Raw genomic sequence first — 72089 nt, 5'->3', positions numbered from 1 at the left:
AATATAATCAGGGGGTCGATTAATCTCTTCCAGTTGTTGAAATAAACCTTCATCATCATATTCTAATTCTCCTAAATGCTCTAATTCTTCCTCCGTCATTTGATCAAAATCTTTTAACATCTGAAGTTTTTTCGGAGTATATTCTACTGTGGGAACTGTGGAAATATCTTTCATTTTTATCTTGGGAAGTTTTTAAAAGTGTTTTAAAAATTTTCTCTTGTTTTCTTTCAAATGCTTCTTCACCCGTTAGTTTCTGTCTGCATTTCTTCTTTATGTCTTCCTGTTGTTTTACAACTTTTGAAACCAACTCTTGATGTTCCTTAAATCTTCTTGCTCTTTCTTTCGCATCCATTTATTTATTGGAAAATATCATTCAATGAATTGGAAAGATCAACAGGGAAATTTTCCTTTTCTTCATCATCCAAGTAGATGTGTTCAAATAAATCCTTTTCTTTAAATATTTCAACAAATTCTTTATTAACATTAATACGAGTTGTAATTTCTTCTTCACTCATACTTGCATCTCTGCTTTTCATACGTTTGCATTGAGTTTCTTCATCAACATCAAAACCGAATGATAAAATCTTCACTCCGCTCAGATGTTTAATAATTTGTCTCGTTCCTTCTGGATTAGTTTCTAATATCCCAAAACCACCAGATTTTAGTTTCCTCAACTCACTCTTACAATGTGAATATTTTGTTGCACCAAGAGAAACCTCCTCAAATATTTGACCTTCATTCCTCAATCACATATGTTCCTCCACTGAAATATAGTGATAATCTTCACCTTTTACTTCTCCAGGTCTTATTGCTCTCGTTGTTGTTGATACAATGCGTATCACGGGGTGTTTTTTTAAGTAAATTTACAATATTCTCATTTGTATTATACAAGAACCTTGATTTATGAAAGTTTTTTCCAGAAGCAGATTTACCCACAAGATTTATAATAATAGTTGTCATTTATATATGTAATTGTTTATAAAACAAAAAATATATCCCTTAATATCTCATCTTGTTTCACAACAATATATTTATATTTTTCAGTCGTGTGCTTCATGTAATCCCCAAATTCCTTTTTACTACATAATGTAGAACAATTATCTCTCCAAAAGTTATTTATATCTATTGAATTTAACTTGAATAAAACAAAAGTATTAGCATTGTTTCTGATGGAACGACGAGGAAGTTGAAAGTCTGATTGACTAAGATAAATACAATTACAAAAAGAATGTCTCCCTCTTGTGTAGTAGCTGTCCATTACTGTTTGGTTTCTCTCATTAACACAATCATCAAAGATAACGAGGTTCTTTTTTGATTTATCCAAATCTTGGGGAGACGGTATATCATCCGTATTATCACTAAGCATACAAGTTATCGGTTTTGATTTCTTTTTACATCTCTGTGTATCACAAAATAGTTGAATTATATCTTCAATGTTATAATCATTTAGGTTTTTTTGAAGTTTAAATAAACTGATTATATATTCTTTTTGAAGACCAGCATTAAAACCTTGTGAAAGTAGTTGATAATCTGGTTGAAAACTCGACTTTGTGAAAATTATTAAATTAACATAATCTAAAAAGTTGGGAGTCAGGAGCATCTTCAAAAGTAAGCAGGTTTTTCCACATCCGCTTGAACCAACTATGAGACATGTTAATGAATTTGGAAGATTTTTATGATTGTTAAATTTTATCTTATTTTCCCAAATGGGAAAAAATCATTCATTTATATATTTGGAAAACAGGTTATTTAATTTATTATTGGCTTTTTTAGAAACTCTATATTTTATCCTAAGTTCAGGTTTAATTTCAAGATAATCCATTATTTTATTTATGCAATATCTTGTGTTGATATTTCCCTGAAAATCACATCCATGAATAATATATAACAACAATCCTTTGAACATTTCTCTAATACGTTCAGTTTCTTCCCTTGTAAGGAAAGGTGTGTTATTACCCTCATACTTTACATTCATTTCTCTGATCAATCTTGTAAAGTAATTCATTTTTGGTGTAAATCTAAAAGAATTATTTTCCTTTTTAAAATTTTTCTTATCATTAATTAGAAGATAATCACAGAATATACATTGTTTATCGGCTTTTGACTCTGTGTTTAATCCCCGTCTTTCACACGCAGGACAATTCTCAAATTTGTCATATGGAGAATCAGGGAAGTCTAGCATATTTATAAAGTAAAACTTTACTTAAACTGAAATTCATCTTTACTTTCAGTTGCAAATTGACTCATATTTAATAATATTACCATCGATATCTATTTACTTTTTTTCATGACCAGATTCAACTACAACATTTTTTATATTAAAGGTAATTTTAAAATGATCCTTAACTACTATTGAACGAAATGTTATTTCACCTGATATATTAACATCCTTTATTTCATCAGGATTTACATCTTAAGGGTTGTTGAAAAAAATACAAATTAGAGATACTTTAATTGATGTTCTACCAGGTATACTAAAAGCCCTTCCACTGAAGGAAATTGAAGAACTCATCTTATCCACCATAATTGTTTTTATCCAATAGTTGTTATATTTATCTTTGTTCAATTTTACATCCTTGACATATTTCTCAGTATCTTTTACAAATGAAGAGATTGATTGAAACTTGTCTTTTGTGTCTTGAAACATTGTATTTATTGAGTGAAAAAGTTGGAGGATAAAATGGTTTTAAGCACAGATTCACCTATAAATTAAACGAAATTTTCATCAAGAAAATTTTTGTTTAAGCAAAGTTTTATTATATAAATATGGTGAATACAAAGTACTGCGTTGTTTGTAATCACGAATATAAACATTATAAAAAAACACCTTCGAACCAACAAACACACATTTAATCTATTTCATCAAATATCTCCTCTTGAGTTGGAAAGAAAACATTATGATATCTGCTCAAAGGATGTTTTGAAGAGTAGTTATAATAGTAGAAGATAGTAGAAGATGTTATAATAGACATCTTCAATCACAAAAACACAAGAAAAATGAGTTTAAAGTAAAGGGAGACTATTATATTGAAAACACTGATGGGGCATTTAAAGGGCATATAAAAATAAGGATTTTTCAATTTGGAGAACCCGGTCCTTCATCAATAGCTGAATCAATTGAAATAGTGAAACCTGATGTTGAAAAAGTTATTAGAAAGACATTAAAAGAAATGAAAACTTGAAAGTTTTATATGGGAGTGTAAATGAATATGAAAAGACAAGATGAAGAACAAACTCCTTATATGAGAACAGATCTTCATTTTATAACATCATTTCAAGTTTTTTGAATAGTGGGGTTTATGAAGAACTATCAAGACAAGAGGAGGATGTTGATAATACAGTGGTAGTAAGTGGATTTCATATTTTAAAAAATCATCTTTTTAGATATACACATTCTAAAATCAAACCCTCTTAAAGCTTCTTCTTATATTGAATTACCAAAAGAAATAAAACTAAAGAAGGCAGTTGTTAATATTAAGAACAATGATAATAAATGTTTTCTCTGGTCTGTTCTTGCTCACTTACATCCACAAAAATGTAATTCAGAAAGAGTAAAACAATATATGAAATATGAGAATACCTTGGACATTAAAGATTTTAAATTCCCAATGCCACTAACAGATATTCCTAAATTTGAGAAAAACAATAATCTTTCTATTAATGTATATGGATTAACAGATACAAACAAAGTTCAAAGATTAAAAATTTCAAACAACTATAAAAATGAAGAAACACACATTGATCTTTTATATTTTAGTGTTGGAAAGATTTCACATTATACTTCTTCTTCTTCTTCTTCTTCTTCTTCTTCTTTCGGCTGCTCCCGTTAGGGGTCGCCACAGCGGATCATCCGTATGATCCGCATAGTGATTTGGCACATGTTTTACGCCGGATGCCCGGCCTTCCTGACGCAATCCTGGTCGCCTCTTACGACAGAGGGATATGGTACACCTATTTTAACCGGGGTATACACCGGCCCAGTATACTGGTACTCATTTCGCCGACCTCGGAAGGATGACAGGCTGAGTCAACCCCCTGGTGTATTAATTCAGTGGCCCAACGGGGCTTGAACTCAGGACCTTTTGGATCCCAAGCCGCTGCCCTAACCACTGCGCCAACACCAGGCTTAATTCACATTATTCATACATCAATAATTTATCAAGATTAATCTCTTCTCAGATATTCAGAACAGCAAACAAAATATATCTTTGTAAGCGATGTCTTAATTCATTTCATACAAAAGAACGATTAGAACAACATTCAAAATATTGTAGTAATCATAAATCAGCTGTAATTACAATGCCAAAACCTGGTGAAAAGATTTCTTTTTAAGATTAAAATAAATCTATCATGCACCCATTTGTGATATATGCTGATTTTGAATGTATCCTAAAAAAGATATCTATGGAAGAAATACTTCTCAACGACACACACACAAATGCGAGTTTTTCACGTGTCCAATTTACTCTCCCCGAAGATTATTTATTTATTTATTTATTTTATCTCCAGTTCGCATGATACAACCTGAAAAGGAAAAAGAACAATAATTACCTCCTATTATCATATAATTATTCAACCTTGAGATCTGTCGCATCTTTTTACCACTACCTGTATATTTAAAAAAGAAACGTTTCTCATGTGTGTACAAAAATTCATCCGGATCCGTCCACATATCGTGTACACAAACAAACAGAAAGCCGGTAGGCGGACATGGGTAGTCGACTACCCAATAGAACCTGATACGATGGGCCCGTTCGATGGAGATTGACCTGAGGATTAAGCACAAGAAAATTCATGATTCTCGCTTCAACTGTTAATGCTGCAGATTGTTTTTTCGTTAAAATACCCCCACATTTAGAGGTTTTTCGGCCGTTGCTAAGCAACAGCGGGGTCCATAGCAACGGTTCTTTCTCACAAATAACTAGGACATACCATGAACCTACCATACCAGTTTCATGTATATCTGACTCATAGTCTCTGAGATATAACGAACTTCGTTTTTATCTTGCCAAAACGAAGTTTTTGCAAGATATGTGAGTCAGCTTGTATGTTTTTAATTTTTTTTGTTTGTTTGTTTGTTTGTCTGTAATCACGTATAAAAAAATTCTGCAGAGCACAGTTATTGGAAATTTTTGTAACTTCGCATATCAGAGGCCTATAGAGGTCCCTTTCAGCGCATAAAATTTTGAAGGTCAAGGTCAAAGGTCAAGGTCACTTTGTCGCAAATCAGGAGAGTCGACGAAACCCTTATTTTTTGAGTAATTTTGATCGGATCATCTTCAAACTTCATTGGAATATAGTTCATGGTCGGGCGCTCAGCTGATTAATTTTTGGTGGCGATTGGCCTTGACCTTCATGGTTAATGCCTAAGGTCAAACATATTTGACCCCAAGGTCAAATTTTCAAGTTTTAGGAACCATATCGTGTAGTACCTCAAATTTAACACCTCGATGAGTGCTTTCTAGATATGTCAAGCTTGAGACATTATGACATCATTTGGTGACGTTATGAGGCAAACATATTTTTCATGGTTACTCTGTAGAACGATTCTCATCGGAATCTCTCGTGGGCAGATATTCCTCAAGAAGTCGCTCCTGGCGGATAGCAGCTCTGTTCACCTCAGTGTGACCTTAAAGAAGTCACACGTGGTCACCTTTTGGCAAGATATGGGTCACCCTGCCGGTGACATTGGTTTATTTTATTGTTTTCGACCAGGGTTCATTCAGTCTATCTTCTCCGACAGTTTTCATAGGATTCGGCTGGAAATTTTTGACAATATGGCTGAATGTACTGCCCAGTCGCTCGTGGCCCGATTTTTGATTTTTGAAAAAATAATTTTTTTTATGATTTTCCAAAAATTTCAAAGTCCCGTTGCTAGGCAATGGATGGGTCCATAGCAACGGTTCTCATTTGCACATAACTAGGTCATGGTATGAACCTACCAACCAAGTTTCATCAAAATCGCCATTGTATTAACTGAAATCGCCATTCTAAATACTGATAATAAGGGTAGAACAAATCTCAAATAAAATTTTTTTTTTCGACGAGATCGACTACCCAACATATCGACGGAAATACTGATAATAAGGGTAGATCCCCCCCCCCCCAAATTTTTTTTTCGACTGGATCGACTACCCAACAGAAGGGTGAAAACATAACCTCCTTCTCCTTCAGAGGTAGAGAAAGGTAGAGAGTTAGAGGTAGCGGTAGAGGTAGAGGTAGAACCAACAGCAGGGTTAAGGATAAAAGAGAGGGACACTTGGACAAACCATGCGGTGGGCAAGATGGATACAGAAGGAAACTCTCAGGAGGGAAAAACTGGAAATTTGGAAGGAGGTGAGCTTTGGTTGGAGGGGCGTTAACGGGGATAGGAAAGATCATAGTTTACAGTTTGTCAAAGGTACATCAGGCCTTGCACATCACCTGCTTCGTGATTGTCAACAAACGTATACACTCAACGTGCTGTATTAGAATTGACAAGCAGGCATGATTCTTGTTCTTAGTAAATCTACTGTATGCAGTGCAAGGAGCAGGGTAGCGTTGTTGACTGAGGGCGTAGCGGTGCCGTACCGCTGATGCAGTGCCCTCTGTAGGTTTGGGCAGGAATTTGTAATTTGTCCAGGCTGCCGGTGATAACTCGCATACTCTTCGCGAAGGACACCGTGGGATCTTTAACATCCACCAACTAATGGCAGCCGACGGGCCACCCAGTTTAGCGTCCTTCCGAGGGACGGCACCACACATTGACGAATCACCCTACTGTGAACCAGTTTATAGCGGAGTCGGGATTCAAACCCAGGCTAAAAGAGCTTCGAGTCTCGTGTGCGTTTCTCGAGGAGTGCACGCCATCCTCGTAGGCATGCTAAACACCGATGTGTTGCATCGTATAACTCGCATAACATCGGACACGCTTTTTTGACATACGACGGTTAACTACACGTGCGCATATTCCCCCTCCCGAATAACTCAACGTTCGGGTGTAAAATTCCGCAGGATTCTCCTCGACGAGAAATACAGCCGCTTATCGTGTTCAGCCAGATTTGTAGCTCGGATCGATAGCACCAAGCGCATCTCCGATAAGGCACAATGGGGCATTGTCAGGAGCGCGCCTTTGGCTCTGACCCCACACGTGCCGCGCATTTCCTCCTCCACCCGCGGCGCTCCGTCTTTCTGCTCCCTTTTAGATTCTGCCTTTTGGCGTCACTTCATTACAAGGCACAAAATTGGAGCGCAGTTCTCGGCGAACGTGAGTTATAAAGCTGTCGGGGCTTGCTGAGTGAGGGTCGAGAACGTTTTCAGCTGCGTGTGTACCTGGAAATAGCGCGCGGTTCGTCTCTCCACGTTTGGCCGAAACGCTGCACAAACCCCGAGCAAGACGTCTGTGCAATTATTGTTTGCACCGAGTCGCAGGCGTGTCACGTGTGAATCGTCTTTTTGGAAAGCTTCGTCTGCAGTCTTGTTCTGGAACACACATCATACACATCCAGGGAAATCATATCGGTGCTTCGCAAGAAGGGGGTTACGTTACAAGATTAGTCCATTTGCCAGAGAAGTAGCCTTGTTGTCCTCAAAAGTGTATGGTTTTATGGTGGTTTCTTGTTCACAGGCATGCATAGACAAAATTAAGCTTGGTTGCCCAGATGGCAACCATGGGGAAATCTGTTATTTTTGCGCAAATACAAGATGGCCGTCATCGACCGGGCTGAAAATATAACTTTTTAGGTAATGAACTTAAAATTACACATGAGACATCTTTTCCATATAATTTTGGCACGAGGAATTGATATTTAACCTTATTTTTGTGATTGGAAGTAAATTTGAGGTCAATGTTCGAGTTCCTGGCAATTGTTTGCCGTGTGAGATACATTTTGAATGACAACAAGGTCACTATTCTGACAACTGGACGCTCACATACGGCATTAATGCGAGTTACTAATTCATTGTTATCTTGCCAAAACGAAGTTTTTGCAAGATATGTTAGTCAGCTTGTATGTTTTCATTTTTTTTTTTGTTTGTCTGTAATCACGTATAAAAAATTCTGCAGAGCACAGTTATCATTGGAAATTTTTGTAACTTCGCATATCAGAGGCCTATAGAGGTCCCTTTCAGCGCATAAAATTTTGAAGGTCAAGGTCAAAGGTCAAAGTCACTTTGTCGCAAATCAGGGGAGTCGACGAAACCCTTATTTTTTGAGTAATTTTGATCGGATCGTCTTCAAACTTCATGGGAATATAGTTCATGGTCTGGCGCTCAGCTGATTAATTTTTGGTGGCGATTGGCCTTGACCTTCATGGTTAGCGCCTAAGGTCAAACATATTTGACCCCAAGGTCAAATTTTCAAGTTTTAGGAACCATATCGTGTAGTACCTCAAATTGAACACCTCAATGAGTGCTTTCTAGATATGTCAAGCTTGAGACATTATGACGTCATTTGGTGACGTTATGAGGAAAACGCATATTTTTCATGGTTACTCTGTAGAACGATTCTCATCGGAATCTCTCGTAGGCGGATATTCCTCAAGGAGTCGCTCCTGGTGGATAGCAGCTCTGTTCACCTCAGTGTGACCTTAAAGAAGTCACACGTGGTCACCTTTTGGCAAGATACGGGTCACCCTGTGGGTGACATTCGTTTATTTTGTTTGTTACTAACCAATTCAACTTCTTTGTTGCTGGTCATCATCACGATGCCCGTTACATCACCCATCACCTTCTGGAGATGCACTATCTGCTGCCACCAGATGCCAAGTCAGAGCTCATATCAGGTGCTTTGGTGTGTCGTCACCAGGAAGGCATTTGGAATAGTGTGAGCTCTGATCAGTCCGGTGAACAAACTGCTATTAGAATTGGCAAGGGTGACCTCAAGGGTATGACTCTTTCTCCAGAGATGGTAGCAGAGTGGATCGATTCCTTTCCTGTCACTGCCTACATCTCAGATACAATGGAGCACATCTACCCTGCCTCCTCAAACAAAGACAATGAAGACCAAGTGAGAGAAAAGGACACAAGAATCAGACCACGTCACATGGAGGAGGGGAAGAAGAGGAGAGAACTTGATGCAGATGATAGGCGCCGGATTTTACTTGAATTGTCGAATGTGTCTCATCCTCTTGAGAATCACTCATCACATCTGTACAACATTGCCAACGGTCGAATTGCTCCCCGAGAAGCTGAAGTGAATGTTGAGGATTCTGTGGTTATAGGTCAGAAAATGGTTGCAGAGTTCCATGCATCCCTTCCAGGTGGATTCCATGCAACCATCTCATGCCCCATCAAGACAATGGAGCACTTACAGAAAGGAGTGAAAATTGGGGACAAGACAATCTTTGATCTAGAAACCATCTTCCTCAGGCTGCTGACTATTGGACAGCAAAGACAAATGGAGCTAGGACCTATCTTCCAGTTTGAGCTCTGTGTAGTACCCCCCTCACTGATTGATGAATATGGGTGCTTAAGGAAAGGCAACAAAGCACCACTGGCACACAAACTCTGGGTTCAGGCACAACAGCCTCTGCAACCAGATGTTACCATTGTTGACGCGAGCCAACTTCTCCATCATATTGTCTGGCCTTTCAGGGGAACTGTGTCAGTCTTAGTTGAGTCCATCAAGACAAGGCTGTCTACCATTGCTGGTCAGAAGATCTTGGTCTTTGACAAATATTATAATGTTTCTGCAAAGGACATTGAACGAGTGAGACATGCTGGCATTGGTTCCATCAACTATGACCTCACAATAAACACACCCCTGCCTAGTCGAGACGCCCTCCTGAAAAACAAGCAGAACAAGTTGCAGCTGTCCAAGGTTTTGAGTACCTATAAATTTGGTGAAGGAGTTACTGTGGAGAGCCGTAGCCATGGTGCGTTCAACCATGATGAAGCAAACATTACATTGATCTCACACCTGCTCATGGCTGCTGAATGTAATGCAAGAGTGATACATATCCTCTCTGATGACACTGATGTTTTTGTATTGATGGTTTACTGGGTTTACCAGCGCAACATCCAGGCCACAGTGCAGATGGAAAGGTGGGATGGAGCAATTTTGGATATCAACACCACCTGTGACCAGCTTGGCCCCAAGTGTCTGCAGCTTTTGGGAATGCACTACATCACTGGCTCAGATACCATGTCATACCCATACGGCAAGGGCAAAGTGTCAGCCCTGAAGACACTGAGAGCTGGCAACTTCCCTGGTTTGTACTCCGCACTTGGCGAGCTGAACGCAAGCCATGAACAGCTCATGGAAGCAGGGCGGACATTCTTCTGTGCCCTGTGTGGTCAGTCAGAAGGTACCACGATGAGTGAGATGAGGTACTAAATATACACAAGGAGGTCTGGCAAGCCCCTCAAGCTCATGGCATTACCTCCAACTGAGATCAATCTCTTCCTACATATTTTGCGTGCACATCTACAGACAGTACTTGCAAAATCAGCTGATCAGCAGGCCCCACCTGAACTTGACATTACAAAATATGGATGGGACATCAGAGATGCAATCCCAGTGCCAGCAACTTCTGCTACTCCACCAGCCCCTTTGGACTTCATGGATGTTGTGCGGTGTGGATGCAAAGCAGAGGGGAAGGCCTGCAGTACTGCAAGATGCAGTTGTCACCATGCAAAGATCTCCTGCATGCTATACTGCACTTGTGGTTGCAGTGACAAGTGCTTCAACCCACACAAGACTGTGGAGGACAGTGAAAGGGAAGTGGAAGAAGGGAGTGTCGAAGCAGAACTGGAAAGAGACGAGGATACGGAAGGGGATGAGTTCAATGAATGGGAATGAACAATACGTAAGTTGTCAACTAGGCTCGATGTCCTCTGTTCCTAAGACGTCCAATATGATGACATGACAATGTGTATGCTTTCTGATTATCAACATACTGTTGTGAACCATTCATGACTTCACTTTTGCATTGGTGTAGCATAATTTTCAGCAGAAAATAGTCAAGGACATTTCATGTGAACCTCTATTTATTCGTGAACATAAAAAATAACCCCAGAATTGAATTCCTCATGTCAAAATCATATGGAAAAGAGGTATTACACAGGATTATATGTTGACCGATTAAAAACTTAGCCCCATCGTCTGACCTGTAGCGGCCATCTTGAATTTATGCAAATTACAGGAGTTCCCCAAGGTCGCCACCCTGGCAACCAACCTGAATTTTATTAATGGACCCATGTTAGTCCAAAACAATCATAAAACCATACACTTTCCACATCAACAAGGTTGACAATGGAACACATAATAACGGCAAATGGACTCGATACTGTATGTCGGCAATCGGATGCATCATAAGCTGGGTGTCCCATCTACTAGCATTAGTTGGTTGACATTCAAGACTCAACTGTGCATTTTACAAAGAGAATGGACGAGTTATTGTGGGAAACCTGAACGAAATACAAATTCCTGCCCAAATCACCTTCAGTCTAACGTGGAGCCTGGCCAACCGGTTCGTGAAAGACTTGGGCCAAAAACATCCCCTCGGACAACCCCACACAAAAGTGGGAATGATCGGAGCCATTAAATAAGTAGTAGTAGTCGAAGTAGTTGTGTTAGTAGTATTGCTCAATAACCATTCCCCCTATGCTGGTGAAACACAGCCCCCTCTTCTGGCGAAAAACAATGTCGCCAAGAGAATACCATGCCTGACCTGTTGGTTTCATCGACTGGCAGTGCACAATGTGCAGTTAGATTCTAAACTGTTTAAGTAATTTTCGACTGTATATAAAGCAATTAAATTACATGCCAATATCTCCAACATCCTCAGGTCACTCAGCTTTTGTGTTTGGAACAAAAAGTTGTGTTTAACCGTTTGGAAAACACATGGGGGGGGGGGGAGGGTGTGGATGTTGGAGCAATGGAGACAAAATGAAGTCACATTTAGAGCGAACATAAATTATGTTCATGGTATTACCTGATAGCGGCAACCTCAAGTCATCAACTTCAGGCAATAACATTGCACATGGTAAATACAGAGAAAAATACATCAATATTGTTATGAATTCGCGCCCGCCGGCGTGGGATCGGCCGCTTTCGACTTATAGCAACCGCGTCGCCCACCGGATGGACATTTCAGTCGTGACTTTCCGGAGCTAACGCCGGAACCCTGTCACGGGTGGGTCTTCAACCTCACCACGGCCATGCCAATTGTCTACCCGCGCAAGATAGGGTACCGGGCGACCGTACCTCGACGCAGGTTGGCTTGGGACACGAACCGCTTAAGCGGTCCGTTCCATTCTGCAGCGATAACCGAGCGGGTATTATCGCCGACCTCGCCGGATCCGATTCTATTTACCGGGTATTTAAAACCCAACTATTTATTCCGCGATGCAAGATGGCATTTCAATGGGGTGAAAGGAGGACGCAACGAACGGGGTACCTTTAGACCAGCACATTTATTATACAACACGTAAGCAGGAAAATAGAAACAGGCAAGCACGTATACAGGCAAATAGAAACAAAAGCAGGCAAACAAAAGCAAGGGAAAGCACTACGACCGAATATAATTAATAAATGTACAGTCACTTAGGCAGTTTTACTTGACAGACGGCGCCACAACAACATTCATTCAAAAACCCAAAAGAAACACAAGAAAAGACCCCCTCACAGGCAAGACCCCCTCACAGACAAGAGGGTCAAAAGACCTCAAAGACTGAACCACCACGAAGACGTCCACCACAAGAAGACCTCGACCTCCAGAAGGCTATGAACCACAGGACCAGAAGGCAATGAACCACAGGACCAGAAGGTGATGAACCACAAGACCCCACCCCCAAGAAAGACAGACACAGGCCACCCCGAAGACCAAGACACAAAGCTCGCGTGCTGTCCGCCTTATATCCCCTGGGGCTCAGCGCTTCACCCTCCCCGTTTTCGGCTCCGCCTCCCTTCGAGAAGCTTCTCGAAAAGGGACGCTCCTCAGCTCCGAGCGCCTCATTCCTCGTATCCACCAATCGCGAGCGAGCTGCCTCGCCCCTTCCACTCACACCAAACGCAGAGAAAAAAAGGCGGGAAAATCCGCGCGTCATCGCAGTTCCTTCCTTGGTCCCTTTACTTGGCGCTCTCGGATGGCTTTCGACGTGGAAAGGGTTGTCGCGTGGTTTGTGGAGGATGGTGTTTGATAGCTGGCGTAGCGGCGGAGATGGCTAGATGGTGGCGTACTTGTGGCGATTGTAGCGTGGTTGGTGGTGGTTGCGATCGTGGTTGTGGTGATTCGGTTGTTGTTGGCGTTGTGGTTGTTTGGGGGGCGAAGCTGGTTGCTGTAATGGTGGTCGTGGTATGGTCGGTTCAAAATAACGATAAAATAAAAAAAACCGACCTCAAAGGGTCACAGCCCGGTGAACATGAAGAAATTCCCATTAAACAACGCTGGGGAAATCTAACTGAACACAGACTAACCGGTCTAACTGATCTAAGGAACCTTTATGGTGTTCTGCGAATTTCCACAGCCGTAACTATATATATATATATATATATATATATATATATATATATATATATATATATATATATATATATATATATATATATATATACATATATATATATATATATATATATATATATATATATATATACATACATATATATATATATATATATATATATATATATATATATATATATATATACATACATATATGAGTGTATATTAGGGTGTCCCAAAAGTAACCCAGGATTTAGAAATTAAATAACATTTGTTTTTGAATAATTTATTTTTCTTTTCTTTTCAGAATTTAGATTAACATTTGGAAATGACCCATGGAAAAATTCACAACTGAACAAGGAACCAAAATCGTGGAATTTTAATTTTAAATTTCATTGATCAATTATTCTCACCCAAAGAGCATGGACACTGAATAATTTCGCAAAATTCAGAAATTTCTTGGCCATCACGTTCTCCTGATTTGACATCTCCCGATTATTTTCTGTGGGGTTACCGAAAGGAGCGTGCATACATCAATAAGCCCCATACAATTCAGCAGCTCAAGGACATCTGTGCAGAAATTTGAGAGCTGCAGCCAGTTATTGTTCGCTGTTATGGAAAATGCTGTCGAAAGAGCCCCTCTCTGCGAAGCCGAAAATGGAAGACATCTAAGCTGCATCATTTTTCATAAATAAAGTAAATTTATCTCTATTTTGTAATTTTTGTTTTTGTATAAAAATAATCATAAATTATTATTTAAAAAATAGAAATGTTATTTAATTTCTAAATCCCAAGGTTACTTTTAGGACACCCTGTATGGATATATATATATATATATATATATATATATATATATATATATATATATACTAGCATATACCCGTGCTCCGCATGGAGTTGAATGGGTGACAAAAGGTGGATGAAACATAATAGTTGATGTTATGGGAAGCTGGGGAGGGTGTCATTAGGGATGTGATGCACTATGGTTACCTGTCCTTATTTTTCTAAAGGACCTCCCTGAAGATGACATTTTGGGTGAGTGTCTTGTTGCTGAATAGTCCTTGTGAGGAATTATTGTCCACTTTGATAGATATATAGGAGTAACCTCTTGCACGTGAAAATGCAACATATAGTTGGCCATGGGAGAACACAGGGGCTGGGAGGTATATTCCGAGTTTGTCAAATGTTTGGCCCTGGGATTTGTTTATGGTCATCGAGTATGTGAGTCTGATGGGAAATTGCATCCTCTGCAGTGTGACTGGAAGGTTGGCGTCTGTCTGATGGGGAAAGTTTAACATGATATAGGCCAAGCCCTAGACTGAACAGGAGCAGTGGAGGGTGACCGAGAATCAGAATGCAAATGTCAATGAACAGCACTTTTTTGCGCACATCCGACGATTGAACACCGCTTGGACGCTTTAATTTGAAGACCACACAAGCAAGACACAACACAGGTAACGATGGCGGTTGAGAAATGTCAAATTACACGCAGACGTTAACAGAAATAATATTTTTAAAAAATAAATCTTTACTTTAAATACAATGTTTCTTGTTACATTTTTTGTGTAAAATTCACCTTCTGAGGTAGTCAGCATGTGCAGAAGAGGGTTTTACACTGCAGACGCTGTTTTCTAGGAGTGGCATTACGCCTCTCGGCGGTGACGGTCTGTCGACGACAGACGTAATGACGTCAGCGAATGACCGATGATGTCATGATGGAATTACGCCTCTCAGCAGTGACGTCACACGTCACCATGCAAACGAACGTAAAATATAGAAAAATATAACAATATCTTTCACCAGGCCCAGATGTGCTATTTACTTCTTATTGTAAATAAACCATTATTAGAAATGTTCCTAGTTCATTTCCGTCCTTTCTTTCATTGGTCCAGCATGGTTCGGATCTGAGTTTTAGCCTGGTCTTTGTTCCCGTTAATCTGCTCACCCAAGCCGGCACGGCTTTGGCAGCTCCGCTCGACTGCACCCGAACCGGAGTTGGTAGTCGGTAGTTGGAACTCTACCGCAGTCAGTTGAGTGAACCGATTTGAGCAAGACGTGCCGAGAGCGTGGATCCCCGGTAGCCGAGACCGCGTGGCTACTTATGTAAATTGGTTCCAGACAAAAAGACCCTACGCCACACGGTCAAGATATTGGCATTCCACGGTCGGTTCAGCGACCCGCCGGCTCACGGAATTATCCGAGAGCGACGACCTACAATTCCGGGGAGTCTGGTGGGAGACGACGTAACCTCCCCCACCTAGTGGTCGTTCTCGCCAACGGACCCCGGCCCTCAACAGTATTAAGGTGTATGTAATAGTAGATGTGGTTTCGGAATGTGGCATCACCCGATATTCCTCAGACCACAGCTGATGTTGACCACAGTGCCGAACATGGAACTGATTTGTACCATTCCATTTGTTCCCATGGTGGATGATTTATGATTAACGAATTACCAGAATCATTTGCCATTGAAGATGCTTCTTTTCTCCGAACCATTTATGAACCCAAAGTGGAAAAGTATCCCAAGTTTCAGATAATACAGAGTTCCTATCATTCTGTTTGAATTTGGCACTCAGTCTGTTTTCAAGACTCAAGAAAATGCCTTTTTGACCATGGGGAATTCTTCAGGGTATATAATAGGCATCAAATGTGTTGGAGAAGAAATCTTTGTTTTGAGTAATTCACACAGTCGAGATGATGAAGACAAATGTTCAGCTGATGGAAAAACTGTAACTCTGAAGGTAACTTCCATGTCAGATCTTGTCAGAGACATTTATTTGTTTTGATCATCATGTTATTTGTTTCATTCCATGCAATGTCTGCTTTTCATTTAATTGGATTTTTATAATGAGACAATAGTTAAAATAAATGTTGAGTTTTGAGCAACAGTCTTTTTCATTCGACCATTTCTTTTCAAGTGTATTAGGGCATTTTTTTCCTATATTTAGAATAATCTTTAGAATTTATGACAAAAAGAAACACCCACAAAAATGTTCCCCTCGCTCTGCTCAGGAAAATTATCTTTTTCAGTGCAATGTAAATGTTTGCCCTCCACCCTCCTCCGACCTAAGATCATGGATCTGCGCCTGACCACACTTGGCAAATGGCTGAAGAGCTCTGCAAAGGCGATTTGGTGGCACAATTCAGTTAAAAGAGTTGTTGGAGGGAGTTCATTGAGCTTGTAATTGTAGTTAAAGAAACCAAGAATCAGCCTTGTACAAGTGCATCAGTCTGGAGTCACAATCAGAGAGGAGCAAATTCGCATTGATCAAGAAGATTATTTTTAAAATTAGTAATAGGCGACCCAACCATCCTTGAGTATGTTGGGGAACATTGGCCGAGGCCCCCACCTTTTCACCTATATTTGGTTTAAATTCGTTTTTTCTGCAACCGCTTGAGCGATTGACATGATACTTCAACATTTGAACGCCTACCCAATAAAACATTTTTTTTTGACAAAGTTACATGATGATTGGATGGAAAATGCGACCGGCATTTCAAAAAGTCTGTTTTCTGTAGGTATGAGTTGCAGGCTGTTTCACCACTTTCACTTCCCAGGAACTAGCCAAGAGTACTCCACGTTACCTGGTGCTGTTCTAATCCTGTTGGCATTTTGAAGAAATCAGATTTTGGTTTTTTTCTGGGATTTTTTTTTGTGTGGGCCGAAAACAATTCCCTACACCCACTAAGGAATGGGGTCGGGGATCATTTACTATTACCTTTCATGTCGCTACAAAGGTTTAGGTACCATAGAGCAATAGATAAATAAAAAATCCCACTTTTTTTTTCAAAATTTTACAAAAAATCTTTTTGCCTAAAACACAACCCAGCATTCAATGATGAATCTCTGAAAGTTTGAAGAAGGTCCATTTGGCCATCTTTGAGAAAAATGGCCAAAGAGACAGAAAAATGACTTTTATAGTCCTGTATAGAGACAAACACTTTCGATCTCACTTCGCTCAGCCTTGGCGGAGTAATCGAACTAAAACTTTTTAATCCAGACCTAAAACCTAAAGATCATCTTCAACCCATAAACAACTCTAACATGCCATTAAAAAAACATAAATAGATTGTATGTTCAATTGTAGAAGGGGGAACATATTATTTTGAAGCGGAATACTCGTGTACACAAGGGTGTGCGCGGCACGTGACATCTGCTGGGCGTCGAACCAATCAAATCGCATTACTAACGGGAGGATGAACTAGACGAATTGGAGGTCAGGCATTTAGGAAATTAAATGCAAGCTTTCGGTGCGCGCCCCATCTGCCCACCCGTATAAGTCGTGATTGATTCGCGAAGATGAAGCAACATGTTGCACCTGATGTGCGGGGTCCGCATTACGTTCAGCGCAGCACGCCATCGCACAGACGAACGTTTCTAAACTTACCGTAATTGAAATACTTCGTAATGTGATTAAATACGAACAGCTGTGAAAATGCTCCACTTTAAAATATTGTTTGTTCAGGTGATGCAGCTGTAAATGAAAATAATCACCGTGGACTATTAATGGTGATCAAAATCTAATTGAGCTCGTTTGTTGGGTGGACAGGTAGTGTGGTGGAGGGAACCTACTTTAAACTTTAAAGGCTATTTCATACTGGCAAACTGAGAACTTCAGTTATAACTGGAATACCTGGAAGAGTAGCGGACACATAAAACTCATGAAGCAAATTTGAATGACAGTTGTAGCTTAGCTGCTGTTTGTTTTAAAGTGTTTGGCATCATTGCATTAAATCAAAACTGCCAAAAGGTTCTGCCATCTGGTGCTTTCAAACGTTCCAAACAGCAATTGTATGAACGAGAGTTTTATTTTGTGGTGCATTGTCGGCCACACTCGCCTCTAAGCTGCCTAACCTGGGTTTGAATCCCGACACACCTATATGAACTCTCATTCTGGTATTTCACAAGCAGGGTGATTCATCAATGTGTGTGCTGTCCCACAGATGGACGTTAAACAAGCCGTACCAACTGCTGGCATTAATTCGTGGATGTTAAAGATCCCATGGTTTCTTTCGTGAAGAATAGGTGAGCTACCACCGGTACCTTCAACAAATTCCAATTTCCTGCTTGAACTACCTGAATTGAAGTGGTGACCCGACCAGGATTGTAGCCTAGTAATGTAATAGTTTCAGTCACATTAATGCTCCACATATAGCATGGCACATGATGATGATAGTGCCAGCTCAGGGTATTGCCAGCGGAGCAGCCCAGCTTTGGAAAGGCCAAGATTTAGTGAACCCTGCTGCAAATATTATTACAAATTCAGTTGTTTTTTTTTCGCGAGACAATAAAACACCCAACATTATTAATTGAATCTCAGAAGTGCATTAGCTTTATTCAGTTTCAATGGATTTCTCACCCAACCGCCCCAAATGTTCATGTTATTAGCCCATGCATGAAGTGAAGAGTGGGGTTTAGCAATTTATTCAGTTGTCTGTCAATCTGTGATCGAGGAACTACTTGATTTCAAATGAATGTTATATTTCTAATAATGTAGAACACAAATGGGAGCATGAATTGGAACACGAACCTGCAGTTTAGCAGAACGTTGGTTCTGAATTTGGCACATTGTATGGAAACTTCACGTTTTTAGGGATGTCCCTTCAGATGGGTGCCTGGAATGTCCTATCCCGAAGAGAGGATGATCACCTGTGTCTATGATCATCTGAGCTCATGTGTTTGAACATCGGTACTGCAGCAAACTCTGAGGTTCAGAGACGGGAGAGTGGTGAGATCATGGCGGGTGGTTACACCTACTATTGGTCTGATCGCTCTGATGGTTACAATGCCAAAGGAGTTACTTTAGCTGTGTCCAATAAGCTGACTCCAATGATAATTGAGGCAACACCGGTCAACGAGTGTATTATGAGATGAAAGATTCGTCACTTCTTGAGTGTCATTTCTCTAGTCTCTGGATATGTTCCGACTAAGGTGAGTGATCTCACCATGAAGGATGCATTCTATGCCACGCTCGAGTCTGTGGTTGATCAGTGCCCCAGCTGAGATACTCTTCTAGTTTTGGGAGATTTCAATGCATCGACTGAAACTGATAGGGATGGTTATGAGATGTGTGTTGGTCCCCATGGGTCTGGAACTGTGAACTAGAATAGCACTAAGTTCCTTGACTTTGCAAGCAGTCACGGACTTATGGTGGCTGGTTCATGGTTTCAGTGTCCAAAGGCTCATCGCTGGACTTGGTATTCCAATGCTGGTGGTGTGGCAAAGGAGATTGACCATGTGCTCATTGATGGTCAATGGAGGATGATTCAGAACTGCAGGGTATACCAGAGTGCTCAGTTCCTCAATACAGACCACAGGCTTGTTGTAGCAACTCTGAAGTTGCAGCATAAATCCAGGAGAATGGTACCTTCACAGCCAAGGCTGGATGTTGGCAAGCTCAAGGATAGGAGGGTCACTGAGGAAATTGCGAACAGGCTGAGTGGAGATTTGGGGGGGTGTGGGTGTTTTGGGGAATCCTGAAGAGTTGTGGAGTGCCTTCAACACCACCGTCCTTGATGTTGCCAGTGGATGTCTTGGAACTTTAAACTGTCGGGAACCGTTGGGCGAAGAAGAATTTTGTCGCTCAAATGACACTGGATACTATTGACCAGAGTCGCAGGGCCAGGCTGAATGGCAGAGTTGAGCTGTTCAGGGAGCTGAGGCATAAAACTGCACTTGTGCTGAGGTTGGACAAGGAGGCCTGTTTGCGAGGAATCTGTGAGGGGTCAGAGCATCACCTTTGGTCAAGTGATTCTCGTCCTGCTTACAGGGGAATTCATGCATTGCGTTCCTCCAAGCCAGTCCCTTGGTGCACTGCAGTTAAAGCAGTGGGAGGTGGGCTCTTAACAGAGGAGTCCGAAGTGAAGGCCTGCTGGGTCGGTTACTTTGAGCGACTGTACCAGGCTGGTTAACTGCTGTCGAGTTGGATGTCAGGGGTGATACTATCCCTTTTGCTGACCCTCCAATCAACTGTTGTCCACCTTCGCTTGTGGAAACACAGACTGTGGTGAAATGGGATAAAGCTCCTGGGATCTGCAGCATCCATGCTGAACTTCTCAAGGCTGGTGGAAATGCTGTACTCATGTCATTTCCTGCGGTTCTGTGCTCTGACTGGAACACAGGCATCATCCCAACTGACTGGAAGAGGGGCCTTGTTGTCCCTCCCTCTCTGGAAAGGGAAGGGTGATCGCCAAGACTGCAACAACTACTGAGGGGTGACGCTACTCTCAGTGCTGGGCAAGGTCTTTGCTCAGGTAATTCTTGATTGGGTTTGCTTCAGCACCAGCGTACAGAGCAGTCAGGCTTTACACCAAAGAGGTCAACAATTGACCGTATCCTTGCTCTTCGGGTCCTCACCAAACGCAGATGAGAGTTTTGGCAGGGAATGCTTACAGGCTATGTTGATCTCTGTAAAGCATTTGATTCAGTGAATCGGGATGCCTTCTGGAGGATTCTTGGTCTTCGTGGGGTGCCACCAAAACTGATCAATTTGATGTCTGAACTATACTCTGGTACTGAGAGTGCTGTGATATGTGGTGGTACCATCTCTGATTTATTTTCAGTTGTTACTGGAGTTCATCAGGGGTGTCTACTGGCCCCTACACTTTTCAGCACTTGTATGGACTGCATTCTGGGGAGGATGTCAGAGAAATCAAGCTGCGGTGCATTGTTTGGGAATGTCAAGATCCTTGACCTTGATTTAGCAGATGATGCAGTCATCTTTGCGGAGACTCTAGATAACCTTTTGCGGGCCCTCGAGGTACTGAATGAGGAGTCAGAGCCACTGGGATTACGAATTTCCTGGGTCAAAACTAAGATCGAGGCTTTCAATGACATCTTGGATATGCTATCTTGTCTGTACCTGTTTGTGGCGAGGAAGTTCAGGTCACAGAGAGATTCATTTACCTTCGCAGTGATATACATGTCTCTGCTGGCTGTGAGCCAGAGATCATCAGATGTCTGGTTTGGGCCTGGGGAGTCATGGACTTTCTGGATCATGGGGTGTGGCGCTGCCGGTACCTGTGTAGGAGGACGAAAGTCTGAGTCTTCAGGTCCTTATTGCTTCCAGTCTTGCTCTACAGACGTGAGACTTGGACTCTGACCAGGGATCTGAGACAGAAACTTAATTCCTTTGGTACCAGGTCTCTTTGAAGAATCCTTGGCTATCGCTGGTCGGACTTTGTGTCCAATGAGCAGTTGCTGAGAGAAACTCAAATGAGATTTGTTACCTGTATAGCCCATGAGCATCAGCTGTGGCTGTATGGACATGTGGCTCGTTTTCCTGATGCTGATCCTGCTCACCAGATTCTCTCAGCGAGGGAGCCTCATGAGTGGAGGAGGCCAATGGGTCAAGCACGTGCCTCATGGTTGCAGCAGGTTGATCAGCATCTCAAGGAGATGGGGATGGGCCAGTCATCTGCTTGGGGGATGGCCAGAATGAGGCCACTGGAGTATCGGCGGAAACTGGATGCAGCGACGCACTGCTCTGGCGCATGCTCCCACACCTGACCTGACCTGATGTGAAGATGATCGTGATGCAAAATATAATTTTCACAACATTATGGCCTCGTTGTGGAAAACTCATCCACAATGTTTGAGATATCATGCTATATATCCATTTTGGCCTCCATCTCTAAAAGGTGAAGAAACACTTTAAAAAGTGAAAAAAATTCTCGGATCTGGATTCAGATCTTCACCAAAATCAAATCAATTCTTCCTTGTCACACACCCAACCTGACCACCAAATTTCGTCCAAATCCGTTCCTAACTTTTTGAGATATCCTGCACACAAACAGACAAACAAACAGACGAACAGACAGGGGTGAAAACACTATGCCCATCCATCACAGATGGCAGAGCTAAATTTGGTAAAACGGCAAACTTGTCTTCCGATTTATGTCCGAATGTTATTCAAAATATAACATTCAATATAAATAAACTGTTGCTCGATCATAAACTGACGATCACCAACCGATCAGATAGACGGACGGATGGACATGAACCAATTGCTTAAACACGCTTTTTGCTTCACGTGCGTGGGGTAATAATGGCTGGCTCAATCTCCACCACATTTTGCAAATGTGCTGGAGGTATCCAGGTTCAGGTCATGTGCACAAACTCCCCCCACCCCAACAGGGAAATTATCTGTGTGTTTGTCCATCTGAAAATCAAGAAACTGACCTGAAACAAGGAAATGAAGTAATTTGGTCAAACATTGCCATGGTGCACTCTTGGGTTCATTTTAACCCGCACACACAAAGTGAAAAGCGGGGTTAAGCGATTGGTTCACTTCTGTCTGTCTATCCATCTGTCCATCCATCGACAAACATTGGCTTGTGATCAAGGACCAAATTAATTTCAATTCAATGTTATATGTTGAACACGAATTGGAACATGAATCAGAAAACAAACCTGTAGTTTAGCAGTACTTTGTCTCTGAATTTGTACTTTGACTCTGAAAGAGGAGCAAGATACTTTTTTTTCACTCTGTCTGCCTGCCTGGCAGTCAAGCAAAATTGAAAATCATTACAAACAGGAAACTTACTGTTTCAAAGATGTCATAAAGGACACAAACAACAGGGATGAAGAACAAATGTAAAGTGTTAAATAGGTGATGTAAAAAGATTTTTTTTCTTCAATGACCTTTAAAGTCTCTATCACGGTGTATGGTAGTACTCCATATAGAAGAGTGATATGACTATTATTTCAATTGAATTATGTTGTTATGGGTTCAGAGTGGGGGGGGGGGGAGAGTTCTTGAGGGAAGTTATCAGACCCACTTCCTGGCTGATGACCTTGAAGCCAATGAACTGCGGATAACTCTGTAGCACGGCGGGTAGCCAAGCAACCACAGACATTGTCTGAGACCCTTAATTTAGGAAGGGTCCAGCGTCCAAATCCTGCTTTACTTCCCTGCAAATTAATCACCCCAGATAAGGTCTGTGCTTCCAAATGCTCCAATATTATTAATCAAAATGGTCGAGCGATACCGTAAGTTGAACGTTGCCTAATGTCTAACCATTAGAAATGGTGGGGATGAACTCCGTCACAAATTACACACTATGTCTAACCAATGGAAAGAGATGATCGGGCAGTTTGGAAAATGCTTTATAAGGGTTAATTATCAAAAAGCCACGTATATATAAGGTAAGCAGTCACAAAAGAAAGCTCTTACCCCTCGCACTAAAGCCACTTAATCAGTCAACTCAGTCACAGGGTCGAAACCCACAGGTGCCTCAGTCATCCTGGGAGAAACGAGATAAGAAGGAGTGATAGACAGAGAGGAGAGAAGAAGAGGAGGCATATTGGCAGCACCTCGCTCACCCGATGCAAGCTGGTGGACTTACATGATTCCCAACAAAAGAAAGGGGAGGGGGAGAAAGAAGAAAATGTAGTGGTAAAGAATGTAGTGTGCAGTGTAGGGAGAGGTGCAGGTGAATGCCTGTAGTGCTTTAGAGGAAAGCGTGAGATGCAAGTCAGTAACCCAGCCATAAAAAGGATGAGGGCTCATTGTTTAAAGCTCTTGTGCATTTAAAGTGAACGAATTAAAAGTAGGGAAAGCAAGAATAGTCAATTATATAACAGCGCGATGTCGCCGTGCTGTAATAACCACTTCTGTCACCAAAAAAAGAGGAAGAAATCACCTCCACTAGACGTTTTAAAAACACTTCTGGTGAAAAACAATGAAGAACGAGAGTTACAACGCTGCGCGTTAACAACTAACGGAACAGGAAGATTATCACTTCCTGCTCAGAAAATCAACTTCCGGCGTCACTCAGAAAACGATTCAGCACAAAAAACGTCGCTCTTCTGCATTAACCCCGCCCACAATTCACCCGGCAATCTCTGCCCACATCACACCCAACAATAAGTGTGACAGAAGACACAAGACACAATAGCCAATTATATAACAGCGCGATGTCGCCGCGCTGTAATAATCTGCGCCAGTCTGTCCATCTGTCCATTTGGGGCGGGGCTTCTCCCATTTAGGGAGGGGCTTCAACATCAAATCGCTGTCATTTTGTTCGCTCAACATACCCTCTTTTGTAAGGCTCGTACTTTCTGACACTCTCACGGGTTTATCTTAACTTTAATTCGATATTTGATTTCTTTCTTTTTTTGTAGTCGCTAAGATTGTGTAAGTTTCTGATGCAAAAAAAAAACAGGAAGAAAATTTGCGTTTTTAGACAAAAATTCATTTTAAGTTAAATTAAGGCTTGTAAAATAAAGTCTTAAATCTAATTCACCTTTTGATTTCATTGTTTTTTGTCGTCGTTAAGATGGTTCAAGTTTCAGTTTCAGCAAAAGGTGAGAAAATAGGACGAACATTGGCGTTCATACACAAAATGCATTCTAATAGCCGTTTTGAATGTATCTGGTCAGACGCAATGTGGGGAGGTGGAGTTATCATTAAGTTACCTTTTTATCATTGTTACCTTTTGAAGAAACAGACATATTCGTTTGAGTACCACGATAGCATTGTTTCTATGGAGACCGCCATGTTGTTAAGCGGTGCCGAGCGCCTCGTTCCGTTGGAGTGCTTGCTTGAGCGCTGTGAATCAAGCAATCCGTTTGGCAAGCGATAGCAAGCCGCCTGGTAACGGAACACACTGCCAAGTTACATTGAACCCTCAAACGAATTCGGTGGATAAAACGAATAAATAATTTAATACCAAGGTAAAATTCAAGCGATAATTGAAATCCTAAAGTTACGATCGATCTAAAGTTCCAAATCATGGTTGTTATTACATTACCACATTTATCATGATTTAATGTGAGAAACAAAGGAAAATGAAGAGAATGTATTTCACATCGACCTTACCGAGTATTTTTTTTTCAGTCGATCGAGTGGAAACAAACCGGACTGAGGCGCTGAGACCACAGAGCGCGGGCGCGACGCCGGACTGAGGCGCAGATCGCGCGCCCTGATTCTGAGGAGATCGATCGAGGCGCCGGATAAAGTCGGTATTCCTAAAATTGTCTTTCAAACGAAAAATTTGTAAATAATAATAATCGTTAAGAAATATCGTTGCAAAGTTTTAGTGGTCGGAGTAATAATACGAGCAATAATAATAATGCTAATTATAATAGTAACAACAATCAGGACTGAAACGTATATTATTATTATTATTATTAAAATAGTTTTACGAAATGATTGTAAATGTTAATGACGATGTATTATGGATTTTAAAGCCGCCAGGGGGCGCTCTTCGAGCTTTGATTGTTCGGTTCAGATGCCTGGAACGATGGCCGTGAATTCGAGCGAGCAGTGCGGCGCCACTCGAGCTGCTTTCCTTGGCCACAATGAAGGCAAGAGCTGTTCGTAGCGCGTTTGTACTCTTTATCGGACTCTGATAGCGGCGAATCGTTCTTCGGTGAGCGGTCGCGGCCTACGGGCGTCGAGCGCTGCTCGACTAGTGGCCGTGCGAGTTTGGAACTTTAGTAGGCCTTTCGCGCAGCAAGTCGAGAGGCCGTGGCGATTATTTGGCCTATGTTTGTCATTCGTCGACTTTTTTTTACTACTGATATAAATTGGATTTTTGTCAGTGATTCGTGTTTTGAAACGATGCGCTTACCCAGTGGTGAATTTGACCACGAAGTATCCCGACGCAGTCATTTTCACCTGGAGGGTTTGCCTCGCTTTCAGTGTTTTATCATTAACGAGCGGCTCAAGTTATCCGGTTATATACGTGAAATACCTGGACTGCCAATTGTGTATGGTACCTGTTATTCGACAGGTGTGGTATTTGCTTCACGGTTTGGAGACTTGATTAATTGCTTCAAAACACTTGATCACATTGTGACGATGCAATCGATACGTGATTCCCTGTATTGGGATCATTACCTTCGCTACCGAAGGTGGATAGATATTATGTTTATTATGTGTGACATTATTGGTGTTCCATTTACCTTTCAGCTGTCGAGTATGGGTTCGATTCCCAACCCAATTATGAACTGTTAGATTTGTGTTTCGGGAAGTCCCTCGGATGGCGCTAAACTGGGAGATCCGTCTGATGACAATTACTTATTAGATATCAAAGATCCCATGGTGTCGGCTGCAAAGATTAGGCGAGTTGTTGCCGGCACACTGAACAATTTGCCAATTCCTGCGTGGACTTGTGGGTAAGCACGTGGTTTGGTCGTCTTGGACATCCAATATGTCACCATCCACTTCTTACTATATCAGAGTGCGGTTGCTTTGTCCGCAGCAACTCTGACACTATAAATAAATTAATTTGTCCAGGTGTCTACATGTCAGTTGTGACCAGTCATCTTCGTCTATAAAGGACAGCCATAATTATATAATAAAAAAACAAAAAGTAGAATGTCTGCCAAATGTGCATACTTTTGGAGGAAAATGTGCTTCTCCCCACCCCCCCTCCCTCATCGGTGTTTGTACCCAAGGGTGTGGATAACCAACGTCCTGTGGGATAAACATTGCTTGGAGCAATATACTCCAGGGCAGGCCTCCCGGCTCATGTTGGAAATCGATTAAGTCACCGCTTGGTATTGTGGCAGATTACTTATATGATCTCCCGAAATGGGTTTATGAGTTTTTGTTGTTGCTTTAATCTTCAATTATCTTTTTCCTAGTGGATCTTGATTTTTCTTGGGAGCCTCCGTCAGAGGCAGAGGCAAAAGTCATGGAGGCACGGCGTGAGCGACAGGACAAGATCAGCAATCTGATGGGAGAATATATTCTCAAGGGTTACCGATTGCTGAGTGACTCCTGTGAGGAATGTGGGGTGAGTTCATCAGTCGGATGAAGGAGAGTTAGCCATTGACATGATCCCTTCATATATATGGTATGTTTGCATGAACATTAAATAGCATACATTCTTCTCATCTGATGTCCCATCTGAACTCATGGCCCATGATGCATGGAACCAAGTTTCAAATACCGTGTGTTTGTCCTCTATCTACTCTCCTTGTAGTTCAAGTACATTGATGTCCACTTATAGTCTACGAGCCAGTTGGGTTGGTCGGTACCATCTGGGGGGAATAATTCTCATAGTGATTTTTGGCAAGGTATACAACCCTAGAGTTAGAAAATATGTGATGGCATTGCATCGGTGGTAGTAGACCAGGATCCCAGGGGGTTCAGCCTAGCTGGAAAGTTAACCAATTTTCATGTATATAGTAATGGTCCATGTGCATGTCCATATAAGGAAATGGACATCTGCCAGGCACATTCTGGTGGGTGTGGTCAAAAGGGCCATTAGAAAGGGACCCCAAAATGGAGCTAGATCAACTCTGCGAGTTGACCTGATGAAACCTAGTTGAAAATGTTCGGCATAGTCCCAAATATCATGTATGACCACTGCCAGACATTTTCAGTGGTGGTTTGTGCCTGCCAGATTACATAACTGGAACACAAAATTTAGCTTGATCAGCTCGTGAGTTAACCTGATGACACCTGCTGGAAAATGTTCGGCATGGTCCCGAATATCATGTATGACCACTGCCAGACATTTTCAGTGGTGGGGTGTGCCCGACAGAAACTCCCGAATGCCCCCATCCCCAAAATTGAGCTCGATCAGCTCGTGAGTTAACCCGGTGAAACCTACTGGAAAATGTTCGGCATAGTCCATGGTATCATGAATGGCCATTGCCAGACATTTTCAGTGGTGGGATGTGTCCGCCAGACACCCCTGAATGCCACCACCCCAAAATTGAGCTCGATCAGCTTGTGATTTAACCTGATGAGAATAACATTGAGAATAAAATACAATGGAATAACAGCAACATAACTTTTGAAAAGGAGATGTTTTATTTCAAGTCATGGGAAAAGAAGGGATTTCTAAGGTATAACACGTCATTTGACGTGGGTGTTGTAAAGACGCTGACGTTATCTGTTAAATGTAATACATTACCGAAACTATTATTTCCCTTTAAGTTCGTAAAATTAAAGCAAGCGTTTCAGAGATTATTGTTGGATAAATTGCGTACTGCAGAAACAGGTATGGATTAATCAGGGGAACAATTTATAGAAATTTAAATTTACAGTAGATGCTATCAATGTTTTAAACATAAAAACAAAACACTTCTACTCATTGATTGTAGCGAGAAAAAAAAAAGCAGATAGAACCTGATGTCTAATCTTTGGCAACAACGATGAGCTTTGGTACTAAAACGCATGCCAGAGCTCTTTTGCACGAGTTGAAATAGGAAGTTTTTTTTTATTTTTTTTTTTAAAACAGTAAACCAAATGAAAGAAATGACAGAAGCCAGGTAGAAAGATTGTTTGACATGCTACGGTACAGAATTTGATTTCATTTGTCTGTACATTTATGTTTTGTAGTGTGATTATCATATGATGAAACAATAAAGTCCTTCGAATGAGGCAAAGAAAGAAAGAAAGTAAAAAAAATGAATGACCTCTTGACATTTTCTGTAGTGGAGTATGCCTGCCAGACACCTGGAACCCAAAATACAAAACTACAAAATACAGAACTAGATCTGAGCTCATGAGTTGCCAATCCCGATGAAAGTGACTGAAAATGTTCAGCATAATACGGTACTGTATAGCCCATATGAATGACCAGAAGCAGATGTCAGCCATTCATTCAAACAAATTCAAATTCTCTAGAGTGGTCTCCTTTCAGTAATCCCCATCTTCCTCCTCTGATTCTGAGTCTTCACTCCATGCTTGGCCATCTGAATCTCTCAATAATCCATCAATACTTTCTACTTCCAACTTCGACTCACTGTCACCTTCGACCTCCATGTCCTCTGCGTTGTTACTGCCATTCGCAAACAAACTGTCTGGTATGGCTGGCCCTTCAAACCAGGTTATCTTCAGGATATTGTCATTCACAGACCATCCATAATCGGTTGGTGACAAACCGTCCCCAGGAGATGCTGTCACAGCATGTGTCCACAATGCTGTTACATACTGCATTCGTCGAATCTTCATGTCAAGAGTCCGACGAGAAGGTGGCAGCAGCGCACAGTCGATCCGTTTGATGTTTGCTAATGGATTCTCCTGAATGTCAATGAAAGGCATGATTAGAGATGTTGTAAGGTATTCGAATTTTATAATGATGATCATATTCTCAGTTTCTCGTCCCTCAATTACCTGATCAACTTTGCCAGTCATTTGCATCAGTTTGTTGTATCGTGCTTCATTGACATCTCAAGTCTTGCTTTGTCCATACATGCGGCAGACAAACTCTGATGCGACATCCGGATCAACACTACCATCCACCTCACCCCTATACTTAGAGAGCCCAGTGACGTTTAATTAAAGTATTGAGCACGAAAGGTTTGAAGGTGTCACTTGATGGCCCATGGCATGAAAAACTAAATAAACCATTTCTTGAGTTCGGCCACCATGGCCTTCAAGGGTTTTTGGTCCCTGAAAAAGGCCCCTTTTGTACTTTTAATCAAACTATTGAGCACGAGAAAAACGAAAATTTAAATCATCGATTTATTGAACTGAAATCATGAAATGACCACTCAATGAAAATACGCAGGCTTGGCTGAACAAGAAGAGCCCAAAAAGGGCCCCCAGTTTGTTTTTATAAAACTTTTAAGCACGAACTCCAAAGTGGTCTTAGAATACTCCTATAATGCCCAAATCATCAAAAACACCGTTCAAGAAAAAAAATTACCTTGGTTCGTCGAGACAAGAAGGGCCCAAATTAGAGGAGGTGTGGAAAAAGGGCCCAAATTGGATACTTGAAAAGAACAAGTGTATGCTGTCATTAAGCAGTGTCATCGCTATCATCAATGTCATCCAAGTCGTCCTCATCTTCAAACAAAGCACTTTCATCTATTTGTTCGTTTTCATCATCACCATCACTATTTTCATCGTCTTCCTTCTGCTTTTCTGGAATAACATCGTCTGGAAGTTGGTCACCTTCAAACCACACAAAACGATAAGTGCCGTCAATCAACTCCCAACCCTTACTCGGTATTTTGGTCACACTGTTAAGGTGAGTATCATGCCAGTATTTCGCCACAAACGCAATTCTTTCAATTTGCTGTCTCACCTCTGCCTCGCAAGGTGGTAAGCTATTCGCGTCAACACCTTTCATTTTTGCGAATGGTTTGGCAGGGTCCTTAGGAGCGTACGCTATTTCAAATACACGGTGTCTGTATTTGTTCAGCGCCATGAGCTTTTTGGCACCGTACAACAAACGCGTGAAGTCTTCAATGGGTTGCACCACGGTCTCATCGGGCGCTTCTCCACCTAGTTCTGTGAAGACTTTCTGGTAACGTTGATCTTTCTCCAGAATAGCAAGTGGGCGCTTTTTCCCCTTTTGTGAGAAGGCTGGAGTGAAATCGCACCCCGTGAATGAATGGAATGCAGGGAGCATGGCGCATGACAAGGGTCCACATCCTCTGCGATCTGGGATACGTTCACATATCTTCTGTCACCTCGACCTGACGTGCCAACTTCCATCCATACACCGAGGGTTGTTTCGTGAACGTGATGGAGGAGTATGACGAGGATATCAGTGTCCGATGCCCTGATCACCACGCTATCGTTATCCGACAGCCGTGACTCGTTGATGTGCATAAGGTGCTGGCAGATTCTCGTGTCTCCTTCAGGATGATTGCTGCATAATTCTCCAACTATCGACTTATGGATCTGTTCGCCCTCCAAAGCGAAGTGTGCACAGACATCGTCAACTCCAATATAAACTTCCTTGTCACGGAGCGCATGGGCATGACGTTGGTCTTCCTAATCTTTCAGAAGGAATCGCGGTAGCTGGCTTTTGAATGACGTAGATTTCAGAGCCTTATTCAAATCCTTAGGGCGGATTTGATCTGGACCAGTGATCGTGTAGCATACATCTTCAGCGCCGCATCTTTCCCGTTCACAGTCTTTAATCCAATACAAGGTTGTTCATAGGTGTTGAAGACTATATCAACCCTCGTGGATGGGTACGCACCAACAGTGTGAAGAATTGATTGTGATAACCATCCATAAGTTGGTGGGAGTGACGGTGGGAGGAGTCGGAGCTGGTAGTTACCGTCAATAACGTGCACATCAAGAGCTGGAGGACTTCCATGCTGTGATACTTTTTGTTCAAGTACAGAGAAAAGGGTGCTCTTTTCTGTGTGCATTATTGTTCCGTCTGTTTTGCATATTGTGAAGGTACTGGCGTCAGAGGGTGAGAAAGCAGGTACTCTAGATCGACTTTCTTTTGTGACGCGACAATGGCTATTCTGCCGAACATGTCTCTGGTACACCGAAGCTGTCTGACGATGGGATTTTGTGCCCTTGGGTTCTTCGCTCCCTGATTTGAAAATGTCTTGAGTTTGTTTATCTTGATTGGCTTCTCAAATCTGTCAGCCTCTTCAGCGCATTCTTGGATGAATGAAATGTGTCACTTGCGACCTTCATTAGCGATATTTAGAAGTGACTCGGTGATTTCAGAGGTCGCACTTTTTCCCGTACTGACGTTGATCAGATCAAGAGTATCGAGTTTGAATGGGTATGCAGATGTCTGGATACTCTTCATCAGTTTCTGTAGATCGGTATTATCTTTCCGTATGCGGCTTGCAGACAGTTCTGCCTGTGCATCGTTTGTTCGTAGCATCCCGACCATATCGAATAAAATGCTGATGAGCGTGGCTCGAGTCCCTTTCGTGACGCTCCACTGGAGGCGCCCGCTGTAACTGTTGGTTGATGCCGTAAATCCCGTCTGCCTTGAAGATGCATCACAATTGACCGTCTGCTCGAGGGTCAGGTCTATGGGCAGTCAGCTGAACTGGTTCTCTGTTCTGCGACACGAAAACAGCCCTTGCCGTAGCATCTCCATCAGTCCAGGGTGTGTAAACTCGATATTCAGTAAATCAAGCTGATATTTCGTCATCCATCTTCAGTAATAGTGGCAGTTTGTGGCAAAGAAGACATCAGTCACCTATGTAATGACCCGGATGAACAGGTCAATGTCATTCATTTCCGTCAGGTCTGTCCATGATTAGAAACAAACCCACGTCGCCAACGTACTGCAACCAAAACTGCGTGGATTTGCCGAACTCGCCATCTCGTGTGCTCTGCACCAACTTCGCCTACTCATCTAGTACTGCATTAATGACCCGAGATTCAGCCATTGTGTCCATTGACTGGGCATTGGTCATATCCACGGAATGAATCAGAGTAACCAATTCGTCGAAGTTCTCGTATGTGGTCAGAAATTCTCTGAAGTGAAGAACGCGCAAGGCTAAAGCAAACATTGGGTGCAGACGTTTGCAGCGGTTGTAGTTGGTGCATTCGATGAAGCCACGTACTGAGCCAGATGCAAGGACGTCTGCATCAACCAGGAGCTGTGGTCCTCCAGATTCACTGATTAGCTTTCCTATTGCTCTGAATAGACGTATTGAGATATGGAAAACACCAAACAGGATGATTAAATCATCAAATGTTGGACTTCCAGTGGATTAGATTTTCAAAGCATTCTTTGCCACATCCAAGTCGTAAGTCAGAACTCTGTACCTCTGCCCGAGCTCGGCAGCGCATGCCTGCGTCACTTTGAGGGTCTGGACAACGACATCTTTGCTCGTAGGCGGCTCCAGAATGTTTTTCATGTAGAGGGCATGTTGTTTAGGGAGGTGGTCAACATAGAAACGACCCATGAAGCTGGCCCACATTGGAATATTTTCCATCTCGAGAGCATGTGCAGGCATCCAGATAAAGTCCAACTTTCTAGCGTTTTAAGACTTATCAGCTAGACTAAATACACCCATGTTTTCGTACGTGAAGCAGTCCATGCGAGGTTTCTTCCGGTATGGCTCCAGTGCCGCACTTTGGACATTTACTTTTCGTCTTGCCGCCGTTTGTGGGACGACACAGTGGGCATCGACTCCTCCGGAAACACTTCTTCAAGGGGTACTCATATCCAGGTGGGAATGGTTTGATAAAAGATACCCATGGTATCATGCAATGTGTTTGCTCCAGAAAGGGTGTGTATGACCTCGTCGTAATTGTCAAACGCCAGACCCGCCAGTTCATCCACCTCAGCTCCATCCGGGCAATTGAGCTTCCTGTCGAGAATGGAATACGCTAATTCGGTCTCCAGCTGCTCGGTTGCCGTGTAGTTGATATGGTATCCGAGCCGATTCAAGATGGTCAATTCACGGCGACTTCCGGTGCGTGACTTCAGCACCATGGCGATTAGAATATGCTTGACAGGTTTCATGGTGGCCCCTGATACAATGAAGAGCGCATCTTGACTGGCGGCATTAGCTCGGCGTTTAACAGCTTCTGAATGCTTTTTGACATCGGGACCACCAAATAGGACCCTGTAAAATGTCTCGACCAATTCAGGTGGATTACCTTCACCCTTTTTCAGTGAGTCAATTGTGAACGGATCGGTGAGAGGCTCTTTCTTCACTGACTTCAGCGCCTTCCGCATCACTAAAGCGGCTTCGTTACCTGCCCTTCGGGTGATGACTTGAAATCGTAAACTGTTTCCACTGACGAATAATCAATGGCCGCGCTATGGACTATCACACCATATATTTTGCTGGCTGATGAATTCATTATCAGTTGGCCTACAAATCTCTTCTTCAGCACTTCGCCAAAGTACTGATTCACGGTGATGTGATTTTGCAACTTGAATTCTTCACACAGATCCAGATATCGATCGAAAATCGATTTCAGATGTTCCGGTCGTTTCCTTTACATGTTCTTCAACGTATGCATATATTAATTCCAAGACATCCTTCGAGACTTGCTTTTCAGTAGGTATATCCTCCTTCATTGCGCTCACTCTGTCAACGGCTTTAATTTTCTCGGATCGGCATGAATGATTTACTTTGGCTTCTTTCGCAATCAGATCCACCCCTGATATCTTCACCAAGACATTTTGCAACTTGAGAATTGTTGATATTTCTCGTATCTTCTTCTCGGCCTGTTTTGTCTCAATCCTACCCAGTTTCTCTTTACTACAATTTGGTCGGCATTTGATGTTCTTATTACAAAACAGACATTCGTCACCAAAAATACCAGCAGTGGACGTTGATGATGTTGGAGAAGTGACGCGACGTAACTGTATGTTGCGTTAATCACTGACATTTTGGTTGGTAATGGTAACTGGAAATTTCGATAATACAGCGGTGAAGTTTTTGTAACACTTTCTGTGATACCCGTCGGTATCTAACAGGAATTCTGGTAAATGTTCGACCACGCTACAATATTTGGATAAACTGAAGTTTTTCAGCAAGCGTCTGGAATTGGCTGAACTTCTTATCACCTTCAATTTGTCAGGCGTCAATTCTAGGATATTACCGCAGGACCCTGCAGGACACACAGGAATAATGCAGCGTGTCGGCGGGGTTGCCTCAGATGCTCCTCCTGGAAGACATATGTGGGACACTGTAAATCCTAGGGCAGGAAGTCGTGAAACGATCGCTACAAAGGTGCATATCCATTGGGCTTGTCTGAAATATGAACATGAACTTAAAAACAAAACAATCGGACTGGAATTAAATTTATCTGTTCTTCGGAATGATGTTGTATACCGGGTTACCTGATTGCGGAGTAACTACAATGGATCCTTCGTTGTCTTTTTTCCCCCTTCTGTTTCCACTGAGCTCATTTCTGGCACCGGGTCTGTGAACGGCAGGTACCTGTCTGGAAGATGTTGTGCATTCCTGTCGTCACTCTGTGATGAAGATTGATTATTGAACTCCGAGTAACTGGGATCCATTTGTTGTTCTGAATCCATGTTCGAGTGTCCAAACACAGCACTACTAGTACGAAAATCGAATCCGATTCCTCCCCTTCACGAGACTTGTGCAGTGCTACACAGCACTACGAATATATTCTCAGTGCTGTGATGCACAGTTGGAGCTAAAAGAGAAACTAAGTCTACTCTCAGGAATGAGAACTTTGGAAATACCACAAAAAATACCAAACTGCTGTTCTGAAAACGTTTAGGTTAGTTTCGTTTTTAGGTCATCTCTACTGAGATGACCTAATAAAGCCGGACCAAATGTCCGTCCGTCCGTCAATTTTTCTTTCCGATCTCGATGAAACTTAGTATGTGTGTAGAGGTCGATGAGTGTTGCACAACGATATAACTTTTGTCCAGGTTCAAGGTCAGCGTCAAGGTCACGAGGTCACGTAACTTATAAAAATCGCCATTTTCAAAACCTATCTCATCTGCCATTCTACAAGATATTCGGCAACTGTTTATTGATTATGATAGTAAAGAATATTATCTTGTATCTAACTAGAGAGATTTTTGAATGTCCGTCCCGTTTGGCCACCACGTAACCAGGAAGATGGTCAAAAACACCTCCTGGTACAAAGAAAACTTTTTACTTCCGATCTTGATGAAATTTGGTATGTGGGTAGAGGTCGATGAGTGATACCCAACGACATATTTTTTTTCCCGGATTTGAGGTCAGGGTCAAGGTCACGAGGCCACGAAAGTTGTGAAAGTCGGCATTTTCAAAACCTATCTAGTCTGTCATTTTAGGACATATCTGGAAACGGTTCATCGATTATGATAGTAAAAAAACATTATAGAGATGACCGTCACCTCCACACGGGGGTAATTTTCTTTTTTCCAATTGGGTGCCCTTTTTGGGCCCTTCTTGTTGAACCAAGCATGTGTGTTTTATTTGAGTTGGCATTTTAAGATGGCAGTAACCCGATTCAGTCATTGAGCCCGTGCGCGTTCTTTTCAAGTGTGCGATTTGGGCCCTTTTCAGCACCTCCTCTAATTTGGGCCCTTCTTGTCTCGACGGGCCAAGGTAATTTTTTTCTTGAGCAGTGTTTTTGTTGATTTGGATATTATAGGAGTATTCCAAGACCACTTTGGAGTTCGTGCTTAAAAGTTTTACTAAAACAAACTGGGGGCCCTTTTTGGGGCCTTCTTGTTCTGCCTTCATTCTTGAGTTGTCATTTCATGATTTCAGTTCAATAAATCGATGATATCAATTTTCGTTTTTCTCGTGCTCGATAGTTTGATTAAAAGTACAAATGGGGCCTTTTTCAGGGACCTAAAACCTTTGAAAGCCATGGTGGCCGAACTGAACAAACGGTTTATTTAGTTTTTCATGCCATGGGCCATCAAATGACACCTTGAAACCTTTCGTGCTCAATACTTTGATTAAACGTCACTGGGATCTCACACTAATACTGATGAAGAGGGTGACGTAACAGCTAGTTTTGTCCTCAACGAAGTCGAGGGGTTTACTTTTGCCTTTCCTGAAAAATCAAGTACAAATTCCAAATGTAACCATTCAACCACTGCTCCAATGATTTTACTTTAATAGAGACATTTTATTGAAACGCAAATATCTTTTGCCTACCTGTAAAAGGCCGAGGGGAAGTCACATCTGTACTGTACTGGGATGGGAGATGCTTAGCAGGCAGACACGAAGCGGAGAAACAGTCGAGCCGGGCTGTGTTGCACGAGTGCGAGCCAGAGCGTACTGTGCCCGCGGCTCTCCTTTATTCCGTATGCGGTACACTCACGAGCCGGCCGACTCCAGTATTACTACGACACCTCAGACGGCGTGCACACCTCATATCCCTCGCCGAACCCCACGGCCACACCTCCACCATCACGCCCATCATGCATCATCATCATGCCCCTCCCCGTGGGCCTGACTACACCACACTCCTCCCTCCTAAAAGTATGATTATTAAATGATCAGTATTATAAGAAGCATGCAGAACACGAAGGATTTCGTATAATAATCATGGAAATAAAATGAAAATAACAAAGTATAATAGCACACCACATCATATAATGTGTCGATGCGACGAGTGGAGCATTAAAGGTCAGGTCTGACCGCGTTACCGATATGAAGCAGCAAATGAGAAGCACAGCGGCATTATGCAGCAAAACGCCCCCCAGGTGGCCCATGCTGACATGACCCTGGCCAAGGTCGTAATGACCTCTCGAGCTAACCTCCTCCGGCCCCATCAAACGCCTCCGGCCCACTCCCCAGGCAGACCCGACGTAGATAAACATCCCGAGGCCGGCAGCCCGCTATCTGGAAGCTGTGGCGCCAGCCCTAGACCTTGGCCGGGGCGCTGAACAGCGCTGCTGGCTGCATGCATTTAATGCGCCAAAACAACTCACGCACCACAATCAGTCGAGACGCCAACGCCCGTCCCAACGGCCTTGAGCGAACACAGCGAGTTGTGCTCGCAATCAGAGGTGGGGGTAACCAGGGCACCAGTCTTGGTTCCGAGTCGATCTCCGAGACCCACACGGCCGCTAGACGGAGCAACTCCACTTAAACCACACTGCAATCATAGGCTCGTTATAAATCATTACGAATAACATTCGAAGCATCGCAGAATTCATTTTTCCGTACAGCGCGCTTTTTTGATAAAATCCCAGCACATGACAAAGTAATTACCTGCGGTCTGGAGCAACTGGAGGCTAACAAACCTTCTTTATTCGCCCCCACATCACATTGACCATAATTCAACTCCCATTGACTAATCTCCGCCACATCCACTTTTATATGAGAACTGCTGGCATTTATTTCAACAACGTTAAACTGCATCACTAGAGCAAGGAAAAACACATATGCCATGAACAACAACCCACAACCCGCATCACGAGTCCGCTCCTTGGTTGTCGACTCGATGCTGCGACTCGCGACTCCCTTTAACGCCACGGGCCCACCGCCACCTGTTGAAGCTGCCTGAACCACACCGATGCGCATTGCCTCTCGAACCTTGCCACAGCGCGGGAACTCATCGCGAGAGCTGATACGGCTCTCACCGCCCGCCAGAGCCTCGCCCTCGGTACTCGATGAAGGCCTCAAGAGAGTACCGGCACATCTGGAGGTACGAACCGGAGACCCAGTCCGAGGTGCGCAAGCCAGTCTCGACCCAACAGGGGGGGCCCCTCCCCTCGTACAACGAACACCGAGAGCCGGGCGCGTCGATCTCGGTAGCGCACTGAGACGTCGGCCCTCGCAAGCGGTGCACCGCTTCACCGGTGTACGTGTATAACGACAAGGCCGTCTTGACCAGGCGAATACCGCGCGAAGACCACGAGCCGCCCGCTCACCCATGACCGACACCGCAGCCCCGGTATCCACGCAAAACACAGTAGGTTGGCCATTCACTTCGACTTCAACCGTGAAAGGCGTCGTTATCTCCGAACCAACGGAAAAACAGACTCAACCGTGGTTGCATCTCCCGCTCTGGTTCGCCGGCATTGTCAGGCCCCGGTTGCAGGCCGATCTCCAGGTCACTGGGGTCCTCTCGCACCTCGTCACCCAAGACCCCAACGGAGGCTCCCGCCATCCGACACACGCGCTTCAAATGTCCCACCTTGTGACAATGCAAACACACGGTGTTCTTATACGGGCACATTTGTCGCAGGTGCGGACCCCCACACCCCCAGCAGCCGCGGAAAGTCCCTTCGCTCCAGGCGCGACCGTGCTGCGGTGCCCCTCGCTCCAGGCGCGACCGTGCTGCGGTGCCCCCTCGCTCCCGGTGCGACTGTGCTGCGGTGCCCCTTCGCTCCCGGTGCGATCGTGCTGCGGTGCCCCTCGTCCCGCACCGCCAGGCGCGCGTGCGACCTGCGCACTTGAGCCACCGCTCGGACTCCGGGCTGCGTGACTCGCGGCACTTGTGCGATTACACGCATACTGACTTCGGGATTAGCTGCCATACTCCAGCTGGAGCTACTCATTGCGTCCTGGCCAGCAATGGCACGGACATCCGTGAGCGTCTGTTCGACAGACGAAGCAGTCACGACCGCCGAGTCGAATGTGATGTCGGTCAATCGCAGGATAGCCGCTACCATCTTTGCGTCTCGCAGACCAGAAATAAAACGATCTCTGAGCCTTGTTGGACGCTCCTCTGCCGTGAATTTGCAAGGCACAGCCGAATGCTTCACTCGTGCCCACGAAGTCCGCAACGCGCTCCTCGCCACCCTTAGCGAGATGATCGAACTGGAACCGCGCGAGATGTAACGACTTCTCCGGCGCCAAGTGGGTCTTCATTTTCGTCACGATGTCCTGAAAGGATAGCATATCATCACTGGGTCTATTTGGAGCCACCAAATCACTCAGCAGGCGGTAGTGCTCCGTTGATAGCGAGGCGAGCAAGATCGCCTTGCGTTTCTCTTCATCCTCTACATCATTTGCCCGAAAGTAGCAAACCCAACTGTTCAGAAAACAACTCGAACTCATCTCCCCCGAACACGGGTACACGTCCGTGTGCCGTGCCGCGACCTTCCGCCATGTTCCGTGAGACACTTGGTTCCGTAGCTTGGAACCGCCCTTACACACGCCGATCCGCCGATCCTCGTCGCCACTGTACTGTACTGGGATGGGAGATGCTTAGCAGGCAGACACGAAGCGGAGAAACAGTCGAGCCGGGCTGTGTTGCACGAGTGCGAGCCAGAGCGTACTGTGCCCGCGGCTCTCCTTTATTCCGTATGCGGTACACTCACGAGCCGGCCGACTCCAGTATTACTACGACACCTCAGACGGCGTGCACACCTCATATCCCTCGCCGAACCCCACGGCCACACCTCCACCATCACGCCCATCATGCATCATCATCATGCCCCTCCCCGTGGGCCTGACTACACCACAACATCCAGTGAAGGCATGGTATCAGGGCAGTACTCTGGGAAGTCCCGGTTTGCGCTCTTCAAGGACGTCAGCAATGTTGGTCACATTGATATACCTCCTGCTGTTTCCCATCCCGCAGTCCATGATGTTGGCCATCGACCGGACTTCTCTGCGTTGCTGTCCAAGGGCACCAATCGGTGTCGGATGCCATCACCATGACATTCCCTGCCATAATATTTGCGATATGGAAAGCTAGATTTGGCAAAGTTGATCAGGTAATTAAGGCACGAGAAACTGAGAATATGATAATCATTATAAAATTAGAATACCTTACAACATCTCTAATCATGCCTTTCTTTTTTATGTTGTTTGTTAAGATCAGTAGAGCAGACAATGTCACCCCACCCCACCCCCCCCCCCAAATGAAAAAATACCTAATTTGGATGGATTTATGTAGTTTGGTCAATGTCATGATATTTTCCCTGTTATTGAAGGATACTTTCCAAGAATCAAACAAAGGTAAATGATAGCATGTTCATGAACAAGATTCATGTTTTTTTTCCCCTGTAATTTCTCAAAAAATACAGAATTTCAGCGATTTAGATACGGCTAAGCGCATGCAAGTGGTTACCACCCCTATTTTAGGGCATACCCTGACTTGAGTGGCATTTTTGAAAGTCACAAAGACTACTACTGGTCATGAAATTTGGTTCATTGCACAGACAGTGTTCCATAGGACCTTAAAATATGTAGGTTCATGGGTCTATGATGTATATTACTGAATCTACAGGATTTTTATTGAATATACATGCCCAGTATTGGCCTTTTTTTCTTGTTTCACCTTAAAATATGACATATATTAGACCATGCAAAAATACAACATATAAAACATTCTATAAGAAATTTCTCATCTAATCAAAAGGTTGTCACCCACCGTCTCAAAAAATCAGCATTTGTGTCGGTCAGTGGTGGATTCGCATGATATATGCACATTCTGGCATATTTTTATTTTTTTCTTGTTTTATTGCCCTTTTAGAGCCTGGGACTATGAAATCCCCTCACAAAATGACTAGTTTATCAATAACTCATATTTACGTGTCCTAAATTATTCAACTTGTTACCAATAATCAATGTAAAAAAATTGAGATGATCCGGGTGGATACTTAATTACAGCGGCTTGACCGATCTTTCCAACCCAAATGTCCGACTGCACGTCACATTTTTTTAAAAAAATGCTTTTATTCTTCTGTGCATCAGATTATTTTCACTAAAATTTATTTACAAATGGGGCACAGTGATATAGATATAATAGTATTAAAAAAATATTGAAAACATGCATGGCTTTGGTTTAGAGTAATTATCTTTCCAAAACGAAGTTTTTGCAAGATATGTTAGTCAGCTTGTATTTTTTTTTTGTCTGTAATCACGTATCGATCACTCTGCAGAGCACAGTTATCATTGGAAATATTTGTAACTTCGCATATCAGAGTCCTATAGAGGTCCCTTTCAGCACATAAAATTTTCAAGGTCAAAGGTCAAGGTCACTTTGTCGCAAATCAGGGGAGTCGACGAAACCCTTATTTTTGAGTAATTTTGATCGGATCGTCTTCAAACTTCATGGGAATATAGTTCATGGTCTGGCGCTCAGCTGATTTAATTTTTGGTGGCGATCGGCCTTGACCTTCATGGTTAACGCTGGAGGTCGAAAGTTTTGACCCCAAGGTCAAATTTTGAAATCTTAGGTACCATATCGTGTAATACCTCAAATTGAACACCTCGATGAGTGCTTTCTAGATATGTCAAGCTTGAGACATTATGATGTCATTTGGTGACGTTATGAGGCAAACGCATATTTTTCATGGTTACTCTGTAGAACGATTCTCATCGGAATCTCTCGTAGGCAGATATTCCTCAAGGAGTCGCTCCTAGTGGATAGCAGCTCTGTTTACCTCAGTGTGACCTTAAATAAGTCACACGTCGTCACCTTTTGGCAAGATACGGGTCTTATTTTGCATTTTTGTCCGACTGCACGTCACACTTTTTTGAATATGATTAAAAAATTAATTTTCTTTCAAACAATTTTAAATATTTTTCCAGGTATTTAAAAAATATTTTATTAATTTAGAAGGCAGTTAAAACAGTTTTGGAGAATTTAGAGAGCTTTTTGTTACTCCCAGAATTGATTTAATTGAAAATTTACGTCCAATAATTTGTTCGATAAATCTTCTCTTTTAGTGCTTTTCAGTATCTGACAGTCACTGAATAGAGCAGTAATAAAAAAAAGGTATGTATTATTTCTTAATAATCCCAGAAATTGGTATTTTGATTATTAGATTAGTTGCTAGAATAAGTTACATACTATGACCTTCATTTATTTTGCCCAAAAATAAAAATTAGGTAATTTCATTGAAAACTCGCAAAACAATCAGAATAGGTGCCCCTTCTTCAAAGTATCATATTTCGGTATATATATGTAATTGAGCTATACGTTTTTTTGTTCTGAACTCAGTTAGACTTACACTTTCAGGAAAATGTAGTGAGAAGGCAATGGAACAAACTTCATTTTTTGACATTTTTGAAAGAGTGGTAACCACTTACATGCGCTTAGCCATACTCAATAATGCACATATGAAGGTATCAAACACCTGTATTACAAAATATCAACCAATAACACAGTAGAAAGATGGTTAATCATTTGCAATCTGATGATTGAGTCGAAAGTGAAAATGAAACACAATCTTCTGTTGGAGGGCATAAAATTACAGAATAGAAACACAAATGTGCTGTTCCACACTAACAAGACCATTACCTTGGCCCAATGTGTTGCTGATAAAGTCTTATGAACCAAAGATGGGTCATTTATAGTTTCTGAGATATCTCTGATTATATGCACTCATTGTAAGTGATATAAAATGTTCAAGATGAACTTTAAAATCATAATAATTATCCAGTTCTTCAATATCCTCATCTAAAGTTCCCCCATCGTCTGACTCAAAGATGGATGCCTGGTTCTCACAGTCTGGCAGTCTGCACATAGTGCATTTCAGTCCGTTTGACAAACACACACATTTTGGTATTGAACACTTTTACAATTTCAGGCCAATAAATCAAGGACCGCCTCAGGTGCTGGCTGACCAACTCCATCCAGTGCACCACCAACTGTTCAACTCCTTCCATCCTCGGCCAACAGGACTTGGTCATTTAAATCGTACATAAAATCATGAACCTTCAAATCATTTAAGATGTTTTTATCAATGTAATTTTTTTAGCCTGTATGCAAGAAAAACTAAAAGGTACAAATTTTCCTTGATTTGTGGTATTTTTCGTTTTGGGGGGGGGGGTGGGGTAACAATAACATTTAAAATGTACATCCAACTTAAAATATATTTTGTTATTTTAGTTTATGATTAAATTTTCTTCAAATTCACGTATTTAAACATGGTGTCCATTAATTAGGGTATGGGCAAAAATCTTCTGTACCAATTTTTATGAAAACAAAATCATATGTTCTGCAATGTATCAGCACTGGACTATCAGTGCCTGTAATTGCAAACACTAAATACGAGTTAGTTTTAACAGCTGTTTTGAAAAGCAAATAACATGAGCTACGTGCCTAACAATTTTGAAGAAGATATAGCCTATAATAAGAGAGACCCATTAGTTTTAAATAGAATGTCTTCTTCTGTCTTATGCTGGTTTCAGAAAAGTTTATTTTGGGATGGGGTTACTAAACAGCTAATAACCCACAAAAGGCTCCTACCAATGCAATGCTATCACATAGTTTCTGACTGAAGAGATGTATACCCTGCCAAAAATTACAATGAGCATGATTCCCCTTGGATGGTACCGGTGGCCAAAAATTACTGGGTCTGGCTCATGGCTGATTGTCTTTCTGCATGAAGTTCAAGTTTTTCGAAGTTCCTTCATGAGCCTTGGATTGCTGTAAAAATAAAAATAAATTTAAAAAATTTGTTCTACCTTTCAGTTCATCAAATCCCAAACATTAACTTTGTCAGAATGATTCGGGCATAAGTAAGCTGCTCTTTTTTTTCTGCACAAGTGAGCTGTTGCTGAGTACGTGTATCTTTCCTCCAGACGGTCCTGCTTCAGGACCGGCAAAGGAAAAACTATTGTGTAGCCTGCATGGAACTGGATTCTGATGTTGACAAAGATAATCCTGGTATGTCTATTGAAAGTTTTGGGTATAATCTTTCACTTTCAACATGCTACTGCTTACTGATCTCCCCTACCTTTGGTGCTCCACCAATTATTTTGCAATATCTTTGCGACCCAAAAATTGTGACATCATTGTGGTGAAACCCATGCAAATGTTAGTGTGAAATGATTGTTATGTGGTGGGATTTATGGGGGGGGGTATTTTTATTTTATCATTTTTGGTGAAAAACAAAAAGTTTGCAGGCACTGTGCAGTATTGTTCTGCTTCTGAGAAGTGAAATGATGGGGAGAGGCTCGGACTGAAGAGACAGGGAGGTGGACACTCGAAGCAGGAAGCATTTATTTAAGCTTTTAACTTTGTACATGTAATAGAAACATCAATGAACAAGAAGGCACATGGTAGAGTGCATACCTCTGCGAGGCTGAACATTTTGCATTTTGTATCCCACTGATAGGTTGGATCTCCATCTGGACCTGAACCAAAATCTAATCGGGTTGTTCATGTCACTTAACCAACTCATCCACCCAAGTTTTGTCATAACCTGTCCATAGCTTTTTGAGATATCCTGCTCACAGACAAACAAACAAACAGACAGGCAGGGATGAATACACAAACTCTGTCTACCTTCGGTGGTGGAGGTAATTAATTATTCCAAAGAGTAATGTGAATGACTGAGCATGAAGAAACCAGTGCATTATTAGTTCAAAGTAGTGATTTCTGCAGGGAAAGGGCAGAGTGGGGAGAGGGGAGTTGGTGGGGTTGTATTCACGACCATTCAAGCGAGTAACGTTATTTCCAATAATTTCATGTTTCTGTTGCTTCACAAAACCTGGTTTGCCACTTCACAATTGTGGCAGATGACTTGTATGCTCTCCCTAAATGCGTTTGAGTTTTTGTTGTTGCTTTAATTCTTCAAATCTAAACATGAAGTGACCTCGTTCACAAAAAAGGTTATTTTGATTTAACGTCAGTTCATTTTCAAGGTTTGAGCAATACATGTGAGTGAAAGAAGATGGAAGAATAAAAATCTTCCATTAATCTTGCTAATAATATGAATGGAAGAATAATAATCTACAATAAAACTCTTCATTCATCTTATAGAGTGGATTGACAAACGTAGGTGCAGGTAAAGGAGGATTTGTTTAAAACGGTGAAAGGTCACAGTCGGTGTCTGCTAGAAGCAGGCCTGAGGAAATGGTGTGCATTGTAAGGTAGCTGGGACCTGGAGATGACACTGGAAATGCTGCACAAGTGTACAGTCATTGTTCCTGCACCCATAACATGAGAGCAAACTTATGAACCAACTCTGGGGTAAATGGCCACATCCCTTGCCCCACAAAGTACAATCCCTATGTTGACCAAAATTTGTGTGTGCATGTATGTGTGCACCTGCCTTCTACACACTCCTCAACTGTTGGCCCATATATTTCTTGTCAAGGCCGATATATCTCTGATTATTGTAAAGGAGCAACCTCAATGACGCAGGATACTGCTGTTTACGCAAGCCACCAAGCAGGACTTCAATCTGCCCTCTCATGAAAGAATGGGGCCACCATCTCCACAGCTGATATTTGTTCTGCCTGGGAATATTTTCATAAAAGTCTCCTTTCTGTCATGCCCCATCCCATCTGTGACTTTTCTATCCCTCCTCTCAACCATGGTACACCAAATCCTCTGTTCTCAGCTTGGAAATCTAACCCGACTGTGGGTAACTTAGTTAATTCCATAAGGCTCACAATGAGTGTGTGTCCATCCTGAGGCAAACCGGAAAACATCTTACAAATCACAAGGCTGACCTCTCCAACCAATCGCCTTCCTCAAAGTCATGGTGGCATTTTGTCAAATCTGTCGCTGGTGTTTGCTCCCCTCCATTCCATCCCTTGCCTCAAATGGCATAACCGCACACTCTGCCCAAGAGACAGAGCTTAGAATGTCGAAGCTCTGTCTTTGCATCCAAATTGTGTGTACCCAACCAATCCTCTTTTGTCTCCATCTTACGCTGACGTACCAACTCTCTACTGGACTCTGTGTCCTCACTCAAGATGGTACGTAAGGTTCTGTCTGGTCTTGCCTCTGCTTTCACGATGGACCCGGATAGCATCAGTGCCCATGTTCTCAAAATCTGCTTTGCCATTCTTGCTTTCCTCTTTGTCTGCCAAATTTAGCTGGTCTTTCTCTTTTGGCAGCCTTCTCTCTACATGGAAGTCAGCAAACCTCACTCCCATCTACATGAAGGGTGCATAAACTCTACCAACTATAGGGCAGTGAGCTTGTTTTCAATTGCAAGGAAAGTCATGGGATCCATCATTGCTTCCATTGTCAAATCTTTTTTTTGGGGGGGGGGGGTTTGTACAGTATACATAGTTGAGGCTCATGGAAGAGCTATTAGTAGACACTGAATGGATTAGGATGTAGCACAACAAAATAAGCAGTGGAGAGAGGAAGGGAGACCAAAGGCAGAGTTGAAGGCCAAAATACAGGGAGATGGGCAAACAGGTGTCGGGAGGAATGGGGGGCAGGAGAGGATGCATTGGGTAGACAAGATTGATGCAGAAGGAAACTCTCAGGAAGGAGAACTGGAAATTTGGAAGCAGGGATTGGGAGGGGGGAGGTTAATAAGAGTAGAAAAGATCATGGTTTTTGATTGGTGGTGATCTGAGATGGTGAACAGCTGTCTTGAACACCTGGAGGGAAGAAAGAGATTGGAGAGAATGTGGAATTTAGGTCCAGAGGTGGGGAAAAAAGAGGAACAAATGAGTGGAGGTGAGCACAGTGATCCTGGATTGAGTTAGTTTCACCAGAAGAGGATTGGTGGTGGACTATGTGTGTGCCCTGCACAAAACTGGTAGTGAACTTGATTCTCTTGAACTTCTAGTTCCCACCATCAGACATGACCTTGCCTTGGAAAATCAGAGCTACTCACAGTCTACAAAGCCTTTGTCCATAGCTCAATGGAGTACTGCTCTCTGCTATGGTTGGTGCCCCTAACATCACATCTGTCTTTCCTAGATTCTGTGGAATATAAAACTCAATATTATTGTAATTCTCCGGCCTTTATGAGGCCAGAGCATAAGGTCTGTTGTTCTCACATTGCAGGTGGGTTGGTGGTGGTGTTTTTTTGTTTTGTTTTGTTTTACCGTTTATTCTCTAAATTGCTCCCTCTGCTTTCCCAGTCCTCTGACCCTCCCCAGCAACTCCAGGATGCATGCTTTCTTCCAGTAACCTCATCCTTTTTGAGCTTCCAAAATCCAGGCTGATGACACACTTCATCTTTTATTCCTCACTTTTCCCATCTATTGAACCATCTTCTTGAAGCTGTTCTGTATCTTCCCTCTGTGACTTGAAACAAACAGTGCACTGCTATCTCTTGTCATCCCCACTTCTGACCTATGATCTTTATTACCCCATTAACCTTTCCTAACTCCATTTTACTTGCTAGTTTCTGTTCCCCCTCCTGCTCCTTCTCCTAACTTCCTCTTCGTTCATTCCCTTGATGTTTGTCCCACTGTCAGTTCTACCTTGCTCTTTCATGAGTCTCATTCTGTAAAGAAAAATAGAACTAGAAAATAGAAATTGACTTGAATGTGTCTGGATATGCCTTCACCCACTTCAGAGGTCAACCCACTGTTATGTTTGACCTCAATTTGAGGTAACATGATAAATTAGAGAGAGATAGATAGAGATGGGTAGAAGAGAGACCTCAAATGCTTCTAACTCAAGATTAGGGTCTGCAAAATGATTTTAAAAGGGTACATGACCTTTGCCCTGTTGAATCCAAAATTGAAGCGGCTCATCTTTGCATTACTGTCCATACTTGTGCCAAGTTTTGTTGAAATCCCTTCAATGGTTCATAAGTTTTTGTGGCAACAAAAAAACCAATAGCAGGTACATGCACGGACAGTCCGGAGGACAATAGGAAAACAATGCCTTCGGCTGCAGAGGCAAAAAAAAAAGGCTATAAGCAGCACCAAAGTTGTCAGACAGAATACAAACTGCTCTTGTCATGTTAGATTCTTAGCTTTGATTCTTTTCAGTTTGAACTGAAGCCTAAACCACTCCAACCGATTTTGTTCTTTCATGAGGGAACTGGTTAGTTTTGTCAGAGAAAATTGGTGTAGGCGGCTGGTCGTGTAAAACTGCATTGCTTTGCATCGCCAGGCCCCGTCGGACCGTTTGAACATGTTCGAGCTTGGTTGGTCGTAGTTTGTATTCATCGGTTCGTACGGATGCCTTCACAACACGACTGGATGAACGTGCTTCTGCTGAGCCAATCAGAGAGTAGCACAACCTGATACTTTCTTCCTGAACGAAAGGGCAAAATTCTGGACTGAACAACGTGATGAGCTGATTCAGCTATGGCACGATAAACCTGCTTTGGTGATATAATGTCCAAAGCCGATGCAAACCGTATTTCTAAAACGAAGGCCACAGATGCCACTGGCAGATCCACAGCTTCCCCTTATTACTCTGACACTTTTTTTTGCGCCTCCGCCAGACTAGCAAACCATGAAAATAGCAAGACTCTTCTTCCGGCGAGATTTTGACCATGTCATTTCATTCTTCTCTTGTTACTGTACTTTTGACGCACACCAGAGGGACCAATTATTGCTCGTCTGATTGCTTTTTTTGGAGAAACCCATGACAGCCAGTCCTCTGGCGTCAGTTTGTTTGGCCTGGTGCCTCAGAGCCATGGGAACTTTCTAAGATTATCCGACGACTAAGATGCATCACATTGAAAGAAATTGGTTGGCGTGGCCTAGGCTTTACTTGTCCCATTTTTTTTTAAGGATGCCCTCCTATTTCCTAATTCTTTGTCTTCCCCAGCATTGAACGCTCAAGCTGCACGATCTCAGGTTCGTGAACGCCAAATGAAAGGGGAGCCCGAGGCGGCAATCGATGGTGCCGAGGAGCGAGCACCACGACCAGCAGGTCCTCGGGCTGAACCAGCTGGCCTCGCCCTTCCTGATATCCGTCCTGGTCCTTCTCCTGGTCAGGGTGCTCCTGTGGGAGCTACTGCACCACCGCCAGCCAGCAGTTTGGCAGGGATGTCACAGGTGTGAACTGTATCCAAGTTTTTTTTTTATTTTGTTGAATATGCAATGGAACAATAATACATTTTATGGTTAACACAAGTTGAAGTGCTCAGTGTTGTTGTTATTGCGTGTAGACTGCCACAACAGTTGGAAGCCTTTCGCAAGCCAGCGCTATGATTGGGGACTGTCCCACAGCCCGGGGCCTGGATGCAGCCGAGCAGGCGGTGTTGGCAAAGTTGCAGTGGGCATCACGTGAACTCGCCCAGGCTGCTTCTGTCGAAGCAAGCACACAGCTATGCTGCCTCGTCAAGGCTTGTGCCGACTCGCTACTCAGCTTGCGCAAGCTCATGTGATGCAACGGGAGGTGCAGACGTAAGGGCACCCAAAAGGGCCGGGAGTAGTTTGAGGAGACCAGGAGGGTTTTGTGAACAGTAGGAGGTGGGTGGGAAGGGTGTGAGGAGCATGTATGAAATGATTCTTTGCAGGGTGTGGCTGCAGTTCATTACTCTTGCATCAATTTAGTACCAGAATCACCATTTACAAGGCTCGATTACATTACATTGATGAAGTTGGGACTCGTGCATTTGATGTACATTTTGGGGAAAATAATGGAACAGGAAAGGGAGAGTATGGAAGTTAAGAAGAAAAAATTGGCAATAAATAGTAGGCAAAGGAGGAAAGTGGAATGTAATTTGTAGGTATTATGTAAATAATCTCTTTGGGCTTTATTACAAGTATTAAGGAACAACTTTCTAAAGGAGGAGAGTTTTACTGAGCAGAAAAGATTCAAATGGACTTCTTTGATTGCTCAATGGCAGAAATGTGTCTATTTACATAATTTGCCATAATGTATCCAGCAGCCTTGTAAACATGCAGATTTTTTAGGAGGGTGGGTTCACAGGAAAACCGTTGTGAATCAAGAATTGTCCAGATTTATTCTTGCTAAACAGTTAGTTACTTTAAGTGGTTGGAATTGCTGAAAGTTAAGCAGTCTGGTTGGTGTTGCGTGCTTTGCAGGAAGCGAGCCAAGTGAAGTAAACGAAGCTCATTGAGAAATGAATGGATTCATCCAGACAATTTGAATGTGGGATGGGAAAAATAATAATAATAATTAACCCATTGTTCGCTCATGTCCTGCAAACAAATTCCAAAGATACCAAGTATCACCCAAGATCAAATGTAACAAACACCTGTAATTTTGGACCGACATGCAACTTGTCTCAACAATGCCAAGACATTTACATTTGGTCATCGGTGAAAGGCGGTCGGTTAAATATTGGTGTTTGCCACCAAAACTTCAAGGTTGCTATTCGAGATTAATTGGGAAAACGGCCTCAAAGTTTGAATGAAATCGCTGCCATGAACCTCATGATATATCGGCATTCTCAGTTGCATGCTGCTTGTTCAGTGTGGTTGTTTATCAACAATTACTTTGCTTAACTACTCAACAGCTATTGCTCCAGGAGAATGTTGAAACGGTTTGTAAGCTTAACCTTTATGCTGGGAGGCTAGCATCTGGTAGTGTTCAAAGGTCAATCGAAGCGAGCAGTCAAAAGCCATCGTTCCTGCCACAAACTCGAAAAAAAGTTGTTTTTTTTTACATCTCGCTTAGTGTTTCTTTGTTATGTTTTAAGCAGTCGGGCAGTGATCGTTAATTTTATGCTTCTCTTCGAATCGGAAACCTCTGTTGGCATTCGAGCAGACATTATGAAGTTTATAATTTTCAATTATTTTATGTCATTCCGTTTGTGAGAGTAGAACCTTCAAGTGCATGCCTCTTTTGAGTACTGTAAGTTTGCACACTTTAGTTATTTTAACATTTTCAGCAAGAGTGTTGATGTTGGCATCTGGGTCGTGTTGCGTTGGTGGCTATGTTAGCAAATGGGGTGTGTACGGTGGCAGTGCCATCACACAATTCCGTCTATACTTTGGTCACTGCCAGTATCCATTCCAGAGCTGGGTGTGATGGATCCATTTTAAAATGTTGGTACGTGCAAGGAGCTTTCTTTATTTTGTACCATGTTGAATGCCATGTCTGTGCCGGGTTATGCACGTGACTTGAAGTGTGCACCTTTCATGAAACTTTATATTGCAAAGAAACACGATTGTATTATAGTCCATCGTTACATTTGTGATGCAGTTTCCACTCGGATGTTTGCCTCCTTCAAACGGGGCTTCGTGAAATTGCATTCGCATCCGTATGGATCTGTCCGAGTCTTTGAATTATCCCTCAAGCAGTTGTAAACAATAGAAATAAAACTTATTTCCATTTGATGTTTCAACCTCTACTTTTCCTTTTTTTTTCTTTTTTTCTGTCACTGAAAGCAAGTCACTAAAACGTTTGGAAGTTACGTGTGTGGTGATATGGAATGATGCTTTCACAAGTATAAGCTTTTACTTATTAATACATTGCTGTGCAAAAGATTTGGACAATTTGCATTTTTCAATTCTGATACAAAATGAAACAAACTTTATTTTATGCAAATACATCTTTATGAATGTGACATAAATGCCTGGTGTTGGCGCAGTGGTTAGGGCAGCGGCTTGGGATACAAAAGGTCCTGAGTTCAAGCCCCGTTGGGCCACTGAATTAATACACCAGGGGGTTGACTCAGCCTGTCATCCTTCCAAGGTCTGTGAAGTGAGTACCAGTGTACTGGGCCGGTGTATACCCTGGTTAAAATAGGTGTACCATATCCCTGTGTCGTAAGAGGCGACCAGGGTTGCGTCAGGAAGGGCATCCGGCGTAAAACATGTGCCAAATCACTATGCGGATCATACGGATGATCCGCTGTGGCGAACCCGAACGGGAGCAACCGAAAGAAGAAGAAGAAGAAATCTTTATGAAAAAAAAATCTTATTCAAATCAAATTTATACACAATCTACCTTGATATAAACTAATGAGTATGTGCACACTTCCTTCAAAACCCTATAATAGGCTTGAGCTCATCTTGCATCTGTGAGGAAGTCAGCAAATATCACTGCATTTACATAAACAAGGTGTAAAAACTGATCCCCTTAACTACAGACCTATCAGCTTCGAATCAACAAGGTCGTGGAATTAAGTTAATGTTATGTCCTTGGGCTGGCAGGATGGCCTTGAGGTTCGCACACATGCCTTTAAGCTCTCTAACTTGGGTTTGAGTCTTGATCCAGCTATAAACTCATCCTGGTGTTTCACAGGCAGGGATTCATGAATGTGTCTGGCGGACCTCGGATAGATGTTAAGCGGGCATCTCATCTCCAGGCATTAGTTGGTGGATGCTAAAGATCCCACTGTGTCCGTTGCAAAGAGTAGTTGAGTAATCGATTGTTTAAACAAAATTCCAGCAGAGTGTTTTGGATCATTATCTTGCTGTAATATGAATTGGACTAATGTGTCTTTCACCACTGGGTATAGCATGGTAGATTAGAATTTGTTTGTACCTTGCTGCAGTCAATATATCAGCAATTTTCTAACACCACTAACCCCAAACTTGAATGGAACTTCCTCCATGCTCAATTGTTGGTTTCAAGCAGGGCTCTTTATTAGAAGTCCCAATTTTTTTTTATTCATCTCACATACTATCTTCGATTCCATCCAAATAACTGAAACATTGACTCATCTGTCCAAAGCACCTTTGACTATTGTTCCATAATCCAATTTCTCTGTTCTTGTCCATATTTTCCCCTTTTGGTCTTGTTCCCCTTTCTTAATTGAGGTTTTCTTACTGCAACGCATCCTTTTAGTCCTGATTTCAAAAGTCATTTTCGTGCTGTTGATGTATAAGGACACGAGCATTTTGCCAGTTCTGTTGTCGTTGTCAGCATGACAGAGGTAAAGGGGATGCTGTAAGTGTAGAGTGCAGAGACAGCAATGACAGCTAGGAATGAACTTCCTGAAGCTAGTGATGAAGTCAAGTGTGGTTAAACTATCACCATGAAATTTCAAGATGGAAAAGACAAATATGTCAAAGTTCACTGGAAATGTACATCTTTCCAAAATATTTCAGGCATATTGTAGATTCCAGGTACAGCATCACACTGCTCTGCACCTATGGATATGGAAAACCACTCAAGCTGATAAAGGGCATCGAATCAGATTACGAAGTATTTGGATTCCATATACGGAGATCCGAAGTTCGTTGCTGAGACAATAACATACGGTATCACCAGTGTTCAAGACACTTCGAAACTGTGAAGATGGAAGATTTTGTGGACTGGTTGACTTGGTAAAGCAAAGCTTCAATATGTTGAAAGAAGTCAGCTGTCCAAACGACATGGTCAAATGCTTACTATGATCGAGAGGAAAATGAATAATGATGGTCGGAAGCTTTGGTTTCGGCCCTGGAGTGAGAACAGACATCAGCAAGTCTGCAGATGTTAATGAAGTGAATGATGACCGCAATGAAGTTCAGACTCAGGACAACTGCAACAGTGTGCTGTGATGCAAGGATCCACAGGTGCTGTTAATCACGTTGCCAAGACTGAAGATGAGAAACCTGTTCATAAGTGTTGGATTTGCCAATCTTCCAGTCACTGGATTGACAAACGTGAGAAGTTGATGATTATGACAACCGAAGCGACTGAAAATGATCAAGGATAATTCTGCATGTTACAGCTGTCTGAAGAAGGCTTCAAGGAAGACTGGATGTCCACATGTAAGAAAGCGAGATGCCTGTGTTTTGAGCAGTTCAACTGTGTGCAGTGCAAATATTTTCACAATCCTCTTCTGCATCCTACAAATCAGATTGGCACTGTTGAAGTGTTGGTGTTACACTTGTGAGCAGCAAGTAATTCATGCTGCCCATCATTGTGGAGATTATGGGATGACAGGACAGATGTCAGTGAGGAAACTTGCTTCTGGATTCAGGTGCACAGATTAAACTGGCCATTCTTTCCATTCCAGAAGAACTAAAGCTGAAAGGGAATGATGTCAGCAGCATCATAACCAAGGTTGGTGGTGAAGAAGAGTTGCAGACAAAGCTGTACCAGGTGTACATCCATTCACTGGATAGTACTAACCAAAGCTATGCTATTTAGGCTGTGGAAAGACCCTGCATCAAATATGACATTGCCATAGTTCAGAGGAATGAATTCACCAAGTATTTTGGACGTCGAGACTGAAGAAGGGGTTCATTTGACCTGCTCGTTGGCATCAAACATGCTTAAATGTACAGGGGCAGAGAAGGACAAGAGAATTTTGAAATTTGGTAGTGTGGCAGTCCCCCTTGGATTGGATAAGATTTGGAGCTACATCTAGATATTAGCTTCAAGCCAAGAAAATACTACATGTGAAGTTTTCAACACCAGTTGACATTTCAGCCTTCTGGATTACAGTTTTACTTTGTCTTTTAATATAGTAGATACAAACCAGACTCTGGAAAGAGGATTATTTAATTCTTTCAATTCTTTGTAAACAAGAATATGGAAAAGAGTGCTATGCCTTGGAAACTTTTGGAGTTCCAAATCTATCAATGTTCCTCTGTTGGATGGTGCTTGATGAGATTGAAAAGATGAGATTGAGATGGTGTTTGATGAGATGAGATTGAGACTTGATTGAAAAGTAAAATAATCAAAGAATATAACATTTAATTAGATATATTTATCTTTTCAGCAATACCACCACAGTGCTGGGAAGAACTGAGTTCCTTGAATCCCTCCTTTGTTTGTCGAAGCACTTCAGCTATCGATCTACATCATGTAGAAGATTAAAGAAGAACTGGAAAAAACACTGACTAAAACTATTATTGAACTAAAAAGAAAATGTTTATTTAAAACACTTTAGTTTGTGGGTTTGAAATGTTTGTGGGGGTATGGAATATGGGTTTGGGTTATGACAACCAGCCCTCAGCAGATGCTCTCTGTTGTAATCGCCCTTGGTTTAGTCCTCGAATGCTCAATGGGGTCTTAACAACAGGACGAACCACCAACCTCTTGCCTTTAAGAACAATCTGTTGAGAGGTTTGGGTTTAGGATTCATTATTTATCTTGCTTATTTGTGAATTTTGGTTTCTGGAGTTCATGAATAAAATGAACCTAGTCTCTTCTACATTCAAAATCTATAATTGTAAGTCCATGGAATATAGACCACAGTGAGAAAACTTTTTTAACCTTTATTAAAATATTGAATTTTTTATTTTTTTAAAGAAAGCCTTTTAACCCACACTGCAGGTGATCTTGTTCCAAGCATGCAACACATTAAGACAACCCTTTATTTGGGCAGTGTATACGCAACAGACCGCTGCCTCGATTGTTCTCGAAAATAAATATAACCGGGTTACATACATTACATGGCCAAAAGTATGTGGACACCTGCTTGTCCAACATCTCATTCTAAAATTATAGGCATTAATATAGAGTTGGTCCCCCCTTTGTTGCTTTAACAGCCTCCACTCTTCTGGGAAAGCTTTCCACGAGATGTTGGAACATTGCTGCGGGGATTTGCTTCCATTCAGCCACAAGAACATTAGTGAGGTTGGGCACTGATCTTGGGCGATTAGGTCTGGCTCGCAGTTGGTGTTCCAATTCATCCCAAAGGTGTTCAATGAGGTTGAGGTCAGGGCTCTGTGCAGGCCAGTCCAAGTTCTTCTGCACCGATCTCGAGAAACTATTTCTGTATGGGACTTCGCTTTGTACATGGGGGCATTGTGTCATGCTGAAACAGGAAATAGCCTTCCCTAAACTGTTTCCACAAAGTTAGGAGCACATAATCGTCTATAATGTCATTGTATGCTGTAGTGTTAAGATTTCCCTTCACTGGAACTAGGGGGCCCAGCCTGAACCATGAAAAACAGCCACAGACCATTATTCCTCCTCCACCAAATTTTACAGTTGGCACAATGCATTCGGGCAGGTGGTGTTCTGGCATCCGCCAAAGCCAGATTCATCTGTCAGACTGCCAGATGGTGAAGCGTGATTCATCACTCCAGAGAAAGCGTTTCCACTGCTCCAGAGTCCAATGGCGGTGAGCTTTACACCACTCCAGTTGACACTTGGCATTGCAGATGGTGATCTTAGGCTTGTGTGCGGCTGCTCAGCCATGGAAACCCATTTCATGAAGCTCTCGACGAACAGTGTTTGTGCCGACTTTGCTTCCAGAGGCAGTTTGGAACTTGTCAGTGAGCGATGCAACCGACGACAGATGATTTTTTTTTTCCGTGATGTGCACTTCGGCACTTGCCGGTCCTGTTCTGTGAGCTTGTGTGGCCTACCACTTTGTGGCTGAGCTGTTGTTGCTCCAAGATGTTTACACTTCACAATAATGGCACCTACAGTTGACCGGGGCAGCCCGAGCAGGGCAGAAATTTGATGAACTGACTCGTTGGAAAGGTGGCATCCTATGACTATGTTATGTTGAAAGTCATTGAGCTCTTCATTATGGCCCATTCCACTGCCAATGTTTGTCTACGGAGATTGCATGGCTGTGTTCTTGATTATATACACCCATCAGCAATGGGTGTGGCTGAAATAGACAAATCCACTAATTAGGAGTGTCCACATACTCTTGGTTATGTCGTGTATATGAAGCAAAAACATGCACACGTCATAATCATTTTACAGCCATTTCCATGCTTGCATGTGTATATAAGGAATGCTTAGATAGATAGTATCATGTTTTTTTGAGCTAAGATAATTCCAATTGCACCCCAACCTTCCCCTCTCCCCACAGGAAGAAAATGCCAAGATGGGTGAAATTTTTTATTTTAAACTTGATGGAATCAAACAAAAAACTTGCACAGGCACAATTTTAGGGTGCCTTCATTAATTCCTGAAAGTTTCAGCTTCAATTCAAATCCTCTCAGAGTAGATGAAACCTACATATACAACGTAACTCCATTATATATAGATAGATTAGAATGGCACTTGGTAAAGTGCATACCTCCACCCCACTGAACAGTTTACATTTTGTATTCCACTGAGCAGCCAGAACAGAACTAAAATCAAATCGGCTTGTTCTCATCCACCAAGTTTTATCATAACTGATCCATCTTTCAATGGTGAAGAATCACTTAAATATAGCATCCAGATCTTCAAAATCGAATCAATTCGGCCTTTACGCACACCATCAACTCATCCACCTTCAGTGGCAAAGGTAATAATCCTATTAATTTGCAATTGGTCACCAGCTTTGACATCAACAAATTTTTATTACATACCCTCAGCATCAAAAAGCTAGATATAATCGAACAGTTTCAAATGTAGCACTTCGCTGCCATTAGAGCATTTGAATTGCATCAGATGTGGCAATAAATGTGAATTGTTGCTCCCGGATTGCCGGTTAGATAACAGAAGACGCCATTTGCATTTTTGCCGCCTTCATCCCTACCGCGTTTCGAATCTCGTGGCTCGGGCAACTTGCTAGTTTGAGGTAATGTACAAGGTTGGGAACCAATACCTGTAAGGACATGTTTACTGCATTAATGAAAAGAAAAAAAAAATCAAGATGATGGCTGATGAAACAGCAAACATAACAGTGTAGTCACTGAGATCATCATTCGAGATTTACAGAACACAATGCACAATATATTTATTGCTAGTCAAAGTGATGTGCAAGTTTCAAACAGAGTCCAAGTCAACTTTGACCCACTGAGTTCAATATGGAATGGTCATCTGGTGAGATGTTCAGTGATGGATAAATGATTTAAAAGCAATCCCAATCACAAATTGTTTACTCTTACAAAACTAGATCTTAAAAGCCCGATGGTAAAACTACACAAATGTACAACTGACTGCTCTTGATCATACATGATGCAAAGAATGAATTAAATATCTTTCTGAATTTGCTACCATCTCACAACATCAAATTGGTATCGATGAGTGAGACAGGGTAAAATGTTTGGAGAAATAAGTTTTCATTTCTTATAACCTCTTATTTATTTATTTTTCAGGAATTTCTTGGATTCTCCAACTATGCACAGCTTGATTATGAGAGATGAGCAATGAGCAATGAACAACGGACTTTATGGGAAAACAGGCGAGTCCTTTTCACCAAACGTTAATATGGCGGCATTGTATAAAGTGCACAAATGCATGTGTGCCTCTACCCCACTGTCCTTTTCCACTGAACAAACACATTACATGCTATATACAGTACATACAAAGGATAAATCAAAATTCAGCTCCCCCCCCAAACAAAATCCTTTATTGCAACTCCATAGAAGCTGTATGAAAATTAAAGTACATAATTACATTTCAATCAATTGAATTCAAAACTAACTTCCCTCCACCAAACCCCCACATCAAAATATTGGCATGTTTTTCCAGCAAATAAATTTTTATACATGTACAGTAATATATATTATTATAATAATATATTATAATATTATATTATAATAATATATTATAATATTATTATATTAATTATAATATATAATATATTATAATATATAATATATCATAATATATTATATTATAATATATAGTATAATATATGATATAATATAATATATTATAATATATGTTATAATATAATATATTATAATATAATATATATTATAATATATATTATGATATAATATTATAATATAAAATATAATATATATTATAATATAATATATAATATAAAAGAGCCTGGTGTTGGCGCAGTGGTTAGGGCAGCGGCTTGGGATCCAAAAGGTCCCGAGTTCAAGCCCCGTTGGGCCACTGAATTAATACACCAGGGGGTTGACTCAGCCTGTCATCCTTCCGAGGTCGGCGAAATGAGTACCAGTATACTGGGCCGGTGTATACCCTGGTTAAAATTGGTGTACCATATCCCTGTGTTGTAAGAGGCGACCAGGGTTGCGTCAGGAAGGGCATCCGGCGTAAAACATGTGCCAAATCACGATGCGGATCATATGGATGATCCGCTGTGGCGACCCCTAACGGGAGCAGCCGAAAGAAGAAGAAGAAGAATATATTATATTATATATTATATTATATTATAATATATTATAATAATATATTATAATATATATTATATTATAATATATATTATATTATAATATATATTATAATATTGGGAGGTAAGTATATTATATTATAATATATTATATTATAATATATATTACATTATAATATATAATATATATTATATTATAATATTTTATAATACATAATATATATTATATTATAATATATTTTATATTATAATATATTTTATATTATAATATATATTTTCACAATCCTCTTCTGCATCCTACAAATCAGATTGGCACTGTTGAAGTGTTGGTGTTACACTTGTGAGCAGCAAGTAATTCATGCTGCCCATCATCATTGTGGAGATTATGGGATGACAGGACAGATGTCAGTGAGGAAACTTGCTTCTGGATTCAGGTGCACAGATTGTATATATTATATTATAATATATTGTATTATAATATATTGTATTATAATATATTGTATTATAATATATTGTATTATAATATATTGTATTATAATATATTGTATTATAATATATTGTATTATAATATATTGTATTATAATATATTGTATTATAATATATTGTATTATAATATATTGTATTATAATATATTGTATTATAATATATATTATATAATATGTATTATATTATATTATAATATATTATTATATTATAATATATTATATATATATATTATATAATATATATTATATTATATTATAATATATATTATATAATATATATTATATAATATATATTATATTATAATATATATTATATTATATTATATTATAATATATATTATATAATATATATTATATAATATATATTATATAATATATATTATATTATAATATATATTATATATTATATAATATATATTATATTATAATTTATATTATATTTTAATATAATATATTATATAATATATTATATAATATATTATATTATATTATAATATATATTATATTATAATTTATATTATATAATATATAATATATATTATATAATATATAATTTATATTATATAATTTATATTATATTATATATTTATATTATATATTATATATATATATATATAATATATATTATATATATATATATATTATATATATATATAATATATATATATATATATATTATATTATATATATATATATATAGTTATAATATATATTATAGTTATAATATATATTATATTATATAATATATTATATTATAATATATATTATATAATATATATTATATAATATATATTATATAATATATATTATATAATATATATTATATAATATATATTATATAATATATATTATATAATATATATTATATAATATATATTATATAATATATATTATATAATATATATTATATAATATATATTATATAATATATATTATATAATATATATTATATAATATATATTATATAATATATATATATATATATATATATATATATATATATATAATATATATTATATAATATATATTATATAATATATATTATATAATATATATTATATAATATATATTATATAATATATATTATATAATATATATTATATAATATATATTATATAATATATATTATATAATATATATTATATAATATATATTATATAATATATATTATATAATATATATTATATAATATATATTATATAATATATATTATAATATAAGTCTATATATTATAATATATATTATAATATATTATATATTATAAAATATATTATAATATATATTATATATATTCCCATGTCTTACCTCCCAATATTCAATGACTAAATATAATAAATTAACTATTGCTCTTGAAAGAATAATGATAATAAATAAGACAATTTTCATTGTTCAGAATCCTATCACCAACAGAGGTATTTCCACAGCTTCGATACACATCCAGGAATAGTTCGTGGGTCAGATTGCATCAGGATTATTTAATTAAATGGTGCGACATCCCGATGAACAGCAGGCAGCTACCGTTAACACTCCTCCAGCTGACGGCACAATCACGTGATCTGCAGAATAAAAACCGGTCAGAATACGACTCCTTCGATGCACCGCAGCAGCAAATGCTCCCAAGTTTGGTAGCAAACGTGTGCACGAATCACCTGTCGAGGTGGGACGTTGCTTCTTAAGGAAGGGGAAGATTTGCCGGAAAGGGTTCGACCACAAGACATGTTCAGAGTGAAGGAGGAAAAAAAACAAAAAAAAAACAACTCCATCTGCTTCGGCATTCGTAGAAGGAAGTATCAGATGTATTCCCAGTGTTTAGTGTCCAACTGCTCGTGATGTTTCTCATCTCGCGAACACACCACCAAAAAAGAATCATAACAACAATAAAATAATAATTTAAAAAAACGAGGAACAGGCTGGTTATTTCTATGGCATTCAAATTCCAAGCCGACATTTGGCTACATTAACAAGAAAGTTTCTCGACCGCATTTCCCATGTTTTCAACACGTTAAAAAACTAAAAAAAAAAAAAAAAGAGAAGACAGCTAATGATACTTTTTACCTGCAGTAGTCTATCAAAAGTACAAACATTTTGTAATACTGGTATCCAAAAAGGTCTGCAAATCGCACCAAGGTGACTTCCCCCACATGCGGATTGGCATCAATAAAACAAGTCTTTGGGTCACCTTAAATAAAATTGTACAGGTGTGTGACAAGACAAGAAAGAGACTCAATTAGGTTCTAAAACTTGCATTGCTGTAGATAAGTCATGCATACATACATCATGAGGATATCCAAAGGAAAGAGAGGGAAAAAAATTCAGTTAGGCCTTCTGCCTCCATTTCCACCTGTCGTACTTGATAAAAGATCTTAAGAGGGTGAGAAGGTGGTGGTTTTTGATAAAGTAAGAGTGGCCGTTGGAGAGTTGTAGGTGAACGGAGTGAAAGGCAAAAGTGCAGGAGGATGTTGGGAGTGGGAAAGAAAAGGAATAGGGGGAAAGGCAACAAAGAGGCCACCGCAAAAGTGCATGTGCTGGATAATTTATTACTTCAAATGTCGAGTAAGAAAATTTTTGAACCGTCCCTGTTAATGTTGAAGCTGAGTCTCCTGCTTCGTGTCAAAAGTGTGAGCCACGTGGGTGTTTGTACTCGAGCAGGCTGGGCCATTAATCGAGTGGGCCCTGAAAAATCAGTCGCACAAAGGGGCGCTCTGCACCAGGGTCCGAACCCAGCGCCGTGTTGCAGAAAGGACAAATGGCATGGAAACCGTGTGTGCCGTACGGCAGCGGCATACGTGCCCAGTAACGTGCAGTGCCCTCCGAGCATATGTGCCCACATGGCGAAAATGCATACATGGGTGTGCCTGCGTCCACACAGCTGTCAGCCTCGCGCCCCATCGACAGGGCCACATATGGGCCTACAGTGCGGCACATGGGACATTCACGTGCTTTGTCCCCATGAGTGCCAACGCCCCAATCATGCCTTCCGTGCACATGCCCACAAACCAAGTACACCCAGGGTTGATTGTCCTCCATGGTATCTTTCAGCACGGGACCTGGTCCCCGGTATCGACTGAAGCTGGGGAACGCAAGAGTGTTGAGGCCCACGGGACACTGTGGCCGAGTCGCGTTCATCTTCTGTCGCAATGCCTCGAGACCCGAGACAGTGGGCGCATTCTTCAGGCCTTCCGCTGTGCGCCAAAGCAGTGTCGCACCACAAAGGTCTATGAGCGAGCCATCACGCAAGACATTGGTTTCATTCGCCACCTAGGTGCGCACGTACACACACACACACACACACACACACACACACACACACACACACAATCTTATTCACACAGCCTCAATTTGTGTCCCTGCCTTACCCTTTCTGTTGTGGAAGGTGATGTGTTCTGGAAACTCCAGATCAACAGTTTGATTTCACAATCAAACAACAAATTGCATATCAAACTTTACTTTAACAACACGGTCAGTTTGCAATGATACAACTCAATCAATGCATTATCAAAGCTCAGTTTAGATGCTTTTAAAGCAAGCTGGCTTCACAATATAATTTCCAACAACAATCTTTTGAAACACAAGGGATGGGAAGAGAAAGCAGTTTAAATCTCTGCAATACTGAATGCCAGATTTATCCTATCAATTCTCTTTCATATGGGGCCTCAACCCCAAAAAAATTTTTTAGAAACCAATTGAGCAACAATCAGACTTTTGGCATTGAGCAAGCAGGGGCAAAATGTGCAGGCACGAGACCCAAGCGTAGAGGTTGTGCAAAGCCAATGTAGGCGCATCAAAGCCCCTTCACAAGTCTTGGGTGGGAGGAGAACTTGTCAGAACAAAGCTCCAGCTTGGTTTCAGAGATTGCGAGGATAGATATATATTTTTTGTTGTTGTTGGTGTTGGTTTGTTATTAACAGTAATAAGGCACTGCAAGTACTTATGTGTGTAGCTCAACAGTGTTTATTTTCATGCAAAAAATAAAAATGAGTCACTTGGCAAGTCACGTGATTTGAAATGCAAATGTTCGTATTGCTACATCATCATTTCCAGTTATTAGTTTGTACAGAATAAGTATGCAGTGAGGGAGAGGGGGTGGAGACAGAGAGAAAGAGAGACAGAGAGACAGAGAGACAGAGAGACAGAGACAGAGAGAAAGAGAGACAGAGACAGAGAGAAAGAGAGACAGAGAGAAAGAGAGACAGAGAGAAAGAGAGACAGAGAGAAAGAGAGACAGAGAGAAAGAGAGACAGAGAGAAAGAGAGACAGAGAGAAAGAGAGACAGAGAGAAAGAGAGACAGAGAGAAAGAGAGACAGAGAGAAAGAGAGACAGAGGTCAATTTATATGGAAAGTCCAAGGAATGCAATAAGAACATTTGGACATTTCGTTGATGCAGGTTGCTCATCAACCACAAATTACAAAAGCATTATTAGACGGTGAACAAAATCAAGATAGTACATATATGGGATTTGAAGTTGTGGTCCACATCACGAGACAAGCATTCAAACCAGAAAACAAAAAATAGAAATTCCTTCCAACATAATCCTCCAACATCAGAAATAGCTGGCCTTGGGTTAAATTACACCTGTTTAGCCTAATATATTTTTCTTTTTTAAACTGGCTTTGATAGAAAGTGCAAAATGAAATGTCTACAAAGTAGTAAATGGCTAAACAGTTCAATAATTCTTACAATGGAAACAAACTAGGATGAATCATTGCTTTCACAACTTAAAAGATTACCAGAAACCAAGAGAAGGAAGAGGAAGAACAAGAAGTAGTAATAGAAGAAGAGAGTTAACATCACAATCACACAGGACTGGGAATGAGATGCATCATCATTTTACTCACCCTGGGACACAAGTTCGGAATATTAAAAATAGTTTGCACATCACAGGGTGTTTCAAAAAGATTGATACAACTTTGACTTCCTGCCATTTCTTTGTTTTTTGACCGATACCGTTTTCCTTTTTGACGTTTTGTGGTGTTATTGTGGTATTTGTTCCCTGGGATTTCTAGCTCCATAGCTCAACTATGCCATTGACAGTGAAGCAGAAGACAAAAGTGGTGGCTCTGTGGTATGAGACAAAATCATGTGTAGACACCCACCAGAAAATGTTGTGGTTGTTGATGGCATTGTTCAAGTAGAAATGGGCTTCATCACTGAACCAGATCAGGTTGATCCAGCTTGGGTACCACTCCATCCTGTCACTGAGCCAGTTGCACATATCAAGTCTCCTTCTCATGTCATCTTGACTCAGTTTATGCCTAATCGAGATGATGTATGGGAAAAGCTTCAGTTCCTTAGTGAGGATACACCAGACTGATGTTGGTTTGATGCCTAGCTCCCAGGAGCACCGGCGGTGAGACTTCTTGGGACTGTCCACTGCAGAATCCTGCATGGCGTCGATGTCGGCTTGGCTCTTGGTTACTGATGCTGGCCTGCCACTGTTGCCCTTGCTCTGGCTGTGCACTGTACCCTTGTGCTCAAAATGTTTCACAATATGTTGAATGGCACAATTTGAGGGTCCATCATATGTTCTGAGGTCATATTCCCAGCAGAACCACCGGTGGGTGAGCTGAAATCCAACCCTGTACTTTCTACTTTCAAAACTCAGTCACACCATTTGTACATCTGACTGAATGACTATAACTAAAACTTATTTTAACAGTCACAATTAATCCCACGTCAATGTTGGGGCAGCTGAGGGAGTAGTTAGGCCTGAGCCTTTCACGGTCAGCTTGCAAGATCCGACCCTCAACTGGAGTTGATTTGAGTAGGAATTTGTAACTTGTTCAGGGTGTTGGCAATAACTAGCCGACTCTCCAGAAAAGAGACACCGTGGGATCTTCAACGTCCACCAACTATGAGCAGGTGGGACACCCAGATTAATGATAAACACCAATCTGAGTGACGGCACACTCTGACGTAACACCCTGCCTGCAAAGCTCCAATCTGACAATTTATAGTCAGATTGGGAATCGAACAACTAGACAGCTCAAAGATAAGCGTGCTGCATCTGTACCATCTTGTCAGAGAAATATCTGACTGAAACAACTAATAAAATACGTACACATCTTGTTCCTCGATTTAAAAAAAAAATTCAAATAGATACCATGTTATCCAGCAAAAAGAAGAGAGTTATTGATAACTATGGCTAAATTATGTGTTTGCCGTTGAAACAAAGCAGATGACAAGTACTCCGAGTGGATCATCTGGACCTTATACCATTCCAAAAACCAAAATGGATTTTGAAACATTTCCTTTGACGGAAAGCCAGAATGAATCGATGGGACATGGGGGTCAGAATTTTGGTGGCAGAGTGACGCACCGAGCAGGGGGAACTAACCTTGTGGAGGGGAGTCTAAGGAACACACATTAAATCAAATTCTCCTGCTGGGACTTTTTGTTGGGAAGATTAATCTTTTTCTTTATGAAGAAGTCTAGGCCCAGGCCCAGAAAGTAACAAAATGACAGAAGGCAACAAGTTTACAGACTGACAGAATAAAGGGGGATTTGGCAGACAAAAGCACATGGGAAAAAGCAAAATGGGAAATTGATTGGCAGAAATGAGAGGGAAAAAAAGAAAAGGGGGAGGGCAGCAATGAGAGTGCAAGAGATCAAGGGAGGGTATGGGAGAAAGCACGAGGTGATGATGGATGGCATGCTTGAAAGACTGTAAGGAAGAGCATAAGGCAACAGACATGGGGAGTCGGTTCCACAGATGAGAGAACAGAGATGAAGGGGTGGTGAGCTTAGATTTAGGGAGGGAAACCAGGTGTGGATTTCTGGAAGAACACATGCAACCATGGAAGGAGGAGTGACGGGGGGGGGGGGGGGTGACAAAGTGAAGAGAGGGTGAGTCGAGCAAGGCCAAAAGTGAGGCAGTGGAAAACTGAGCATCTTCCACTCAGTTCGGTTTGCTTTCCAGGTGCAGAACACAACCTGTCTTTTGGCAAAAAATTCACAACATGTATGTTGAATTAAACAGATGGACACGTGAACAAGTAAACTGGAGAAGGCGAGAAAGTAGTCCGTCGAGGAAGGAACAGTAATCTGTAATGGTCATGGGTCTTCAGTCGTCACGCCGTCAAGTGGGTATGGGGAAAAAAAAGAATCTCCGCATCCACCCACATAATTTGGGCATGAATCGCCATCTCAGACACATGACCATGGTGAATTAACCTGACAGAAGTGGCCAACAAGCAGAAAAAGGCAATTCGTTTTTATAGAGCCTCAACGCACAGTCCCCAAACTGCCTGTTCGTGTTTATTTCCAATTCTCCATGCATTAGGGAGTTAGTGTTTCCCAATGACCACAATTTTCATCAAAATCAAGGATTTATTGACAATAAAATGGGATAAAGAAGAAGAAAAAGGAGGAGAAGGAAGAGGAGGAGGAGGAGGAGGAGGAGGTGGAGGAGGAGGAGGAGGAGGAGGAGGAGGAGGAGGAGGAGGAGGAGGAGGAGGAGGACAATCTCCCTTTGGTGAAACTATCAAATGAAACTAAAACAAATACCCCCATGCTCTCGGAACCAGGATGGAACATAAATTACTGAAGGCCTTAATGCATCCACACGGGGTAACGAGATAGACAGAGAGAGAAGAGAAGATAGAGAGGGGATGGAAGCTGTCCTTCATGCCAATCCTCACCAGCAGTGTTTGCGAAGGACCATGTCTGGCTGACCATTAAGCATACAAACAGGGGGTGATGGGTTTTGCACAACGAATTAGTCCTTCCTGCATGCTGCAGTTCGGTGCGACTTGTCCTTGCCACGAGTCACAACCAGCGTGAGGAGCGGCAGGGCAATGCGAAACACCATGCATCATGGGGGGGGGGGGCAATGCATCATGAGGTGGGGTGAGGGGGCAGACAGCAGAAGCGCCTGAGCGTGCCTTTTACAGAGAGGATCGGGCCTTTGATCCCCACCCCGAGTGTGCCAGCGAGAGACCCCCCCCGCCCCCCCCCCCATAGGTCATGCTTGGGATTTTTATAATTCTGCATGACGAGGCACATGTACTGCTTAATGCCACATCAATATTGGCCACACTGTATACCTCCCCAGCTCATCAAGCTACATTGCCTTACATGTCCATCTCCCACTCGAGCCACTGACTTGTACGTGGTTCTTCCGCTTGAGCCATGTGGCCTTGTATATTTGTCTCCCACTTGGGCCATGTGGACTTTTAGCTGCTGCAGGACAGCAATTTAAAGTTTACATTGCATCGGTGCAAATGTTTTTTTGTTATACATGCTCTCGGCTCGTGGAAGAGCTATGACGCAGAACAAAATCAGGACAACACAACAAAGGGAACAGCAGGAGAAAGGGGAAACACCAACAGCAGGGCAGAGGGAGAAAGTACATAGAGATGGACAAACAAGAGATGCAGGTAATGATGAGGGGTAAGTTAAAACACAAAGGGTGGACAATATGGATACATAAGCAAAATTTTGGGAGGGGTGCAGGGTGGTTTAATGGGTGAAGGAAAGATCATGAGTTTGGATGGGGGATGAATTGAGATGGTGGTGAACAACTGTCTTGAAGACCTGCAGAGAAGAATGAGATTGAAGAGAGTAAGGAAGGCGGTTTAACAGGCCGGGGGAGGGGGAGAGGAATAAATGAATGGAGGTGAGCAGCGATTCTCACGAGAAGGTTGGTTGTGAACCACATGCATCTTGCAGATACCTGGGGGGGGGACGGGGACAAAGCATGGAGAAGGCAGAGGATGCAAGTTCAGAAATGAGAATACAGAGACCACACCTGTTGGCGATGGCCAAGTGATAGGCCCATGGACTCGGCTTCATCACAAGAGGTTCTAATGATATTGAAAGCCTTTGTTTCCTTGGCATCAAGCCGAGCAAGATGTGATACAGGGGAGCCAGCCCAGATGGGAGAGCAGTACTCTGTCAAACTGTGGATGAAAGCATTGCAGGTGTATCGGAGCTCAGGTGTGCAAAAGAAGGATTTTGCACGACGGAGAATGCCCAGTCGGTGTCTGGTGTTGGAGGGCAATTTTAAAATTTGGTTTGCCGAAGAGAGATCATGGCTGAGAGTGAGACCCATGGGTTTGAGTGACTGAACCTCAAGAGGGTTGTTGAGAAAGTATATGGGAGGATTTGCGGTTCGGACCCTTCAGAGAGCGTGTGTGTGGGATTTCTCAGGATTGAAAGATATATTCCAAGTGTTTGACCAGTTTTTAATTTTGTCAAGGTCTAAGGAAAGGGAAGAGGCTGCTGTCTGTCTGTCAGAAGGACAAAAGATGTCACGGCAGAGAGTCGAGTAATCAGCAAATAGATAAAGAGGATTTTCCAGAGAGTCAGCGAGATCACTGATGAAGATTAGGAATAGGATGGGACCCAGAACACTGCCTTGTGGTACTCGAGCCTTGACAGGGAGAGGAGTTGAAAGGGTTCTGTTGAGAGCCACACTTTGACTACGACAGTGGAGGAAGTCAATAATCCAAGAGTACAGTCAGCCCATGGATTCCATAGGCAGACAGTTTGGAGAGCAAGACAGGATGCCAGACTCTATCAAAAGCTCGAGATATGTCCAGAGACGGCCCTGATCTGACATTGAGGACCTCCATCCATTGTTAGTAGAGACAGCATGTCCAAGGTAGAGTGACCAAGTCTGAATCCAAATTGATGATCTGAGATGAGCTTGTTGGAGAAAAGGAATGATTATATGTCAACTGCGATGATGGATTATATAACCTTGCTGATGATTGGAAGTAAGATAACTGGCCTGTAGTTAGGGGGATCCGTTTTTGCCTTTTGATGCAATGCTGTAATGTTGGCCTATTTCCAAGCAAATGGAAGATGGCACATGGTAAATGACAAGGTGAAAAGGGCAGGAAGAGGAAGTGCAAGTAACAGAGGTTGCAGAATGTAAGGAAGGGGGGGGGGTGGGGGAGAGATGGGGCTTCGACACAAACACTGGGACAGGGAATATGAGAGCTTTATAAACACTGAACTCAACACCATCTCTTTAATTAATTGCAGTAATGACATCACGCTTATGCGAACATGCACTATGAAATAACTATTCGAATGTATCCCCATTTTACACCATAAGTCAGATCCATATCACAATATATATATATATATATATATATATATATATATATATATATATATATATATATATATATATATATATATATATATATATATATATATAGTTGCGAATTCGCGTGCAATCGGCCGCTCGACTCGAATGGCGGCCGCCTCGCCCACCGGACGAACAATTCAGTCGTGACCCTCTCGGACCAACGCCAGGAGCTAGTCACGGGTGGGGGTTTAACCTCACCACGATCGTGCCAATTGTCCACCCGCGCAGGATAGGGTCGCTCGCCAAATTCGATCTACCGAAGTACCTGCGCGAATGGTCGACCGGGTGATCGCACCTCGCTGCAGGTCGACTCCGGACACGGGCCGCTTGGGCGGCCCATTCCGTGCTATCGGGATAACCAAACGGTGTTATCGCCGACCGAGACGGTTCAGATTAATTACCGGGCGTTTTAAGCCCACTACGAACCCTTGACGTGAAGCAGGATGGAGGGTCAATAAAGAAAAGGGGAAGCGAAACGGGAAATTCGTGGTATTCGTGTCCCCAAAATAATTAACCTGAGGTCTGAGTAACTAACTTAACAAACCCACTCACTCAGACGACTTAAATAAAATTGCCGGCGCTAGACAGACATGCTGGGGGCGCACTCATATGTACAGTACATCTTAACCTTAACTTACAAATTTTACACTAAACCATGGCCCAGGATCAATGGACTCTGCAAAGAGAAAAGCAGTTAGCAGGGAGCCAGGCTGCTCGCATGCAGTCTCTGGCTCAAGCAATGCAGGTGACAGGGAACGTGGCCGGCTGCTCACACGCAGTCCTAGGCCTCCCCCTTTTATATGGGCACAGCGAACAATGGAGCATGGGCTGCGCAAATGCAGTCTCCTTGTGCGGCTGCCTACAGGGCAGTCCCTGCAGTACGCGCGACGATCTGACGCAGCAAACAACGTTGCACGGGCCGCCAAAGCGGTCCCATGATGCGGCTGCCTACAGGGCAGTCCCTGCAGTACGCGCGACCATCTGACGCAGCAAACAACGTTGCATGGGCCGCCAATGCGGTCCCATGATGCGGCTGCCTACAGGGCAGTCCCTGCAGCTTGCAAAACTGTTACGACGATCCTGGCGCACATGGCAATGAACAAGGGGGGGCAAAGCAAAATTGAACGGGGGCAAACTGATGATGTGGGAAGTGGGCATGGCATGGCAAAAGCAGCAGGCATACAAAGCCGGCAGAACAGGGCCGCTGCAGGCGAACACAGCCGGCGGACGATCCGACCGGCACAGGCCTTGAAGCACAGCAGCTGCAGACGATCCGGCCGGTACAGGCCTCGCAGCAAAACAACAGCCGATAAAGTTGGCCGGCCTTTGCCTTTCAGTGGAGGTTGTTGGAGGGAGGGCGGTGGTGCTGGCCACTCGGAAGGCGGGCTCGGACCTACCCTGCAGTCTCCCTCCCAACCTATCGCCTTTGCCTGTCACTGTCCATACCCACTCCCTTAATTTGTAAAACCCAATTTAGCTCCAACTTTTTTTTGTTGTTTTTATTTTTACTTCCCCACTATAAATCGTCCCTGAACCCCCTTTACTGTCTCTGTTCAGCTAACTTATTGTCCCCTAGCCTACTCTCAACCCCTACGTTCCCTTCCCGGAGGGGAATAAGGGAGAGCTAGCGTCCTGTGTCGAGGCCCAACTCAAGCCTCAGGATGGCCTCCCCAGACTTCAGCGATCTTTAACCCAAAGTGGGTCCAGTGGCCCACAACGAGAGCGAAGGGATGGATGGTGCGGAGGGGTACACTTCCTAATCTACCCTAACCATGAACCTTTAAACTACCCCGGGGCTTTCAACAAGCGCCTCGTGCTGAAACTATTGGTTCTAACAACCCAGATTCCCGTCGCCCGTGTTGGTGTCCTCACAATTTCGGGCCTCGCCCCCCAATTTTCTTTCCGTGCCCTCACACGGTTTCATGGCTGGGACGCGTGGCTCCCCTTGGCAGGCACGACCCTCTGCCGATTCTCCGACGATGGCACCCCCGGGCACTACACTGCCTCCGAGCCTACCAGCTCCCTAAACACTGGGGAGTGTCCTCCCTGGCGACTCCCCTGAAACGCTCACGTGGCAGGCTGGCTTCCCGGGCCCCTTTCCGAGGGTCACCCGTGTGCACAACACTGCCCACGCGGCTAATGGCGCCCCGGGCCCCCGCACCATGTGGGCGCACCCGTGCCCACTACGCTATCCCGGCCCCCCATGTGCCCTTGGCCTACTACGGCCGACTAGCCTGGTGCCCGGGGTACCCACTCAGCGATACTCACCTTTCGCAGTCACGCTCCCAGCCCGTCAACAGGGCTCCTGCACCCCTCCAAACGGGTTTCGAGCCTACTTTCCCACCAACAACAAAACGACCTCCATTTTGTCAATTTAACTAATCCAGCTAACTCACTTTACACTGACCCTGGGGTCCCTTGGGCGGGAAGCACTCCTCCCCCCAATCACTCATCACACCATGCATTCCACATTCGCTCCATTCAC

At 42.1% G+C, this 72089-nt stretch overlaps 2 protein-coding genes across 14 annotated transcripts in view; one reads left to right on the top strand and one right to left on the bottom strand.

Annotated features, from left to right (window-relative positions):
• The first annotated feature begins 25281 nt into the window (after positions 1 to 25281).
• Positions 25282 to 51432, top strand: ZNRD2 (zinc ribbon domain containing 2). 2 transcript variants are annotated; one of them, XM_085852344.1, is made up of 7 exons: positions 25370 to 25388; positions 25621 to 25737; positions 27022 to 27173; positions 44044 to 44128; positions 48950 to 49179; positions 49293 to 49530; positions 50176 to 51432. In XM_085852344.1, the coding sequence occupies exons 2-6, from the start codon at positions 25662 to 25664 to the stop codon at positions 49509 to 49511; spliced, it is 762 nt and encodes a 253-aa protein (XP_085708470.1). In that variant the 5' UTR covers positions 25370 to 25388; positions 25621 to 25661; the 3' UTR covers positions 49512 to 49530; positions 50176 to 51432. The 2 variants fall into 2 exon arrangements, with proteins under 2 accessions (XP_085708471.1, XP_085708470.1); XM_085852345.1 differs by lacking the exon at positions 25621 to 25737 and having other exon boundaries at positions 25282 to 25388.
• Positions 51433 to 60966: 9534 nt separating this feature from the next.
• Positions 60967 to 72089, bottom strand: part of LOC147014407 (E3 ubiquitin-protein ligase pellino homolog 1-like) — a 96271-nt gene continuing 85148 nt past the window's right edge. For 11 of the 12 annotated variants that reach the window (XM_085852343.1, XM_085852335.1, XM_085852341.1 and 8 more), the window contains one exon: positions 60967 to 62764. In XM_085852343.1, the coding sequence (XP_085708469.1) occupies positions 62165 to 62764 (600 nt within the window). In that variant the 3' untranslated portion in view covers positions 60967 to 62164. The remainder of the gene's footprint in view (positions 62765 to 72089) is intronic. The other variant, XR_015050756.1, reaches the window with a different exon arrangement.

The sequence above is a fragment of the Eptatretus burgeri genome, chromosome 13 (assembly GCF_056783735.1).
Source record: "Eptatretus burgeri isolate ZD-2024b chromosome 13, Ebu_testis_v1, whole genome shotgun sequence".
Classification (NCBI taxonomy): domain Eukaryota; kingdom Metazoa; phylum Chordata; class Myxini; order Myxiniformes; family Myxinidae; genus Eptatretus; species Eptatretus burgeri.
This window is presented reverse-complemented; position numbering and strand designations above follow the sequence as displayed.

Excerpts from the sequence above, each read along its gene's own strand:
- ZNRD2 (XM_085852344.1), top strand. The coding sequence starts at position 25,662 with ATGCCTGGAACGATGGCCGTGAATTCGAGCGAGCAGTGCGGCGCCACT. Across the intron at positions 27,174-44,043 it reads ACTCCTGTGAGGAATGTGGG|ACGGTCCTGCTTCAGGACCG; the intron begins GTGAGTTCATCA and ends TCTTTCCTCCAG. Across the intron at positions 44,129-48,949 it reads TGTTGACAAAGATAATCCTG|CATTGAACGCTCAAGCTGCA; the intron begins GTATGTCTATTG and ends TGTCTTCCCCAG.